The sequence below is a fragment of the Lactuca saligna genome, chromosome 5 (genome assembly GCF_052625555.1).
Source record: "Lactuca saligna cultivar CGN05327 chromosome 5, ASM5262555v1, whole genome shotgun sequence".
NCBI classification, from domain to species: domain Eukaryota; kingdom Viridiplantae; phylum Streptophyta; class Magnoliopsida; order Asterales; family Asteraceae; genus Lactuca; species Lactuca saligna.
In genome coordinates this window covers 270,757,442-270,829,530 of record NC_136421.1, presented here as the reverse complement: position 1 = coordinate 270,829,530, position 72,089 = coordinate 270,757,442, and the positions used below count along the sequence as shown (strand labels likewise).

The following is a 72,089-nucleotide window of genomic DNA, read 5'->3' as shown; positions in this document are numbered from 1 at the left end:
AAGGCTATAACTCTATGGGTCCGTGCACCCAACTCTGTGAACCCTCAGGTTCTAACTCTGTGAACCTTACGGTTCTAACTCTGTAAACATGCACAACATAAATCACATAGAAATAATGCAGTACAACACATAACATACATAGCATACAAATACTCTGTCACATAACTCTGGTTACCTACTCAAGGTAAAGTATAGTGAGAAGACTCACCTCGCGTATCTCGGAATCACTAGCGCTCGATCTCCTGAGCTATCATCCTCCTACAACACAAGCATATCTCTACTTAATACCACCTTGATCCTGGCTGACTAACACTACAAAGTCAAACTAGTCAACTCTGGACAACGGTCAAATTCAACCCCTGACTGACTCTACTCGCCGAGTCCCCAAGCTTAGAACTTCCCTCAATCTGCGACCTGACTCCCCGAGTCACCCCGAGACTCGCCGAGTCCAACAACTCTGAGTCCACTCGCACCCAAATCACCGAGTCATCCCTTGACTCACCGATTCTCGACTCAACAAGAAAATATTGGGACTCTTCGAAAAGACTCGCGAGTCCAAGAACAGACTCGCGGAATCTAAGGCTATCTTCAACCTACTCGCCGAGTTGTTCATCCAACTCGTCGAGTTCCAGCTCATCTTCACGCAACTCGTCGAGTCCACCCTTGTGACTCGCCGAGTACTACCGGTCTGGATCCATACAGAAGCGTTCCAGGCCATGAAATTGATCCAAAACATAGATCTAGCCTCCTACAACCCATCCATCACGTAAAGTGGAAAACTTTACGTGAATCCAAAGAGATCTAGGCCTTATACACTTTAGATCTAGGGTTTGGGACATGATGGCTTCACTAAGCACTCAAACACAGGGACTTTAATGCACTCTAGACCTGCCCCATTCCAGATCTGAGGTAGCAACCTCAGATCTAACCTCCAAACTCCAAAACATACCAAGATAAGCTCCCATAAACCCCAAAATGATGAATCCATATGAGTAACAGCCCAAGAACAAGATACTACCTCAAAAGAACACCCCAACTGCAATGAAACTCGAATCCAAGCAAAGCCCCTTGCTCCAAGCCTCCAAACTCCCAAGATTTCTTCAACAAATACCCTTCAAGCTCCCAAATGCACTTTGATCCACACACACACAAATGCTAAGGGTTTCTGGACTTGAGGATGAGTAAAGAGGCTAGGGGAATGGATGTTAAGTTCTTTATATAGGGCTCAACCCCGAGAATTAGGGTTTTCTCCACTCAGCACCTACTCGCCGAGTCCATCTTTGGACTCGCCGAGTAGGCCACTTGACACGTGACCAAAGTCGCGACCCTACTTGCCGAGTCCATCCATAGACTCGCCGAGTTGCCCTTCATGATTTACACTTTTAGCCCTTCAACTCTACTCTTGATATTTCGGGGTGTTACATTTCTCCCCCACTTAAATTAGGCTTCGTTCCCGAAGCCTACGACAACTCATCTCCAAAAATACTCCCACAACACGCCACCTGGCCTTAACCGGACCGGGTCCCTCAAGGCATACCCATCGAAACTCGAACTCACTTTCTCTTTCCTTACGGTGTCCTGACCACCGTCTCAACCCGGGCACCAGCTTTACCCTCTGATATCCACACACAACAACTGAGTACTTCCCATGATGCATCAGTGCTCCAAATCTCAAGAATCACTCGACCCATATGAGCTAGAAAACCATGAACCACCGGATCCCTGATCCGAATCCCACTCTATCCATTCCATGTTGACCGAAAGACCCATTCTTCAATCTCAGAGTAACTCCCACGAGTCCTCTTCTTGCAATCACACGCACATGTTGTGCCAGTCCTCGCACTGTCGAGTTAGGAAAACCTATCACACTGACGACATTTCCAACATCCCCAGGGGGAACCACCACTACACACACGACTCCCTGATCAGAATCAAGCTGGGAGTCCCAGACTCCATCCCTGCATCCATCCTGAGACTCTTGGCTCTACACCCGCGGAATCCCTTCCGCGTCCTCAACAGTCACCCCAACATGATGTCATTCCATACCACCACCGCAATCACGCTGCTCAAGGACTACCGATCTAACGACACCTCCTCCCATACAACAGCACAAAGGGTGGCACACTAGTGCTCAACTGATGGTTGTTGTTGCACGAAAGCTCTGCCAAGGGCAAATACGTGTCACAACTCTCTCCAAAATTTATTATATATATGCCCGAAGTATGTCCTCGAGCGTCTGAATCGTTCTCTTGCTCTACAGTGTCCTTAGACATCACCAAGGTAAACTCTACCTCATTTCTCATATCCCTCTTCGATACTGAACACCAGATCAGCTTTTGGCCCCATAGCTGAACCTCCAAAGGTCACACATATCATGACCTAAGATATCACACCAACCTCCTACCTTTGACAAATATCCCGGCCCAGTGACACGCAAGTCACTAAATTCTCTTCTCCTCATACGAAAAATACAATCCGATCGAAGATCGAATCAATTCTGACCTCTGGAGTCTGCTGCGCATATCTCCTGCGCACCTTGCTGAATCTCTCGATAGAGGCGGAGGCCCCAGCCTCGCCTCGGTTTAACCACTAGACTCCGAAACTCAATACTAGGGCTACTCAAGCCTAAAACTCCTCTGCATCGTACACTGTTCAGAGAACACTCCATCATCACACTCTCTTGCTGTCTAGCGAGTTCTATGGCTTCTTGCAATATCACGACAGCCTCCGACTAGTGAGTACTACGATTCCTCGTAGCACAACGCCAACCGACTAGTGAGTACTACGGCTCCCCGCAGTACCACGACTCCCACTCTCTGACTTGTGAGTACTACAGCTCCCTGTAGCATCACAACACCCTCTGACTGGCGAATACTACAGCTCCCCGTAGTATCACGACTCTCTCTTTCTCTCTCTCTCTCTCTGGCTTGCGAGTACTACGGCTCCCCGTAGCATCATAACACCCTCATTCTCATTACAACGCCACACTATGCTCACTAACTCATGCACCGAAGACTATCATAGGTAGTTACACACTTGCCCCAATATGCATTACAGACTCTAACGAAAACCGCTATACGCAAAACCCATCTCTGCGGAGATCCACTTCCTTAAATAATTCCCTCTTGATGACAATACGCGAAGGGCTCCCACTGGAACCCTAGATACATGATACATCACTAGTCGCTACAAACTCAAGACTCTAAATAACTCCGAAATCAAGACGCTATATGCGGAAACCACGGAACACCATCACCGAACATCACAATGTCCTGTCTCTACCACTGATTCTCCTACTCCCAGCACCATACATATACAACAATACATTCCTCTGAGCCTCATAATAATTCTTCATTGTACCCAATGCACAACCTCAGTGTATCCAAACACTCACTTGGAATACAAAGAAAGCGTTGATGCTTCAGAACACACTGATGATCCTCCGGAATCCTTTCCTCTACTGCTGAGAATACACATACCGGCCCAGAAGTTGGCTGCTCGATGATCTTCTAACCACCCCAAAAAGGCATAAACAATCCATACTTCGACCCAGAAGTTCTCGACTGCACATACTGTCATCACGAGCCTTCCACTTGAAACGACCCTGACCATCACCAGATTCCTGTCCATTCACCACCTGCCGTGGAGACGCCCATCTCTCTCTCAGACATATACCACCTGAATTTTCTCGCCCTTCAATTTTCCCTGATCACCAATGACCTTGATCCCATGAATTCAAGCCGCAGGTTCCTGTATTCAACCCCTAACCGCTCTTGCACAAATCTCTGGTTCCCTTAATAAAATACCCGGTTCTCCCCTACTAGGGTTCGAACCGTCCCCAATTGGCCTACAACCATCTTGCCAATTATTTTTACCAGCAGAATCGCACCTACCCCTGGCAAGTGTTGCGCAATGCTCTAAAATCCCCTTTAAGGAAATCAATCGATCTCATGGACTCTAAACCTTAGATGAAATCCTCAAGAACTTCTTGTCACGATGGCCTCTAGTCATTCCAGGTCTCGTACCAATCCAATACCAAACAACTCAACTGTCCAATAACATCACTGACCCATAGACTGAACCACGAATCATCATACTCCCCCACCTCGACTCATCAACCAATGTTCCAACACATGGATCGTCCCAAGTGTTGGATTAGTGTCTAAGTCTATAACTATTTTGGTATGTACTTGACCCGATGGTGCATGGTCCTTTTGGGTTGCCTTCACCAAAGCAACTTGATAGGATGAATTATGGAGAGTAAGGATTAAATATGATTTATTAATGTATTATGAGAATAATATATTAAAGGAGAAATCATATTGTTTAATTAATATTAGTCAATAATTAATTGGTAATTAGTTTGTGACTAAAAGAGATTAATTAAACTTAAGGGACTGGAATTGTAATTATAGGATAATTGCAATTTGGGCCATGGATTGCCTTATATTAAAGGATGGACGAATTCTAATGGAAAACCCATAAGGAAATCGTCCATGGGCTTAATAAAAGGAGTTTATGGGTTGCTTAGGGCTTAAGCATCCAAATTTGGGTTTCCTTGTTAGATAACCCTAATAGCCCAACTATATAAAGAACCCTTAAGGCTCAAAAACGTGGCTAATGTTCTTGTAAGGGTTTACACATGTTTTGGCAGCCTCCAACCTCTCTCCTCTTCATCCTCTTGCTTATGGTGTTTGTGAACCATTAGAGGAGTGACACTTGTGACTCTAAGCCTTCCAAAGTCAATACAAGGAGATTTGGGATTGTTATTGCTACATAACAATCAAGGTATGATCTTAAACCTAATTACATGTTAATATGATTACTTGCATGCTAGAATTAGGGTTTATAGTCTTGGATTCAAAGCATGTACAATAGAGAAACCTAGATCCAAGCATTAGGGTTTGTATGAGCACATAGGATGTCTTATGACCAAAACCCATCAGTGGTATCAGAGCCTAGCTTGGTTTCAATTGTATTGATGCATTGTATAACTGAAAAATTCGATTTTTTGGATTGTGGAGGCTGGACTCGCCGAGTCCATGGCTGAACTCACCGAGTCCATGCAGACTCGACGAGTCCATGCCTGACTCGACGAGTCAACTCGTCAGATAATGTTTATCTCGGGATTTCTTGCTGTTTTTGCATATGGATAGTTACCTTATCATGTTAGATCAATATAAATCCGATTTTATGATATATATTGTTGGAATAGTGTCTAAGGCTGCAACTATATTAGGCAAGTATTTGATCCGGTTGTGCATGGTCCTTTTGGGTTACCTTCACCATAGCAACTTGATGGATGATTTTTTAAGAGAGAGTAAATAATATATGGTTATTTGATTAGTATAAGTCATAGATTAATTGGAATTAATTTGGTGACTTAAAGAGATTAATTAAATAAAGGGGTATAAACTGTCAATTGTTTGATAGTTAAACTTTAGACTATAAATCCATTGGGATATGCTTTGGACGAATTCTATGAGATATAGGATAGCTAAAATCGTCCAAAGGCTTATCTATGGAATGGATTTGGATAGCCTTAAGAGAAGATTATCCAATTAGGGTTTAGGTTGTAACCCTTAAGGAGTCTACAAGTATAAATAGACCCTAGGGGTGAGGGAATTCGACACACCATCTAAAGTAGAGATACTCTGGCCGAATTCCTCCCCTCTCCTCTCTCCTAAATCATCTTGCTTGCTATTGGTGTTTGTAAGCCATTAGAGGAGTGACATTTGTGACTCTAGAAGCTCCAAGACAACAAGATCAACAAGGAACTCAAAGGTATGATTCTAGATCTGTTTCAATGTTGTTATTTAACCTAATTAGCCATTAGAAGTCTTGGATTCAAAGCATGTTTAATTAGAAAGCCTAGATCCAAGCATTAGGGTTTTGTATGCGCACATAGGAAAGTTCTTATGGATAAAACTCATCAGTGGTATCAGAGCCTAGCTTGGTTTTCTTTAAATTGTTGCTTGATTAACTGAAACAAACTTGACAAATTCGATGTTGGGTTTATGAGTTATGTACTCGGCGAGTTCCAAAGTGGACTCAGCGAGTAGGCCTGTACTCGGCGAGTCCGGGCGTCTGGATTAGGCAAAACCGGGATTTTTTTCATGTTTATCTTATGGAAACTTACCTTAATCATATTAGATCAACCCTAATCCGTTTTTTTTATATATATGACTATAATCTTGATCTAATTAAAGATATTTATCATCTAATAAAATGTTTAATTTCCTTATGTGATAAATGATTAATTATTTTGATAATTATCTTAAAAGAAATCTTGGATAAATCAAATAAAGATAATTAGGATATTAATTGTTAATTGGAATTATTTGTTATTTGATCCTTCATGTTTTAAATGTTTAAAACCTACCCTAAAGTTTTGAAATTTATATTTGTGATTAAAAGTTTTAATTTAGACAACTTAAATTTCAAACCCTAGATTTTAAAAGGTTTTAAAATACAACCTTATACTAATATGATATTACTAGAATAATATATATATATATGTATAACTAAATGCTAGTCTTACCGTTAGTAGGCCTCATTCACGAAACCGATCTATAAGGTGGGTATAAGGTTGCGGCCTATAAAATGACGCTTAATGGGTGTACACTCACACCCACCGCTTGCTTGATTGGTGGAGGGTCGTTAGCCGAACGGGTAGGATAGGGTAACCTCATCTTCTCATTAAAAGTATAATAAGAAATACAAAGTAACTACACGTTTTAAAAATTTCCCAATCTTATGAAATTACACTTTGCACCTTGCTAAGAAGTTAGTGAAGCGTGTGTGGTTTACCGACACACTAATTGGTTCTAAGCGAAGGTGGCAAAGGGTGATTCATTGTTTATCATAGTTCGATGGAGCGTGTGTGGTTTACCGGCACATCGAATAGGTGATCGTTACAATGAAGGCACCATGTGAATTTGCATGGTAATTCACACCCGCTTTGTGATCCTCGGCATCCCAGTCACAAACGAGAGGGGCATATCGAGATTTAAACATGCCATTGAATAGTTCAATGAATCTCATCCGAACCTAGGAATTCTCAAAAAACACTTAGGACTAATAGTTTAAGTTTTGTAATGGAGAATTAGTGAATCGTCATTCACTTACCTTCAATTTATTTGCATGTTAGATTACGGCATCCCATTTCTAGTATGTAAATGTTATTGTTGGATCCTAGCCCTAATTTTCTTATTGGGTGATAATTAGGGATTATTATTCTAATCTATCTTTGTCCTTTTCTAATTGAAGATGTCGAACGCAAACAACGCTGCTGCTAGTTCTTTCACGTTGATGAGCCTTTGCCAAAAGGTCACCTTCGATGGAACGAACTTTAGCGAATGGATAAGATACATTCGCACCATTGCTCGCTATGAGGATAAAGAGTATTTCCTCGATGAGAAGCTCGAGAAAATCAACCCCGAAGTTGCTACTCCCGAAGAAATCACCGCCTTTGAAACTCATGAGCGAGATGCAACGAAGGTACATTGCATCATGATCGCCACCATGAACTCCGAATTCCAAAAATCCTACGAGGACATGTATCCATACGAGATGCATCAAGACTTGTTGGAGAGATACCACCAAAACGCGAGACAAGAGCGTTACGAGATTTTCACTAACATGATCTCCGCTAAGATGGGTCATGGAGAATCTCTTACCGTGCACCTGCAAAAGATGCAAAGGTATGTCGACCGCCTTCGCAAGTTAAATGTTGACTTCGGTGAAGACTTGGCGATCGATATGGTGCTTCACTCTTTGCCTCCGATGTACAACCAATTTAGGATGACCTACCACATGAACAAAGAAGAGGTCACCCTAAGCAAACTCCAAGGTCTCTTGAGGGTCGCTGAGAGCAACTTCAAGGACAAGTCTGTTGCACCAACTCCCAATCCGTCCGCTGCTCCTGTCTTGGCTATTGGTCAAGGGAAGGGAAAGAAGAGGAAAGCTTCATCGAATAAATATCGCAAGGTGAAATCCCGAGATGGTGCCTCTTCTAGTGGGACCAAAGTTGATCCCGCTAAGCCCTGCTCCAACCCAAAGGAGGCAGAATGCCACCACTGCCACAAGATAGGACATTGGAAGAGAAGCTGCCCGGATTACCTGCAAGCGATCAAAGAAGGAAAGATCAAGCCATCTTTCGCAGGTATATACACAATCAAATCTAACAATTCTAATCATGCTATTTCTTGGGTTCTTGATACCGGTTGTGGTTATCACATTTGTTCTAATGTGCAGGGACTAAGAAGAAGTAGGGATGTAGAGCAAGGAAGGATCAATCTAATCATGGGGAACAGAAGATCATCGCCTGTGACCAAGATTGGAGTGTATTCTTTAGTGCTTAGGAATAGTTTGGTTTTAGATTTGAACAATTGTTGCTATTCGCCAGAAATGGCTAGAAACATCATTTCATTTCATGGTTTATATAGACAAGGATTTAGATTTTCTTTTAATAATGAAAATGGTTCTATTTTGGTTTATCTAAATGGTGTCTTTTACTTTGAAGCTATACCATGTAATGGAATATATGAAACTGTTATGATTGTTGATAACTTAGGAAATGATGTTTTGAATATTGATTCTTCCACTAGTATGGATAAAGCATCCTTGTGGCATTGTCGTCTTGGACGTGTCAACAAGAAACACATAGCACAACTCCAAAAGGATGGAGTGTTGGAGTCATTCGACCTTAGAGAAGATGACACATGCGAGTCTTGTTTGCTTGGAAAGATGACTAAGTCACCCTTCACGAGTACTTGTGAAAGGGGTGAGGGGCTATTGGACCTAATACATACCGATGTATGTGGACCCTTTAGATCAACCACGAAGGATGGGAACCGCTTCTATGTGACTTTTACCGATGACTATAGTAGATATGGGTATATCTACTTAATCAAGCAAAAGTCAGATACCTTTGAAAAGTTCAAAGAGTTCAAGAATGAAGTGGAGAAGCAATTGGGCAGGAAAATCAAGATGCTTCGATCCGATCGAGGAGGAGAGTACCTAAGTCTTGAATTCCACGATTATCTCAAGGAGTGTGGAATAGTTTCACAATTGACGCCTCCTAGGACACCGCAGTTGAATGGTGTGGCAGAAAGGCGTAATCGGACCTTATTAGATATGGTTCGCTCTATGATGAGTCGTGCTTCACTACCTATCTTCTTTTGGGGGTATGCCTTAGAGACTGCCGCCCATATCCTTAACCGAGTCCCTACTAAGAAGGTTGCCAAAACACCTCACGAGATGTGGACGGGGAAAGCTCCCTCGTTGGCACATATCAAGGTTTGGGGTTGCGAGGCTTTCGTAAGACGAGATACTCACGACAAGCTTGAACCTCGAAGTGAGCGATGTATTTTCATCGGCTACCCGCAAACATCCTTTGGATATCTCTTCTATAGACCGAAAGACAATGTTGTCTTTGTTGCGAGGAGAGGAGTTTTCCGAGAGCGAGAACTCATAAGCCAAGGAGACAGTGGGAGGCAAATCGAACTTGAAGAGATTCAAGAATCAATACATGAAGGAACCTCTACCGCTGGCATTCAACCCGAGGAGGAAACTCCGGTTGAACCGATTGACGAATCCTTACCTCTTAGACGTTCCGATAGAGTTAGAGTTCATCCCCAGTTTTATGGCTTTCATATTACTACCGAAGGGGACACGTATATTATTGATGGTACACTAGTAAATCTTGATGAACCTAATAGCTATAAGGAAGCCATGGCAGGCCCGGAGTCTGCGAAATGGAAAGAGGCAATGGATAGCGAGATCCAATCCATGTACGATGACCAAGTTTGGAATTTGGTTGATTATGTGCCCGAACGTAAGACCGTTGGGTGCAAATGGATCTTCAAAAAGAAGACCGACGTGGATGGGAACGTACACACATATAAGGTGCGATTGGTCGCGAAGGGCTTTACTCAAACTCCCGGAGTTGACTATGATGAGACCTTCTCGCCAGTTGCGAAGATTAAATCTATTAGAGTGATGCTAGCAATTGCCGCATTTCATGATTATGAGATTTGGCAAATGGATGTCAAGACCGCTTTCCTTAACGGAAAGTTGGCTGAGGATGTTTACATGGCTCAGCCAGAGGGGTTTGTGGATCCGAAGCATCCGAATAGAGTGTGTAAGCTTGAGAAGTCCATTTATGGACTTAAGCAAGCATCTCGCAGATGGAATCTTTGCTTCGATGAGAAAGTCAAAGAGTTTGGATTTGTACGAAACGAAGACGAATCTTGTGTATATGTCAAAGCCAGTGGGAGTATAGTAAGCTTCCTCGTTCTATATGTCGATGACATATTACTCACAGGAAACGACGTCCCGACTCTGCAGGAAGTCAAGTCCTGGCTCGGGAAGTGTTTCGCTATGAAGGACCTCGGAGAGGCTTCCTACATTTTGGGAATAAGGATAGTAAGAGAAAGAAGTAAGAGACTAATTGGACTTAGTCAGAATACTTACTTAGAGAAGGTACTAAAATGTTTTAGTATGGAAAACTCAAAGAAAGGAGAACTACCGATACAAGGAAATGCCAAGTTGAGTAAGACTCAAAGTCCGAGTACCGAAGCTGAGATAGCAGAAATGAGTCGAGTACCATACGCTTCCGCAGTTGGCTCAATCATGTACGCTATGACTTGTACTCGCCCTGATGTAGCCTTTGCTTTGAGCATGGTTAGCAGATATCAAGGGAACCCTGGCAAAGCACATTGGATTGCGGTGAAGAACATCCTTAAGTACCTTCGGAGGACGAAAGAATGGTTCTTAGTCCTTGGAGGGAGTGATGACTTGAAGGTGCGAGGGTATAGTGATGCCAGCTTTCAGACTGACAGGGACAACTATCGTTCGCAGTCGGGCTGGGTCTTTACCCTAAATGGAGGAGCAGTGACATGGAAGAGTTCCAAGCAGGAAACCGTAGCTGATTCAACGTGCGAATCAGAGTACATCGCAGTGAGTGAAGCGTCGAAGGAGGCAATATGGCTAAAGAACTTCATTGGTGATCTTGGAGTTGTGCCGGCCATAAAGGAGCCCATGGAGATTTTCTGTGATAACGAAGGTGCGGTTGCCTTGACCAAGGAACCGAGGGATCATGGTAGATCTCGACATATCGACAGAAAATATCACTTCATTAGACATCGTGTAGAAGAAGGACAACTCGTAGTGAAGAGGATATCATCAGAAGATAACCCAGCAGATCCACTTACGAAGGGACTGAGTAGGGTTAAGCACTTGCAGCATGCTAGGAGTATTGGGTTGAAGGATGATATTAGTATAGATTAGATAGTATTAGAAACGTATAATAGATAAATGTAATTAACATTTGATGATTAAATAAAGGAGTTTTATTTATGAGTAAAGTTACTATCACATGTTAATTGTTTAACTATTGTTTCACTTTGCATGTTTTGACTTCCAGAATAATTAAGGTTATTAAGAATAATAGAAATTGTTCAAATGGTCCACAATCCTTCATATGTTGGGAGTAGATATGAATGAAGATTGTCATGAATTAGTGTGTAGAATGTCTAAATGGTGTTAGACATAGCAAGGGTTGCTGCAACGTTCATGAGTGCTTATGAACTGGTTTTGAGCATTGGAATAAACCCGCGCTTGCTGGAATCACCTTATGGAATACGATATAAAAGGTGATCGCAAGACGATAATATCATATAGTCTTAAAACCTAGATATATGGTTTATTATTTGTTAATTGATTGTACATTGATAATGCGAAAACGCATCAGTAACTCGTTGTTATAAAACGCATTGTTGTGTATAGTTGGTTAATGAATAAGTAAATGCATATAAGTCGAAGTTTATATGTAACTTTTATCTAAGAAGGTAAAAGCAATATCTCGGCCGCTCGATGATTTGATTTGACTTATGTGTCGGGCCCGGTCAGAACTGAATTGATGTGTTTGATTAAGTTCTATGTCAAATAAATCAGAGATCGAGAAATCTAAATGCTTGACTAACCATTCCATAGGATTGTCAGCATGATATCTAACAGAGGACTATAAGATCCCTTATCTAAAGGACAAGATTGATTAGATCAGAGTTGACAGCGTCTTTGAGAGCTACGATTGCGAACCGAATTGTACTTGTATAGTTACTAGACTTATCCAAGTGGGAGACTATTGGAATAGTGTCTAAGGCTGCAACTATATTAGGCAAGTATTTGATCCGGTTGTGCATGGTCCTTTTGGGTTGCCTTCACCATAGCAACTTGATGGATGATTTGTTAAGAGAGAGTAAATAATATATGGTTATTTGATTAATATAAGTCATAGATTAATTGGAATTAATTTGGTGACTTAAAGAGATTAATTAAATAAAGGGGTATAAACTGTCAATTGTTTGATAGTTAAACTTTAGACTATAAATCCATTGGGATATGCTTTGGACGAATTCTATGAGATATAGGATAGCTAAAATCGTCCAAAGGCTTATCTATGGAATGGATTTGGATAGCCTTAAGAGAAGATTATCCAATTAGGGTTTAGGTCGTAACCCTTAAGGAGTCTACAAGTATAAATAGACCCTAGGGGTGAGGGAATTCGACACACCATCTAAAGTAGAGATACTCTGGCCGAATTCCTCCCCTCTCCTCTCTCCTAAATCATCTTGCTTGCTATTGGTGTTTGTAAGCCATTAGAGGAGTGACATTTGTGACTCTAGAAGCTCCAATACAACAAGATCAACAAGGAACTCAAAGGTATGATTCTAGATTTGTTTCAATGTTGTTATTTAACCTAATTAGCCATTAGAAGTCTTGGATTCAAAGCATGTTTAATTAGAAAGCCTAGATCCAAGCATTAGGGTTTTGTATGCGAACATAGGAAAGTTCTTATGGATAAAACCCATCATATATGACTATATTCTTGATCTAATTAAAGATAATTATCAATTAACAAGATAATTGTTTCCTTATAAGATAATTGATTAATTATTTTGAGTAAATTGATAAATTGTTTTGCAAGAAATCATTAAACAAATCAAATATGGATAATTATGTAACTAAATGTTAGTTTAGATTATTTGTTGTTTGATCCTTGTTGTTATGAAAAGTTTCATATTTTCCCCTTTAGGTTTTATAGTTTAAATTTGAACCCAAAAGTTTTGAAGTTTTGAAATTTAAATAGTTAAAACCCTAATGTTTTGAAATGTTTCAAAACTTGCCATCAAGTTTTGGAATTTAAAAGTTGATTAAAAGTTTAATTAAGAATGTTAAATTCTAAAACCCTAATAATGTTTTGAAAAGTTCAAATCACACCCTTATGGTTTTATTAATTAATTAAGGATTATAATTAAAAGAGATTTAATAAATCCATAAAGGTTTAGGTTAACCATTTAATTGAATTAAAAGTGTAATTGTTAAAGTTAACCATATAGTATTTTAAAAGTATAAAATACACCCTATACTATATATAACATTAAAAGTCTAACATTATATATATGTATGAGTAAAAGTCAGTCTTACCGTTAGTAGGCCTCATTCACGAAGCTGGTCTATAAGGGGTGTTTAAGGAAATTGCCTATAAAATGGCGATTGAATGGGTATCCACTCTTACCCACCGCACTCTTGACTAGTGGAGGGTCGTTAGCCGAACGGGTAGGATAGGACAAAACCTTCCATTATAAGTATAATGAAATACCAAGTAACTAAATGTTTTTTAAAATTCCCAATCTTAGTTACTTAGGCAAAGTGAATTGATGCAATTCCATGAAATTACACTTTGTGCCCTTGCGAAGACGTTAGTGGAGCGTGTGTGGTTTACCGGCACACTAAATGGTTCTAAGCAAAGGTAGCAAAGGGTGACTCAATGTTTTTCATAGTTCGGTGGAGCGTGTGTGGTTTACCGGCACATCGAATAGGTGATTGTAACATGTGAGGGCACCATGTAGTTTGCATGGTTATTCACACCCGCTTTGTGATCCTCGGCATCCCAGTGACAAACAAGAGGGGCATATCGAGCTTTAAACATGCCATTGAAATGTTCAATGAATCTAAAAGGATCTAGGAGTTTTCATAGATTTAAAAATTAAATTTCTTTTTCGTTTTTCATGGTGGAAATTAGTGAATCGTCATTCACTTACCTTCAAATGTTCTGCAATTTGGGTTACGGCATCCCTCTCCCGAGTTGTAGGATATTGTGTTGGGTCTTAGCCTTGGAATTTCATTTGGGTGATTTAACAAGGACTCAATCAATCAACTAACTTGAATTTTTTTTTCTCCCGATGTCAAAGTTCGACAACTATGGTCTTCTCAAATCCCGTGGAACAAGCATTCCACATGAAGATGATATTCCACGATTCGATCGAGGAACAAGACATCATGCTTCACTTCCTCCTCCTCCTCCAATTATTCTCCCTAACCCACAAGATTGTAAAATTGAAAGGTTCAATATCACTCAAGCCCTTTTGGCAAGTAAACATAAAGAGGGCAAGTCGGTGTGTGCACACGTCCTAGGGATGAAGTCACACATTGATAGGTTAAGAATGTTGGGATCCGTTGTCTGTGAAGAGATAGCTGTTGATTGGGTTCTTCAGTCACTTCCTAACTCATATAGTGAGTTCGTAAGAGAGTACTATATGATGAACTACGACATGACCCTTATAGATCTCACCTATATGCTTATTGTTGCTGAACTGCAATGATTTGGCGCAATAAAAAAGCAAAGTTGATTGGTGAATCTGCCTTCAAGACCTCTATGGATATAGACAATGGCAATGAAAGACATGCAATGATCGAAAAGTTAGATCATAAGAGAAAGGCGATGTCTGAGGTAGTTCCATGTGTTGTTCCAAAAGAGTCAGTTTGCTTTTATTGCCAATAGAGAAGGGGCATTGGAGACGAAGTTGCCCTATTTACCTAAGAGATCTAAGAGATGGGAGAGTCAAAAGTATGACTACGCTTTAGGTAAGAATCCACTATCTAACTCCATTAAGTTCCTATTCATTGATTCTTAATACATGATGTGATAAGATTACATTTGAATGTTTTGTAGGATCGGTGAAAAGAAAGGAAGCTTGATAAGAGAGCAAGATGAATCTAATCACAAGAGATGGATCTTGATCGCATGGACTTGAAGATTGGATTTTGAGCTTAGATAGTTATGATAAGAGTTGTTAGAAATTTTTCGTTTTTTACATAGTTTTCAATGGATTTTGCATTGTAAGGACAACTGTTTTTCCGCTGCTTTTAATAAATAAAATAAATTTTGGTTTGACTCATTTATTTGTTTACTTCCTTGCAATGAAATCGTTATGAAAATTGATGTTTGCATATTTCTACAATGAATGGATATGATTCTTAGTTATGTTATTTATGGAAATGTCAAGAATTTACCAAATAGGGAGAGTTTCTCATCGCCCAAGTTTCAATTGGACAGAAACTTGGAATCATGCAACGTGGATGCACGATGAATGAGAAATTTCGTATTTGGAAATTAGACTAATTCATTGACAAAGTGTCAAGTGAAGGACTAGGAGATCGAGTACACAAAGTTGTGTGTTGATCAAGTTCACCATAAGAGTAACAAAGATATTCGTCATGATTTACTAAAGGCTTAGTAAATATGATTACACTTACAAGATTAAGTGTAATTTTGAATTGATTAAAGGGTTTAGATCAATAGCAAAACGAATAAGAAGAATCAAGTAGGTAGAAAGATAAGAGTTTCTCCATTCTAAGAAGAAGGGAGAGTACCTTTTATGCTTTATGATAGGTCTTAATGATTAAGAACCATATCTCAATTGATCCTCTAAGTGAGTCTTAATACAATTGTATGTTTAAGAAGAGGAATCAAGGATTGAAGAAATGGTTAAATCAAGAAGTCTATCATACTTCGTTCCAATAACAAGTCTTAAAGTTAAGATTGTGATAATGAGTGAAAAGTATTAAAGGTTTATAACATTCATCAAATGTGGAATGTTGTGATGTCTTGAATAAGACAAAGACCAACTTGAACCAATTTATGAAGTGTTTTGATAAAAGCTACACTAACTCTCGAATACTTGTTTGTCAAGAAATGTTTTGATAAGAGAATCGTATATGTCAAGGAGTCAGTGGGAGTCTTAATAGTCTTGAAAAGTTTCAAGAACAAATCAAATAAACCTTATCGATCATCACTAGCACACGAGTTGAGGTTTACAACCTATCGTGAAGACATTATTTTGTTTCTGTGCCAATCCAATCGAATTAATTATGCATGTGAGTCCTATGAGTTCTCATTGAATGCATAAAAGGCAAGGACCTTGATCAATGGAAAGTACATTGATAGAAAAAGGTGAGCTGTTTAACTACTTGGAAAACGTGGTGGGCAGCTGTGCTACCATAAGGCAAGAAATCAAGATTAAGGAAGTTCGATCCATATGAGTTTGAATTTGTCGTAAACTTTGGTTTTAACAAATTCACATGGATAGGAACACATACACCGTTTAAATCTAAGTGTCATAAGATTTCCTCCTTCATGAAAATGATTGTGAGAAAATGCTTTCGCTAAGAAAGATTTTAAAAGATAGTGATTGTAAAATTGCATTCTCGAATTCGATCATGGTTACGGCATCCCTTTCCATAATTTGAATTGTGAGGTTTGGCAATTAGTCTTAATTGTTAAGACACACATATGAACTATCTAAGGCAAAGGTGTATAAGTTCAAGAAGCCTTGATAAAGATTATCAAAGCACTAAGTATTAGAAACATGAACTTAAGAAATTCAATAAGTATTGTTTTTCTGAAAGTTAAGATGTTTATGAATACATGTCGAAGCTAGTGGGAGCATAAGTGTTATGTTTTATAATAATCATCATGATAGTGGGAGCATAAATGTTATGATTGTATGATTATTAAGGCAAAGTTTTGCAAGTTGGCAATATTAATTATAGAAAAACAAGAGTTATACCTTGCAAAGTCGTAAGGGTTGTATAGTTGTTTTGCTATAATTAAGGGAGAGAATATTATGCTTCATTTCAAATCTAAAGGATTAGGTTGTGGAATGTTAATAAACTTAGTCAAGGGTACATAGTGTGTTCTTAAAATTTCGATTATGATTACGGCATTCCTCTTCACAATTCGAATTTTGAGAACATAGAAAATAAAACATTGTGCGTCGTGTCCCATACGCTTCGGGTATAGGATCGATTGCAAATGCTTTAATGTTTGACCATTCTAAAATTTTCCAAATGTCTGGCGCATTTAGAGGGAAAAGGGACTAGAATCGGTTTTGACTAAAATAATTAAACAACTATCAAAGGACAATCCAAAGTTCGACGAGGACCGGTCGCTTGTGAGTAGTTGGAAGTATAGTATTGGAAATGTTTCCATATTGGATGGACAATATCGACATCATTACGAATAGATAAGATTCTATTAAGAAATTAGTTGTCATATGGAAAATATGGAAGCGTGTCCATATTGGGAAGTAAATATTTAAAATCTATGATTAGATTATAAACCTTTATGCAAAAGGATGTTCAAAGGAATGTACTTTGAGTGAGAGACATCATATCTAAGGAATTGTCTTGTAACAATCTACGTTAGAGGACTTTGTAATATCATTGGCAATAGTCTTTGAGACTTTGGTGCAGTGACATTACAAAAGGATCGTTGCATAAAGTGTTAGAATCTAGTATATTCTATAAATAACAAGAATTTGATATTCTTACACTTAAGAAAATGGATTTGGAGTTGTAAAATGAGAATGATTGGAAATGTGTTCAATTTGTCTATTTCACAAAGTAAAAACCATAGGTAAACATTGTGTGCATGCTAGGAGCATGGGACAAGTGTAATAATTCAAGTATAAAGTTGATTACCCGAAACGACAAATAATGAGTAATCGATATGGTGATAAATAAAATGTGTTTTGTTTATACTCAAAGGTTTGAGGCCATATGGGATTAGTATTATTCTTGTGTTTCACTTTGCATGTTTTGACTTCCAGAATAATTGAGTTTATTAAGAATAATCGAATTATTCAAACGGGCCACAGTCGTTCAAATGTTGGAAGTAGATATGAATGAAGACTGTCGTGAATTGGTGTGTGGATTGTCTAGAAGAGTATTAGACATAAGCAAATGTTTGCTGCAACGTTCATGAGTGCTTATGAATATGATTTGAGCATTGGATTAAACCCATGCTCACTTGGATCACTATCTCGAGTGATTAGTGAGACGATAACATCTTATATTCTTGAAACCGAGATGTGTGAGTTGTATCTTGCTAATCGGTTGCACATTGATAATATGTAAACGCACTAGTAACTTGGTGTTATAAAACATATTGTTGTGTGTGATTTGGTTAGTGAGTGCAAGCAAGCATTGTATCAAAGTTTATCCGTTCCTTTTATTTAAAGAATAAAATCGATATCTTTGGGCCCCTCGATGGTTTAGTGATGACATACGTAAATGCTCGGCCGGGCTAGGGCTAATTTGATTTGTTCAATTAGTCTGTCATCATAAATCGGAAATCGAGATATATTACAAAGAGAATGATTTGAAATCATATCTCATACGATATCTAAAATGGAGGAATATATGATCCCTTATCTAAGGACACGCGTATCTGATATGATCAGAGTTGACAGCGGCTTTGGAAAGCTACGATTGCAGATCAGGATCTGAAGTCATACGCATAATAGTTGTTAGACTTATCCAAGTGGGAGACTGTTGGATTAGTGTCTAAGTCCATAACTATTTTGGTATGTACTTGACCCGATGGTGCATGGTCCTTTTGGGTTGCCTTCACCAAAGCAACTTGATAGGATGAATTATGGAGAGTAAGGATTAAATATGATTTATTAATGTATTATGAGAATAATATATTAGAGGAGAAATCATATTGTTTAATTAATATTAGTCAATAATTAATTGGTAATTAGTTTGTTACTAAAAGAGATTAATTAAACTTAAGGGACTGGAATTGTAATTATAGGATAATTGCAATTTGGGCCATGGATTGCCTTATATTAAAGGATGGACGAATTCTAATGGGAAACCCATAAGGAAATCGTCCATGGGCTTAATAAAAGGAGTCTATGGGTTTCTTAGGGCTTAAGCATCCAAATTAGGGTTTCCTTGTTAGATAACCCTAATAGCCCAACTATATAAAGAACCCTTAAGGCTCAAAAACGTGGTTAATGTTCTTGTAAGGGTTTACACACGTTTTGGCAGCCTCCAACCTCTCTCCTCTTCATCCTCTTGCTTATGGTGTTTGTGAACCATTAGAGGAGTGACACTTGTGACTCTAAGCCTTCCAAAGTCAATACAAGGAGATTTGGGATTGTTATTGCTACATAACAATCAAGGTATGATCTTAAACCTAATTACATGTTAATATGATTACTTGCATGCTAGAATTAGGGTTTATAGTCTTGGATTCAAAGCATGTACAATAGAGAAACCTAGATCCAAGCATTAGGGTTTGTATGAGCACATAGGATGTCTTATGACCAAAACCCATCACCAAGAACAGGGACCTACTACCATATTCAATACCCAACATAGATTGAAAACCACTGCACTGATAAACTCTACTGGACTCCCCACTAATACCACTACCATACGCCCTACTATACTCAAATAGGTGTAACGTGGTCCTCGACTATCTCAGTCCTAACTGACTATCTGCTCATGATAATCACTGCCTCGCGGCACACATGCTACCTGATACTCTGGAGGAAAATCATCATCAATGACAACTTGCAGGGTTTACCCCCAAACCCAAAACTTAAACATCATGCCTCTCATGTTTCGCACACGAACATAAATAACACCACTCAGGTCATAGAAGGTGACATCTCCTCTATCGATTGATTGCTCAACTCAGACCGAAATTCTCCCCTCCCTCTGAATCCTTACCAAAATACTATGAAAGTCTCTCAACCTCCCTCTCAAAGGACGCCTCTTCGAACTCAATCATAGCCCACAGGCCTAAAACCCATAGCATCCAATCTCTACCTCATCAATCGAGACCGGATAACCGGAGAACCATAAGCATCATTCACTACGAACCATGGTACCCATCCCATGACATCTCTTCTCAATATTCTCTGGTGTATGGTACCCGAACCATAGCATCAATCCTTCATCTGCTCCGATGTATGGTACTCGAACCATAACATCACTCCTCAATCTGTTCCGAGGTATGGTACTCAAACCATAACATCAATCCTCCACCTGCTTCGATGTATGGTACTCGAACCATAACATCACTCCCCAATACGCTCATTAGAAACTCCAGAATACCCCCTGTATCAAGTATGGATCCTCTTCTTTCAGTAGTACGGGCCCATACTACCTGCCACATCTACCCATACTTTCCACACGGACTATCCCAGAGCTCCTAAGTAGCTGCTCGACCTTCTCGATCCCCAATTCCATCGCGTGCTTGCTCTCCAGTGAAATTCTCTACTCTGCCAGCGCACTCATCTGGCTACGGATACTCCATAGGCTCTTCCTAGATTCTCACACTTCTCTGCCATCAGCTGCTGAAGAGCTCCTAATGACGCCAGCCATCTACCTCCTAAATATCGTCATATTCGCTTGGTAGCTGACTCCCATCATTGAGAGTTCCACAAAGCACGAAGCAAGCAGCATTCGAGCATCGAAGGATATATATAACTCACTCTCGGTGATAACTCCGCTTGCTCAGCTCATCCCCGAAAGTACCACCGAACTCTGCAACTCTTCCCCTCGCGGGTTTTAACTACTCCTTTGCTAAGTACCACGGTACTTATCTAGGTATCTCCCTTAGATTACTCTTCTACTCGAATCCCCTCAAGGATTCCAACTAAATATTCTCACTCATCACATACTCAAAAGCACATCGCATAAAACAGCAATCCCTAGGCTAAGGCATCACAAATCAGGCCACCATAGTCCTAAGATATGGAATACCTAGCCTGTCCCTAGCATGCAATAATATCTCATAAAGTGCATCATAAATATCTCATAACACAAAAGTAAGGGTATTTTGGGGATTCACCGTTCGGGCGCTGGCTGACCGTACACAACTTCCACTCTGCTTGTCTCCAAAACTTCTTTTTCTTTTTAGAAAATTTGTAGTTTTGGTTGTAAAATTTCTCAAATCCTCGGTTTGAGTTCAAATACGCCCGGAGGTGCATCCGAATCCATCAAACCAAGGCTCTGATATCAAATTGTAACACCGTAAATTTCAAAACAAAATTTTCAAATTTTTATAAAACATAATTCATTCAATATTCATAAAACAACCATTTTCAATCGTTCAATCCAAGTAATACAAAATCCCAAGATCTCAAAATCATAAATCCCGTGCGTGTGTACTGATCAAGTCGGCGCCTTCTCGCGGTCGTCACTAGTACCTGAAACAATTAACATCAAACACTGTAAGCACAAAGCTTAGTGAGTTCCCCAAAATACTACATATAACACATATTAGCCACTCAAGGCTATAACTCTATGGGTCCGTGCACCCAACTGTGAACCCTCAGGTCCTAACTCTGTGAACCTTACGGTTCTAACTCTATGAACCTTACGGTTCTAACTCTGTAAACATGCACAACATAAATCACATAGAAATAATGCAGTACAACACATAACATACATAGCATACAAATACTCTGTCACATAACTCTGGTTACCTACTCAAGGTAAAGTATAGTGAGAAGACTCACCTCGCGTATCTCGGAATCACTAGCGCTCGATCTCCCGAGCTATCGTCCTCCTACAACACAAGCATATCTCTACTTAATACCACCTTGATCCTGGCTGACTAACACTACAAAGTCAAACTAGTCAACTCTGGACAACGGTCAAAATCAACCCTTGACTGACTCTACTCGCCGAGTCACCCGTTGACTCGCCGAGTCCCCAAGCTCAGAACTTCCCTCAATCCGCGACCTGACTAGCCGAGTCACCCCGAGACTCGCTGAGTCCAACAACTCTGAGTCCACTCGCACCCAACTCACCGAGTCATCCCTTGACTCACCGATTCTCGACTCAACCAGAAAATATTGGGACTCTTCGACAAGACTCGCCGAGTCCAAGAACAGACTCGCCGAGTCTAAGGCTATCTTCAACCTACTCTCCGAGTTGTTCATCCAACTCGTCGAGTTCCAGCTCATCTTCAAGCAACTCGTCGAGTCCACCCTTGTGACTCGCCGAGTACCACCGGTCTGGATCCATACAGAAGCGTTTCAGGCCATGCAATTGATCCAAAACATAGATCTAGCCTCCTACAACCCATCCATCACGTAAAGTGGCAAACTTTACGTGAATCCAAAGAGATCTAGGCCTTATACACTTTAGATCTAGGGTTTGGGACATGATGGCTTCACTAAGCACTCAAACACAGGGACTTTAATGCACTCTAGACCTTCCCCATTCCAGATGTGAGGTAGCAACCTCAGATCTAACCTCCAAACTCCAAAACATACCAAGATAAGCTCCCATAAACCCCAAAATGATGAATCCATATGAGTAACAGCCCAAGAACAAGATACTACCTCAAAAGAACGCTCCAACTGCAATGAAACTCGAATCCAAGCAAAGCCCCTTGCTCCAAGCCTCCAAACTCCCAAGATTTCTTCAACAAATACCCTTCAAGCTCCCAAATGCACTTTAATACACACACACACACACGAATGCTAAGGGTTTCTGGACTTGAGGATGAGTAAAGAGGCTAGGGGAATGGATGTTAAGTTCTTTATATAGGGCTCAACCCCGAGAATTAGGGTTTTCTCCACTCAGCACCTACTCGCCAAGTCCATCTTTGGACTCGCCGAGTAGGCCACTTGACACGCGACCAAAGTCGCGACCCTACTCGCCGAGTCCATCCATGGACTCGCCGAGTTGCCTTTCAAGATTTACACTTTTAGCCCTTCAACTCTACTCTTGATATTTCGGGGTGTTACATTCAATGAGTTTTTTTTTTTTTTTTTTTTTTTTTTTTTTAAATAACTTATTAACATGCATTTTTTTACTTGATTATTATTTCCATTGAAGTAGATAACTTTTTTTACTTTTTTTTTTATTTTGACCACTCTATATATTAAGTGGTCAATTTATTTTCACAACTTGTACATTTAACCTTTTATATTTCAATCATATTTCAATTTACCTCTTTAATTATAATTTAGTTTTAAGTATTTTTTTTATTTCTTTACTAATTAATTATTCCTATTAACTATTTAATAAATTTTATTTATAAATATAACTTTTATGACGATAATATAATAATTTCAATGTTTTTATTTTATTTTTTAACTATAACATAATTTTTTTTTCATATTTTATGTGTATAAATAATGAATCGATATATTTGTATTAATATATTCATATTAAAATATTATTTTTGTTTCGAAATAGACTAATTAAATAAGGAAGTTTTATAACACATTTTAGAAAAATGAGGGTAAAGTAGTTACATTTATGAAAAAAAAAACTATGTAAATAATTTTAATTATTTGAGTATTTATTTATTTAGAAATCGGGATCAAAAGAATGATGATATGTAGCTTGTTTTAAGTTATAGAATAGTATAAGTAGATGCTCTAAATTGTACTAATATTTGATATATAGAATGAATAAAGAACAAATTGACAGTGAAATGCAATTTTGGTGGCAGGAACTTACCTAAACACTTACATCGTGCACGTTTTTTAACTTCATAAAAATTGTGGACTTTGGGTCAAATATCCAACATTTCCTAAATAAGCCAAGCAATGTATTTACATCTTGTCTTGGGATACTATTATCTAATAATAATAAAAATAAGCCAAGCAATGTATTTACATCTTGTCTTGGGATACTATTATCTAATAATAATAAAAACAACATGAAAATATGTAATAATCTTTGTAGGCCCAAAAGTTATTCTATGCAAGATTTGTAGGACTAAATGGTTGAATAGGTCAAGTCTTGTTAACCTGTATCCAAGTTCCCATATGATACAAATGATGGTACATTGTAACTAGTCAAATAGTGATTGATTCGTGAATGAACTATAGAAGTGGTGCTCCAATCTCATCAATTGTAATAGTAAACCAAAATTTAACTATATTTGCTTTAAATGATCATAATATCATATATTATGATTTTTTAAGTTTTTTGCCAAGGATATTTGATAATTTGTTTAAGAGATTATGAGTAATGTAAATTTAATATTACTTTGTTTATTTACAACTTTTTACATTGTGATCCTAGTATCATTTCTCTTGTGGTGCTTATATTTAGTTTAGTAGATTTTAATTTGTATGATTAATTTGTATTTCGTAATTATCATATAATATATTAATTATATATGTAACCACTATATTATTTACAAAATAACATCCATTAGTATATGAAAATAAATATGGTCCATTTTTTTTTTAAAATATTATGGTTTTATGATAATATAATTTTTAAAATTGTATTTTTCTAAGGATTTTGAACTTGAACTAGAAAAAAAACAAACGTTATAATATAAGATTCTATTTTTTGGAAATTATTATTTATAGTATCATACTTTATAAAATGACATCTTTTTGAGGATTTCAAATATAGAGTGAAATTTTAAAAAATATATTTTTTTATATAAAATTGTGTTTTCTGAAAACTATAATTTATAGCATTTTACAATGTAAAATAATCTTTGTTTTTCAAGATTTCGAACATCGACTGGAAAATAAATAAAAATTTTCCTTATATAATATTCTCCTTTCCGGGACTGTTATTTATGTACTAAAAAATTAATAATATTTTTAAAATTTATCAACCATATAATACACGATTATAACCTAGTATTTAACTAAAACAAAGTTTTAATTGTAATTTACATATACAAGAAATATAATTCCGATCAAGTTTTTTTGATGGCTTATATCTTTTAATGATCATATCAACTTGATTTTTAACATCAATTGAAGTATCGGTTTTTATATTTTTTTTTTATTAATAATGATAATTTTCTCTTTACAAAAATACATGGGTTGTGCTAAATGAGGGAAGAGACGAACAGCAGAAAAATATAATTTTTATTAATATTTAACCAAAATCATGCTTATGGATTTTTATTTTTCTTAAAACATCGTTAAAATACTGATTTTGATCTTAAAATCTTATAATTTTATGATTCTATAAGTCAAAAACGATTCAGATCTCACCTCATTCGTTTATTATATAGTTAAGTCTCAAAAATTTGTATATTCAAGTTAAAAACGCATGTTGCAAAAAATGTTGTAAAACATCACTCTTTCATAAATACATCTTGAATTAGAGACGAATTAGACACAACACACCCTTAATAATATCTTTGTGATCTTTTATCTTTAATTGTACATGATTAAGCTATTTTTTGTTTTTTTTCTAATTAAGATGTTTTCCTCTTAATCTTTATGATTTATAGCAAAGAAAATCATGGTTCATGCTTAAACAGTTAAAGTTGATTCCGTTATCGACATCATGAGAGCAAATTTAAATATAAGTTTATTTTGATAGGATCTTTCGATCCCGATGCAATTTTACGATAATGATCTTGCAAAAGCAAAACGATCTTAAGTAAGATGCCGAGCAAAACGATCTTGAAAACCTTGTGAAAAATGATATTGTTTTAATTTGTAATTATCCGGATCCAACATAGATAATTTTCAAAGAAACCAAAATCCCTTTTATTAATCTACACTTGAAAGTCAGGCATAGAGAAGCATATCAACTACTTGTCTCATTGAGGGTCTTGCCTCTCTGTCTTCCTCAACACACTGTAATGCAATTTTAACAAGATTCTCCATCACAGTCTCATCGTATTGGTCCCTTATCCAAGGATCCACAATCTCATCAAACCCATCAATCCTATCTCTCACCCTATCAATTAGGGCACGCTTAATCTCGTCATTTTCATTCATGCTTGCTGGACTTCTTCCTGTTATCATCTCCATTATCACCACCCCATAGCTAAACACATCAACTTTTGAGGTAATCGGAAGGTTTAAAACCCATTCAGGAGCCATATAACCTCGAGTCCCTCGTATCATGGAGAAGTTCCATTGGCCGATACCACTTCTTCTGTCCAACAATGTGGAAAAACCAAAATCTGCAACTTTAGGGTTGTAATTCGCATCCAACAATATGTTATGGGGTTTCACATCGCAATGTAGGACCCACTCCAAGCATTCTTCATGTAAGTAAGCTAACCCTTTTGCAATGCCTTTCGCTATATCAAACCTAGTCGCCCAATCAAGTTTATGATCAGAGCTTAAATTTTCAGCCAATGATCCTTTCTCCATATACTCATATACAACAAGCCTATGCTTTCCTTCAGCGCAATAACCCCATGTCTGTATCAAGTTCATGTGATTCAGCCTCCCAATCGTGCTTATTTCAGCTTGAAACTCAGCTTCTCCTTGGCGATTAGTGTTCGTGATCCTCTTAATTGCTGCGATCCTGTTGTCTGCTAACCTGCCTTTATACACGATGGAAGCACCACCTCTCCCAATCTCTTCACTGAAATTGCGTGATGCCTTCTTCAACTCGCTGTATGTGAATCTTCGAAACTCTATAGCAGCTAGAAAATAAGTTTGCTCAGTTGTGGTTGTGGATGAGTGTTTACTGCTACGATACCAGAATATCACAACACAAACGATCTCAATGAACCCTAACATGCATCCGAATAATAGCATGAATTCAAGCGACTTCGAAGTCATATCATATTTTGTCTTGTAAGTCCTCATTATGGGAACGAGCACAGGGTGTGAACAACTGAAACTTGATTGGATGATGGGTTTCTGATTAAAAGATGATACTAATCTCTTTGGTAGTTTGATATACATCAAAGCCTTGATTCCTCCCATTTGATATCCGTTATGCAAAGAAGCTTTTATGTAGCAATAGGGGATGCCTTTCGTCCATCCGAATTGGAACCCCCTGCAATTGTAATCCTTTAAGCAATCCTTCTTGCAAGCATCAAGAGTGCAGTTGATGATCAATCGAAGATCATAGCCATAGAATTCTACATGACGAAGCTCAACGAAATCATCACACCCATTTTGCGTGCATGGCTGGAATTCAGATTCACACCCATAACTCCATTCTTGAGAATCCACCATGTTGTATCCATGTAAACAAGCGCATCTCCTTCCTAAATCTGGAGAATAAGAACAGAGACTGTTTGGACCACAAGAACCATGAATCTGGCAAGGGTTAGAAAATGCTTGCCATTGAACTTCCCATTTCAATCTTCTTTCATCGAAACTGTAAACTCTTAAGTTGCCATCTGTGTCGATCTTCATAAATCTTTGCGCTCTCATTCCAAAATCAGCAGATCTGAAACGAAAACCATCAGATGAGTTGAATTCACCATCGGAATCGAGGCTTGCTCTTTGCATATCCACATACGGGAATCTCCCAGCTTCCAAAGTTCCTAAACTCGGATGAGGCCAGAAAACAGTAGTTGTTTGTGGGCCATCATAAAGAAGTCGAAGAATGCTATCGTTATCAAAAAAGAGCTTATAGAACCCTGAAGAGTAATTAGTGAAACTTCTTGAAGAAACAAGTTGGGTTTTCTTAGTGAAGAATTGATTTGGAAGAAGGGTATCTGTGGGATGATCAAAGCTTTGCCAAAGAGGGTTTTCTTCTCCTCCATTGAGCACTAGGTTACCCGTGCTATGGAGTTGCAGTTGCAGTAAAGAAGATGTTGACTTCGTCTGTGTTGACCAAATGAAGTTTCGATTATCACCAGCATCTGTCAAAGCAAGATTCCCATCTTCCGATATGAACAGCGTCGAGTGTTTTCCGTTTACGGGTGCATCTCGGTTAGCCATCCAGACCACTGTACGACTCCGGGATGTGGGTTGCTCTGAGAACCAGACAGCAAAGCCATAAGCATTCTCTCCGACTTGATGGAAACCGGCGGTGAAAATTCCGTTGGGTGAAACTAAAATGTCATCGTCGTTATCAACAGATAGAGATGATCCTTTAGTTAAGAAAGAAGAAGATGATGACGATGATGATATTGGTATGTGGGATAGTATTGATATTGTAAGAACAAGAAGATGATAAAAAGGTACAGCCATGATTTCAGCTGTTAGAATAGGTACAAGCACGTGTTCTAGCTTGATAAATTTTCACAAAGATGTTGGGTTTTTATAGTGTAAAGCCGAAGGGTTCGGGGGAAGATTTTTACGCGTAAAAGGTGACATGGCGGAAGTGTTTATGCGTGAACACCGCTCCATAGTACATAATCGTGGTGTGACTCAAGGATAGTTACGCATTCTTACGACCAATGGCATTGATTTGTAGCAAACGGTCACATATTGACCGATTTTGACCGTTGAAACGTAAAAGAAAAAAATAAAATAATAAATAAATTATATTTTTTAAACTTAAACAAAACAATACAAATACCAGCATTTTTATATCATTTCACACCACAAACCATTCAAACAGCTTCACATTCTCTCCTTTTTTTCGATCAAAATCAAATACCCAACCACTCCAATCATTCCAACAATCTCAACACTACAAATAACAACCTTTATTTATCAACATTACATTTCAACCAAACTACTTCTAATAACAAATACTACAACAATTCAATGAACCTCACTTCCAAGGTTTTCAACAATTTCAACCTCAACAATTCCAATTACAACCATCTCAACAATTCCAAACACAACTATCTCATGTCTCTTTATCTCAATCCCCACCTATAAACTTGGATGATGACGATGACGACCGGGTCGAAGAAACACAACCATCTAGGAGAAAGCAACCAAAAAGGAACAGCTACAAAAAAAAAAAAAAAAAAAAAAAAAAAAAAAAAAAAAGAGGAACGATTTGGAACGAAGTTGAGGGGGAAGTTTTTGCTAAAGCTTTGATTTCTATATCGTGTGATACGAGGACGGACAACATGCAAATAGGAAACAGTTTTTGGCTTCGTGTTTTAGATCACTTTCACTCGCTTTTGGGAAGGCAAGCAGGTCGAACATACGACGTGGTCAATGGAAAATGGCGTGAACTTCGCAACTATGAGCAGCTTGCACCAAGTTTAATGACATATTTGAAAATCTGAAATATGCATAAAAGTGGTAGCAACGATTTTAATATTTTATCAACCGTTTGCCAACAATACAAGGTTACAAACAGCGGTAAAGTGTTCGACCACCAAAAAATGTGAGAAATTTGTCGTAAGGGTCCAAAATTGGTCCTTTACCCGAAAATTTTGCATTCGGAATCGACCACCGGCTCCAATAAAAGGCTAAGAACTTCTGAGTCGGATGTGAGTTTTGGTGTCGACCTCAATGACAACTTCTATGGCACCAAAGGGGAGGGTCCGCCGGAAATCCAATTTCATCGACCACCGGGAAGGGATAAAAGGAAAAAGGTGGCTTCTTCAAACGGAAAAGCAAGTAACAACGTACTTGCAGAAAAATTGACAAAACTCTAAGTTTTTTACAAAAAAAATGATACAACAGAGGAAATTTGGCGCCTGAAACACACACTTATCGATCTTCAAATTTTAAGTACGAAGCCGCAACCGGATATCGACCCGGAAAATCAACCCGCGTTTCTAAAAATCCAACAACAAGTTCGGGACAAGTATGAAAATTAGGTTTTAACGTTTTAATTTTTATGTTTATTTCTTTGGTTTTTTAGTTATTTAGGTTTAAATTTTTGTGTTTTTATGTTTTTTTTAGTAATTTTAGTTACGTAATGTGAAATATTTAATTATGTTTTTTTTTATTTTAATATATATATATATATATATATATATATATATATATATATATATATATATATATATATATATATATATATATATAGATCCGGTAATAATTTTTTTTGGTAGGAAGGTAAGAAGTTTTTTTTCTACATACTTTTCTAAAGAACAAAAGAAATGAATCACTAGATGAATCAAAAATAACATGATTCACCAAAAAAAAATCTCAAAAAAACACACCGATGATTCATTTATACAATGATTTCGTTGTTATTCACTAAAATTGTCATAAAATTGAATTTTTTCTTAATTTACTTAAAAATGAATCCTGAAGATGTTTTTTGGGAATTTTTTCTTGTGAATCATCTTACCTTTGAATCATCTAATGATTCATTTTGTATGTTCACTAAAAAAATATGTAGAAAAAAAAATTTCCTTCTTATTTGATCTTGACTCTCTCTCTCTCTCTCTCTCTCTCTCTCTATATATATATATATATATATATATATATATATATATATATATATATATATATATATATATATATAAACAAAATGGAGTGATAACCATTTCCAAAGCTATTGAACATCAGAGGCGGCTTAACAAGTTTGGGGGCTCTAAGCGAACCAAAAATTTGGGGCTCTTAGTGTTACAATTCACAATTCACAAAGTAATAACGTATAACTGAAATTATAAAATACCTTTGAAGTGTAACAGTGAACTTTAGTTTGAGAAATATCATAAAATTTTGAACAATGGGTTGATGCGGTTTACCTTCAGTGATAGATAATCAGATGAGTAGATGATAGGTAATCGATCTTTGAATCTTTCCTTCAGAGTTCAGATGATCAGATTGTGATTGTTTTGATTTTTGAGCAATGGAGTTTACCTACAAAAGTACAAAGTGTGAGAAGGAGTTATCGGAATATCAGTTATGTTGTTATGGAGAAGCCGACTAGCTGAGAATGGAGAAGGAGCCTAGCATCGTAATCGCTAATCAGAGATTCAAAGTCTGAGAATTGAGAAGAAGAAGAAGAAGAATGGTCGCTTGTAGAAGAAAATAAACAGAATTTTTGAGGCGTGCGTGAAGGCTAGCGATCCCGATTCACTAATTAAATATGGACATTAGAGGTAATAGGTATTGGGTATTTGATTAATTGGGGTCCATTGAAGTGGGGGCCCTAAGCTCTATCTTTGTTGAGATACAAATAGAGCCGGCCATGCTGAACATTTAGTGAATGTGATGTGGTGAATATGTGACATCACTTTTCTAATGAACATGTAGTAACTACACCCCATAACCTAAATAAAATAAAATATTTTCTTGGCGCAAACAATGACTTTAGCCATGATTTCGATTTTAACTGTTAGAATATCACTGTTACATACTTTTATATCATGTGGTCAAATAAAAAAAAGTGGTCAAACTAATTTCCATATTTGAAACTTGCAAGGCGAAGAAAATAAGTGACTCTACATTATTGGTAATTGATTTTAGTTTTTTATTTTTCTTATTATATTTCAAACTAGACGACATTTGCTTTCGGTATATGTTTAAATGTTGTCCCATAGGTGGCTGCGACAAAAAAATAATCCCTAAAGCCTTCGTCTCCATAGCCTCGTCACAATGAATACTTTTGTCGCCATATGTAATCTTTTAGGTTGAAGGGTGTTCTAGTTACCGTCGACATTCATAGGTGGTATATATTGCCGGTGTTAAACACCTCCCCTTGGTCCTTTTTTTTGTTGGTGGCAATATGTCATCCTCAGAATATTGTCAGTCATCTCTCTATTTCTGCCGATGAAAACAATGTGCGTGCATTATGAAGCCGTATCAAAGTGTTGTACATATATGCATTAGAAAAATATATAAGATTTGTAGTGTATGGTTGTGGTTTGGAAAGGCAAAAATATTCCCACACTTTATCATATGCAAAGATTAGTAAGAAAGACAATACTAACGTGACATTTATGTGACACACTTTTACCATTGGCAAAAAAATATCACACATTTTAGCCTTAGAGACAACATATCGTCATTGTTGGTTCATGGCTATATATCTTTAAAAAATTAAAAGATTATTAAATGAAGTATAGATGTCGTTCCCATTGCCGTACCTATAGCAACGAAATGTCATCCCTGTAGATGTATAAAATTTACATTCTGTTCTTTTTTTTTTTCCAGTTTTCTCAAACAAAAAAAGCAAAAGCAATAAATTTAAGTACACAAACGTTAAAATATCATACAATCTCAAAACATACATATTACATAATTTAAAATTGTTTAAAAGTTTCATACAAATTACACATTCGTTTACACCCACAAATTGCCACCAAAAATGTTCTTACCTCCTCCTAACACGGTTAAGCTCATGTCGGATAACACTCGAATGGATATTAAGTAGGTATCCACATCATGATCATGATAAATTCTTTCCTCTAAACCATATGTGCACTAGTCTCTCAGAAATTCTAGAGGGTGTGTAGCATTCAAGAAAACAGATTGTGCAGCCATGGTTTGCTTGTTTGCATCATCACTTTCACACCTCAAAACATATGATCCACATCAAGTTAGAAGAAGCTCATGACTTGGATAAACTTTTTCATTCGACTACCGGGTCAAAAACTCTCTCATTGGAGCATACAACAATAAATAAATAAATAAATAAAAATAATTGTATGTCACAAAACACCCAAGTTAATTAAATTTAAGAATAAGATAACATGTTGTGCCTAATCAACATCACCCATATATACTTGTATGGAAAATTACATCTTGGCGTTGAAAGTATTGATTGACATGAGGCAACAATTGTTCATAAACCACATTTGTTGCGTCGTATATACCTATATGGACAAAAACACCATGGGCCTAATTAAAATCACTCATAGTCACTTGATATTGAAAAACGAATGTTCAAATTCATCTAGCTAAATACATACAACACTTGTCTAGAAAGAATGGTTTCACATCAAACTAAATAGGTTCCAAGAGTATATTGGCTTGCTATAATGTAATAGATTCACAGCCCTAAATGACGAAGTATCTTGTGTTACATTCATTATCAATAAATAAATATATATATATATATATATATATATATATATATATATATATATATATATATATATATATATATATTTGCCTTTTTTAGCTAAATATATACCGCAAACCACACTAATATAAATACAATAATATAATTTTTACAATTAAGAAAGAATAATACATGTACATAACATAGATCAATGTAACATTTGCAATTTGGGTGTTTGTTCCTTTAATACCCTATTTGTAAACTCTTTTCACTTTGGTCCGTACCCAAGTACATTGGGTGTACTCTACGAGTACGCCGGGTGTACTAGCTCGTTGGTTGGACACAGAGGCACCCACGTATGTTGACCGTACATGGGAGTACGCAGGCGTATATTAAGCAAGGGGAAACCCTAATCTTTAGGGTTTGTGCCCTATTTACACAACTTATGTTGCCTCGGGTGCATCTTATGGTCAACCTCTACTCCTCAAAACCCTGAGATTTTAGCTTGGAAGTGCGTTTTGGTGGTGTTTTTGGTGATTTGAAGGAAAAAAAAGAACACTTAGAGGTTGCTTTAGTGTGGCTTTAGCTAGTAGATCCAGAATCATTATCATCTTTGTAAACTATTTGAGGTATAAAGCTCTCAACTTGATGGTTCCTTATGCTAGATCCAATTTAGGGCTTTGTTTGTGCATTTTTGGGTCCTTTAAGCCATATTTGAGAGTATGGTCTACTCCAGAAGTCATAGAGGGTAGATCTTAGCACTTTTGAGGTCCCTTATCCATAAATATGCAATCTTTATGAGCTATATTGGTCCATACATTTGTTAGGATCCTTATTATGGTTCTCTGTGAGTTTTGGGACCCACTAAGTCATGCATGGGAGTAAAGTTGCCAACTTTACGTATTAGGACCGATGGGTTTTATACAAACAATCCTATATGTGCATGCAACCCTAATTTGGATCTATGTTTTCACTATTAGACATACAACAAATGAACACAAATGAAAACCCTAGCATGCATCTAAAATTTCGAAATACACAAACAAAAGATTAGAATACATACCTTTGTTGCTATATAGTAATAACAACTAGTTCCTTAAATTTCCTTAGATCTTGAGAACAAGCACCACGATTGCAGTACCTCTAATGGCTCACAAACACACTAGGTGAAAGGATGAATATCAAAGAAAGGAGAGAGGGTGGCTTGCTCTAGAAATCGACACTCCTAGGGTTTCTTGAAGGTTGGCCGAGAATCTAATGTCTAGGGGGTCTATTTATACTTGAGGCTAGCTAGGGTTTCAAGGTGGAAACCTTAATTCCTTAGCTTAGGGCCTAAGCAAGTCCATAAACCTCCTACCCTTTAGCCTTGGAAGAAAACTCCTAGATCCTTCTAGGATTTTCGATGGCCCAAAGCCTCAACTATCAAATAATTACAAAACAACCCATATACTCTTAATCAGTTCCTTTAATCCCAAAATTAATTCCAAATTAATTTCTTATTAAATACTAATTAATAATATGATTTCTAATTAATATATTATTCCTATAATATATTAATAAATCATATGTATGACCTAATTTATTATTCTTAACAATAAATCAGCCTCTTTCCTTAACAGTTATCATGTCTAGTCACCAGTGTGGAGGCAACCCAAAATGATCATGCTATTATCGGGTCAAGTACATCCCAATTATAGTTATGGGCTTAGACACCTACTCCAACAAGGACATCATTAGGGACCAGATCTGAGACTTGGACGTGATGGCTTAATCATTTAAGCACTTAATGGAGAAGGTGGTCAATAGTGTCATGCGCGGGGCGTACCCAGCTCGTATGTTGCACATACTGGCCACCAAGGTAGAACGCGGGGAGTAAGCCTAAGTACATCGGGCGTACTCAGCAACCTTAATCTCGGTTGACTTTCTCGGTTTGGGCCACTTTTGGGCTAAAAGAGTTTTGGGTCGTTCATTACTAGGCCTTGGGCCTTCTTGGAATTAGGTCCAAGATGGGTTTGGTCTCAATTAGGATGTTGGGCCATATTGAGCTTTTGATGTTATTGGATTGGGCCTCAGATTTTAGTCAAAGTGAGGAACGGGTAAAATGGACATTTTCCCCGAGTATTGGACAATCTGACTAGGATTATAGTTATGGGATGTGGACTAATTATTAATTAGATATTATTTGATGGTGTTAGCACAGGGATTTTTCCCGATCAGCAGTTCAATATTTATCTAAGAGATTCAACAGCTTGAGGTGAGTTTCCTCATTGTGCCTGGCAGGTCAAAGGCACCAATGCTGGTCCATGGTTTATTATGATTAGGATGCTAGTTTTCTGTGTGACTCTTTCATGTATGATATGTGTTTATATGTATACCAGGCGGGGCCTGCTGACGATATTGTATGTTATTTATCATTATGATTCTTGCATGTGTTTATGTGTTTATATGTATACCCACACGAGGGGGGGGGGGACCGATGTCAGGTATATGATGTGGTGGGAGCCCATCTCATATTACTACAGATATGTTCCGAGCGGGGCTCGATGTTAGGCGGCGCCCGATGATGGGCGAGGCCCATTATATGTTTGATATGTATGGTATGTGGTGTTTTGGGGAACTCACTAAACTTCGTGTTTATGCTTTTCAGTGTATGTTTTAGGTACTTCTGGTTTGAAGGGGAAGAACACGAGATGACCGTATTGCGCACACCATATCGTTCCACATTTTATTTAACTCTGATGTATTTTAATGTTTTTGTTGTACTCTGATTCTATTTTGGTTTTTTGAAATATGTTTGGGTTGATGGTTTTATTATAATTAAAAATGAAACTTTTGGTCTTAATTTTATGAGCGTTTCAATAAACCTACTATGACCAATTGATGGAATAAATGATATCATTTTATGTTTAAAAATGATATATTTTTTAAAGGTTGAATGTCATAAAAACACTTCAAGTTTTGTAGAAATTATTTTGTGTATTTCTGGTTGGTTCATTCAATCTGAATAGGTTTAGGTAAGTTTTTGCTTTTATACCCTTTTAAAAGGTTTACCCGGTTACCGGTTACCTATACAAGTGACGGGCCACGACGGCGTCGATTGTGCATTTTGGATTGATGTGGTGATGAGTGCTCCCTTTCCTTAAAATGAGGCTTATAATAGAGGAAAAAAGGGGTAAGCATAAATAAAATTAAACACCTCCTCCACTATTCAAACCAACCACCTTACCATTAAGCCCAAACTACTTATATATATATATATATATATATATATATATATATATATATATATATATATATATATATATATATATATATATATATATATGTTATAAATTTGATGTAATTAAAACTAAAACTAACAAAATTAAACTAGAACATTATAAAAGTAAAGATGAATATTTGATAGGAATCTTGAATACTTAGAAGATTGTATTCAAGATGGTGTGTCCATATCTTTCACATTTGATGGATATTTATACTACATATCATCATATTCTTACATCATCAAAATAGTAACTAAATAGTTAAAGGAAACTATTTGAAGGGTGAAAAATGTTCATCGACATGATATGTCTAACTTAATGATTTTATGGATTTTATAGCACTCCCCTTGGATGAAATTTTTTCAAATCTGAGTTCAACCTTGAAGCACTGTCTCATTAAAAACCTTGCCAAAGAAAACCTAGTGAGAAAAAAACTTTAGCAAAGGGAAAAAGAGTGCAATGTATAGTTGACTCCCCCTTATTAAACATTTGTCACATTATATTCTATGCACATGTCACATTCTAATGCCATGGACATATTTCCTGAAAATTGCAGTAGGAAGTGCCTTCGTGAAAAGGTTTGTTGCATTGTTACTTGATTGAACATATTTGATTTCAACTTGATGGTTCTTTATAAGCTCTTGAGTGTACTCAAAAAACTTTGGAAGTATATGTTTTGTCCTGTCACTCTTGATATATCTTTCTTTCATTTGAGTGACCCATGCTGAGTTATCTTCATATATTAACGTTGGACATATATCTTTTTCAATTCCACATGAAGTCAAAACTAGTTTTTTCGTCGATCTCAACCAAGTAGATTCTCTATTAGCTTCATTTAGTGCAATTGCTTCAGCATGATTTAAGGATGTGGCAACAAGTGTTTTTTTAGAACGCCATGAGATTACTATACCTCCATTCATGAATACGTATCCAGTTTGAGATCTAGCTTTATGAGGATCAGACAAATAACATGCATCTGCATAACCAATTAAGCCTTGTTTTGAATTGTTAGGATAAAATAATCCTAAGTCACTAGTTCCTCGAAGGTATCGAAAAATATGTTTGATTCCATTCCAATGTATTTTTGTTGGGGCTAAACTAAATCTCGCTAGCAAGTTCACATCGAAAGAAATGTCAGGTCTAGTACAATTGGTAAGATACATAAGAGCTCCAATTGCATAAAGGTATGGTACTTCTGGACCAAGGACTTCTTCATTTTCTTCGCATGGACGAAATGGATCCTTGTTAATATTTGTGACATCCCCAAAATCTCGGCCAGAAAAGACCGATTTTCATTTATGCTTTTAAAATAATTTCAAAGTAAATCCTTTTGATTTGAAAGAGTTGCGGAATTTGTTCCCAAAAACAAAACGTGATAAAATAATATTTACCAAAGCATTTCACAAAAGAAATGTATTTTCATTATATAATCAAAACTCGAGATGTCATGTTCCGATACAGACCATAAAGCATAAACGATAACATTACAAGTCATTCAACAAATATATACATATACAGACTTGTAAACAAAACAACGTGATGATTCATCCATCTTATGCCCTTACGCCACTTCCTGTAATACAAATAAAACTGAGTGGGTCAGGCTTGGGAGCCTGGTGAGCATATAGGGTTTTCAACCCACAATAAATAATTATATTCAATTCCACCAACCAACAATAACCTATTTACCCATTCCCGTTATTCTCACTTTACATCCCTAAGACAAATAACATAAGGGACCTAGTCTAAGCATATTTCATCGGGGCGACAACACATGCTTCGGGGGTTCCTCAGCAATATAAGTCAAATAAGGCAACCATGAGGGGGATGGAGTACAACGAATGAACACCCAAGCTCATTAACACCTACAGGTGGAGAACCTGCTAGCGTTCCACAGGACTGTCTAGAAAATTCTGTGGTCGTCATCTAAACTCCGCTAGATAACTGAATCAAAAACAACATCGAGGCCTCTCATCTGTTTATCACACGTCAACTATCTACCCATGTTCTACCCGACATATTAGTAGATAAAAATATATATTTTTATACATAGTTTAAAACCTGTATAGCATTCTTATTCAATACATATTCCAAAACAACAGATGAGACACATACACATAACACATATTTCATAGAAAATAAATCGTATCTATGAGATAGAAGAAAGTGAATATACATTCACACATATAAGACAAAATATACACATAACACGTATTTCGTATAAAATACTTCATAATTATGTGTTAGCAGAAAGTAACCACACACTCACTTGATCAGAAGATGATCGGACAACACTACGACTTGTAGAAGTAGTATTCTTCGGTAGATCTGGAAGATCTTCACACACCGGGCTTCTCGCAGGCAGCGCTTCGGCTCGGAAACTCTTTTCTTCTCGGGATCTTTGGGTTTCGGGACTTGCTTCGGGTCTCGGGATGATACTGGGGCTTCGGGGGGTTAAAATAGGGCTTAGAGAGGGTTTCGGGAGTGAGAGAGCAAGGGAATAGCAACCAAAATCGGCTGCCCTTCGATTTCTATTTATAGGGCTGAAATACTGAATTCACGTCGTGAAATCTCAAAATTCACGTCGTGAGTTCAGTCAGACAGTCGTCATTGTGTTCGTCATCATTCCACTTGCTCTGGAAGGCTTCAGAAGGCGTCAGTACTGAGTTCACGTCGTGAACACTATTTTCACGTCGTGAACTCTGACACATAGTTGGGGTTCGCGCCCCGAACTTCAGAAATTCATAACTTTCGCATACGAACTCCGTTTTCGACGTTCTTTATATGCACGCATAGCTAAAAACATGATCTAAAACTTTCATTTAGACTCCATCGGATAATTTTGAATTTATTTTTATTATATTATTTTTATATTAGTTTTAGTAGGCTGGGACAGGAAAACTCCGTTAGAAAATCATAACTCCTTCGTTTGACGTCCGTTTTCATCTGTCTTTCCGTCGTTGCACTACTATTGATGAGATCTTCAATTCTCATTTAGAAAATTTTGGCTAAATATCGCTCGATCTCATATTCGAACTTCGGGCTGCATATTGCTAAGTCGAAACTTAGAAAAATCATAACTTCTTCATACGAAGTCAGATTTGGACGTTCTTTTTATGCACGCTCACGGTTTAATGAACTCTATGACTTTCGTTTAGATTGCTAAGGCTAAATATTGCTCTAACGTAAATTTCACTTTTTACGTCATTCAGCGTTGACGGTTCTGTCGCGAAACTTCGACAGGTCATAACTTCTTCGTTATAACTCGGATTTTGGCATTCTTTATATCTTCGAAATCCTTGTTTCGACCACTACATCTTTATTCAAGATATTGGGATTATCCCACACTTCAAATTTGACGCTTATTTTATTCTTAATTCATTAAATTATAATAATTAAGAAAATAAACACATAATTCACATAATACTCAAATATTTCATCATTAATACTTCAAAAAGAGTTACAATGGTTAACCTAGACTATTACATCAATGATAATGACTAGCCTGGAAACGCGGGCATTACAATATTTAATGATCTAACAACCATTGGAGTGCTTAAAAGATTGGTATTATCCATATTGAAACGTCTTAAAACTCTTTCTGTGTAATTTGATTGATGCATAAGTATTCCATTAGGCATATGCTTAATCTGTAAAACAAGATAATGTTTGGTTTTTCCAAGGTCTTTCATTTCAAATTCTTTCTTTAAAAGTTCAATTACTTCAAGTATTTCTTTATTTGTTACAATAATGTTTATATCATCAACATAGACAACAATGATGACATATCCGGATGTTGATTTCTTAATAAATACGCATGGACAAATAGTGTTATTTTATTTACTTGTCAAATAATCGCTTAAACAGTTGTACCACATGCGCCCAAATTGTTTTAACTCATACAAAGATCATTATAATTTTATAGAATACGTTTCTTTGGGTTTTGCACTTAATGCTTCAGGTATTTTAAATCCTTCAGGGATTTTCATATAGATATCACTATCAAGTAATCCATACAAGTAAGCTGTAACAACATCCATAAGACGCATCTTTAAATTTTTAGATACTGCCAAGTTGATTAAATATCTAAAAGTGGTTGCATCCATTGCCAGTGAATAAGTTTCTTCATAATCAATTCCAGGTCTTTGAGAGAAACCTTGAGCAACAAGTCTGGCCTTGTATCTTACAATTTCGTCTTTCTCGTTTCTTTTTCGTACGAAGATCCATCTATATCCTAATGGTTTCACAACTTCAGGTGTGAGGATAATGGTCCCAAAAACTTTCTCTTGTTAAGAGAATTTAATTCAACTTACATAGCTTCCTTCCATTAAGCCCAATCATTTCTTCTTTGACAATCAATGACAAATTGTGGTTCGGGATCATCATTCATAATATCACATGCAACTGAATAAGAAAATATTGCACCTATATTGTCAGTTTCATTTTGATCACATATTCTATTTGTTTGACCATAATTTTGTACATCATCCACCTTTCCTGGGGGAATTTGAGTAATCCGTGTTTCTCCAAGAACACTTTCCTCATGATCTAGTGCATTTCCTGCTCCTTTTCTTTTTCGTGGATTCTTATCCTTAGAACCAAATGGACTTCTACACTTCCAACATGATTTAGACTCTTGAGTGACTTTATCATCAGATTGTTCATGTGGAATTTCAATTCGAGCTGGAACATTAACAGTTGGTATATATGACTTAGTCAACCTTTTTGTGTCAGTAAATGTACCAGGTACTTGATTTTCCATTTCTTGGAAATGCATTATCTTTTGAACTTCCATGTCACATTGCTTTGTACGAGGGTCAAGATATAATAAAGAAGGCTCATGCCATGATGCATCCTTTTCCTGAATCTTCTTTTCTCCCCCCTAATGATGGGAAATTTGCCTCATAAAATTGGCAATCTGCTAGGTGTGTTGTAAAAAGATCACATGTTAATGGTTCAAGATATTTTACAATAGAGACTGACTCATAACTAACATATATTCCCAACCTTCTTTGAGGACCCATTTTTGTCCATTGAGGTGGTGCAATAGGGAGATATACTGCACATCCAAAAATTCTCAAATGGGATATATTTTTCTCTTGACCAAAATAAAGTTGTAGCGGAGAATATACATGGTATGAACTTGGTCTCATGTGTATCAATGATCCAACATGTAAGATTGCATGGCCCCAAACAGAAACAAGAATGTTGGTCCTCATTATCAATGGTCTAGCTATTAGCTGGAGACGTTTAATCAGTGATACAACTAAACCATTTTGTGTGTGTACATGAGCAACTGGATGCTCAAAAATAATTCCTATAGACATACAATAATCATTAAATGCGTGCAAAGTAAATTCACCAGCATTATCAAGTCTCACACTTTTGATAGTATAATCAGGGAAATGTGCCCTTACTTTAATAATTTGGGCAAGAAACTTTGCAAATGCCATATTACGAGTTGATAATAGGAAAACATAAGACCATTTGTTGGATGCATCTATTAAGGCCATAAAGTATCTAAATGGTCCAGATGGTGGGTGAATCGGTCCACATATATCACCTTGAATTCTTTCTAAAAATCTAGGTGACTCCCTTTCAAATTTCATTGGAGAATGTTTTAAAATTAACTTTCCAAAGGAACAAGATGCACATGGTTTTATGCTATTGGATTGAGGGAACTTTTGGTCCTTCAATGCATACCCATGCATATTCCCAATTATCCTTCGTATCATTGTTAATCCTGGGTGGCACAACCTATCATGCCATAAACTGAATTTCCCAGGATCACAAAGTTTCCTTTTGATTACCATATTTGATTCAACCATATTTATATATGTATAATGCAGACCCGAATCAAGTGTTGGTAGTTTTTCAAGAACATGGTTTTTGTCTATAATATACATATATTTCTTATTTTCAATGGTCGCAGTTTTGTGTCATATCCTTTGAAATATATGTCATTGAAACTTAGTAAGTTTCTGTTAGGCTTTGGAGAAAATAAGGCATTTTCTATACAAAAGCTTGTACCATTTGGTAATATAAAATGGGCTTTCCCAGTTCCCTCTATCAAGTCTGCAGGACCTGATATTGTATGTATGAATGTTTTTGTTGGTACTAATTTTGAAAAATATTTCTTTGATTTCAGAATAGTATGTGTACTACTACTATCTTCTATACACAGATCTCCAACATTTTCTTGGTGTTGTGCTGCAGTCGGATTCATATTAAACTTCACATATGAAAGAAATAATAAGCGAATAAACATAATCATAATAATTATTATAAAGAAAGTTCATTTATTGTAGGAAATACATTACATGAAAACAGTTAAAAGAAAAACAATTTTATTAGAACAATAATAGATTTTTTTTAGTTTATATCTTCCATGTCATTGCAAAAAATCATCAAAAGTTAGCGGAGTGAATTCAACATTATCAACAAGGTTTCCTTCTTTTCCTTTTCCTTTAATTGACTCTTGATAAAGTTGACAAAGATGTGCAGGTATGCGACAGGTTCTTGACCAATGGTCTGTGCTGCTACATCTATAACATGAACCATTAGATTTTTGTGATGTCCCAGTATCATGCCTTTCCACTTTGGCCGTATCTTGTGTATGGACATTGTTTCTTTGTGAAGATTGGTAATTATTCCTTTTCTGGCCACAACCACGATTATTACCTTTTCCACGACCAGAATTATGGTTCTGATTATGGCTTTGGTTTAGATTAAAATATCTACAGCCTCGTCTTGGACCACGGCCACGACCACGCCCTCGTCCACGTGTATTGTTTCGATGACCATTAGTATTTGTAGCATTTTCTTCAGGAAATGTTGTTGATCCTGTTGTATGAAATTCATGGTTTTTCATCACGAGTTCATTGTTTTGCTCTGCAACAAGCAGACATGCATTCAGTTCAGAATATCTTGTGAACTTTTGCATCCGATATTGTTGCATCAAGGTAATATTTTTTGCATGAAATGTGGAGTAAGTTTTCTCCAAGATATCTTCGTCAGTAACTTCTTATCCACAATACTTGAGTTGTGAACATATTCTGAACAAAGCTGAGTTGTGTTGATTTACTTTCTTGAAGTCTTGAAACCTCAATGTTCTCTATTCATCTCTAGCATCTGGAAGTATAACTTCCTTTTGATGATCAAATATTTCTTTCAATAGATTCCAGAGAATACTTTGATCAGTAACATCAAGATATTCAAATCTCAACATTTCATTAATATGCTTACGAAATAAAACTTGTGTTTTTACTTTGTCTTGTGCCAAGCAATTATTAAATTCATATATAGAATTTGAGATTCCCATGGACTCAAGATGCATTTTTACATCTATCATCCATGGCACATAGTTTTTCCCACTAACTTCAAGTATTGCAAACTCGAGTTTTGTATTGTTGGACATATTGTAACTATAAATTTTAAACAAAATAAAAAGGTTAAATTAAAATCCATTTATTTCAATAAATATTACACAAAAAAGAAGCGGTAAAGCTAACATTGCATATAAGCCTAAAAGTAGATGAAATTTCATATTATCTTCGATGTTAAGGATTGAGATGAAAAGTAACATGACTATCATATTCATGATTATCACAAATGGATGAATCATCTTAAAGCTTGATTTCTTGAAATTGATTTGTTTAATAGAAGAGAGAAATATTTGGTGTGGGTAAAATAAGCAGAGTAAAGATGTTTATTTATGGTAAAAAAAATATAGCCATTGTTTTTGCTGTTTATAACTGTTGCATATATATATATATATATATATATATATATATATATATATATATATATATATATATATATATATATATATATTGTGTATATATGTATATGTGTTCTATAAATCATTTAATAAGACTTATAACTAATACATAACTTTACTATGTGTAATTTTACTAATTAGAAACATAAATAAATATTAGTAAATGTTTAAATAAAATTTTGAAGAGTGTCTAAAATATGAATAAACATTGACATGTATAAATAAATGTAAGTATATATAAATAAAGACTAGTTGCATAATTTAAATGTTAGTATGCATAAATAAAAGTTAGTAGCATAATATAAATGTTAGTATGCATATATAAAAATTAGTTGCATAATGTAAATGTTAGTATATATAAAAATTAGAATACATAAAGAAATGTTAGTATAAGAAATTAGTAGTCCGTAATGTCCATAATATATAAGTTTTATTAATTCATTAGTATTATTATTATTTTAATATGATGGAGGTTTTTATAATTAATAATGTTTTTACTAAGTAATGCATACCTTGATTAAGATAGATGTGATTTATACTTGATAATAACCTTGATTTAAGCTTTTGTATTAATAGCGTATTATAAATTTGATGTAACAAAAACTAAAACTAAAAAAAAATAAACTAGAACATTATAAAAGTAAAGAATAATATTTGAGAGGATTCTAGAACATTTAGAAGATTGTATTCAAGATGGTGTGTCCATATCTTTCACATTTGATGGATATTTATGCTACATATCATCCTATTCTTATATGATCAAAATAGTAACTAAATAGTTAAAAGAAACTATTTGAAGGGTGAAAAATGTTCATCCACATGCTATGTCTAACTCAATGCTTTTATGGGTTTTATAACTATATATATATATATATATATATATATATATATATATATATATATATATATATATATATATAGAGAGAGAGAGAGAGAGAAAGAGAGAGAGAGAGAGAGAGAAAGAGAACGATCGGTTAGTGGTTAAATGTTAAATTCATCAAGTTAGTCAATTTGTATATACACGGGTTTGAACCCGAAACCTCATGTCTAAGATATATATGTCTCTACCTTTGAATATAATGTATATCTTGATTACTACTACTACTATTTTGATTATTATTATTACTATAATAATAATAATAATAATAATAATAATAATAATAATAATTATTATTATTATTATTATTATTATTATTATCTAATTTTATTTAAATATGTTATTAGATATATAACAATATTTTTAAAGCTAAAAAGTTTATTTCAAATATATAAATGTATTTTAAGGTATTTATTTGTTCAAAAAAATCTTTAGAAGTTTAGTATGTATTTATATATTTGAAAGCATAAGTATATAATCATATTGATACATTTTAAAAAAAAATCATGTTTATTTGTATTTAATAAAGTGTAAATATGTATTTATTTCATATTAAAAATATTGCATACCTATAAATATAAAGAATACCTATTAATATGGTTTATGTAGTATAAATAAATATTTATATGTATACAATACTTATTTATACATAAATACTTCTATGATAAAATATGTGTAAAACTTATGTGGTTTAAATAATATAAACCATATTAATAAGTATTTTCATATCTATATTATATGATATATTTTATTCAGCGTAAATAGATATTTATACCTATTAAATATAAATAAATAAAATTTTTTACGTAAAAATAAGCTTTTGAATGTATAAATACGCTTTTAAAGGTATACATATGTTTTCAAACATATATAAATATATAGTTAAATGTATAATTATGTTTTTAAATGTATAAACACCTTTAAAATATAGCTATATATTTAAAACATACTTTTAGCTTATGCATACATTCATAAAATATGTAATAATAATAATAATAATAATAATAATAATAATAATAATAATAATAATAATAACTAGGGAAGTAACCCCACATTTCGGGGGTCTGATTTCAATTAAACAATTTGCAATAGGAATCTACGGTACATTTTTATTGATTTATTAATCAGATGTAATTTTAATTACACATTTATAGCTTCCAACCTTCTGTGGATTGATGTAAACATGAAAGCATTTAGCCTATATATATTACATACATCAAGTAATACACTAAGAAAAGAAGGCCTATACATCTACAGGAAATGAATACACATCAAAACATACCTGAAAATCCAAAAAAGATTAAAAAAATCTTATAATATAAAAGGGACAAATAGAAATATGTAAGAAAACTCAATTTAACTCGGGCAGGGGTTCATACTAAAAAGCTTACAATATCTACCCTAATCTATCAAGAATATGTTATTTGAATGTCATAAAATAATAGGCATTATATTAATCTGATTTGAACACCCAAGAAACTTATGCATGCAATCATTTTCATAATAGTTTTAAACATAATTGAGCTGGAAAAAACATATCATTTATGATATACATATTTATGTTTATTAATTTCTAAAACCATTTTTGATATACATATTTATGTTTATTAATTTCTAAAACCAAGTTTTTGAGTGAAAGCAAAACCTATTAATTTATTTGCGTATACATTAATCTATAAAGTTAAAAAGTCAAATACAGAGACAACACTTGCCTTCATATTAAATTTTTAATTCCCATGGTATATGGGAGATGTCGAGCCACTAGGACCCTCTTCAACTTTTTTTTTCTTTCGTTTCCAACCGAAAAAAAATATTTGGGATTTAGTCTTCCCCCAAAATGGTATGTAATTGAAACCCTTTTCTTGTTTTTGTTTTCCAGAGGCCAGAATTCGTAGGAGCTACACGTAACTGATCCAAGCCCAGTCCCAGTTAATCCCTGTATGTGGTCGGTTTTAATCCAAATCAGAAAAAAAACATAACCAGACTTGTTATATGATGAATTAAACCCATCGATATATATACTTACCATAACCTGGCACTTACCTTGAAACCTGTTGCAACGATTACCACTACTTCTATCGTTAGAATTAGCCCCTTCCCTTTCAGATACAATACAGGTCTGTTATGTATGTATGTATGTATATGTAACAAAAATCCAAACTATTTGAAAATTAGATGTGTATATATGTATGTATGTATATGTAACAAAAATCCCAACTATTTGAAAATTAAATTAGATAAACTCTAACAAATATCCGATTCGCATTTCCAATTAAATTCTATAACAAAACTACAATAATCATTTAACAATTAAAACTAACAAATAACAACTAATACTAAAAAATAGAATTAACAAGTAATAATAACGTTTATTTAGTTACTTTATGAATTGATTATAAAATTTCAAATAAAGATGACAACAAATAAATACATGATCTTTAAGATTCCTTACATCCAAAAATATAGGAACATATTTATCATTTTCTGTGTTTACGAAATTGTCATTTGTGCAAGATTGTCTAGAGACCATACATATAAAATGATTTTTCTGTCTAAAATTAAAGTTGGGACCAATGTATAGCAAGATTTTTTAACCCGCAGATAGTTATTACAAATTTCTTTTACAAAACCATACTACTTTCAATATCTGATTTCCAAAACATGGTATTTTTTTTAAAAATTGAAAACACAGACATAAGGTGAAGGGTAGTGGCTTCAAAGATTAAAATAATACTATAATAACCACTTAATATAAAAATAGGTAAAGAGTAGTAGGTGACAAAGTTACGATTAATAATTGTTTCTTAGCATAACAAATCAAGAAAATGATACTTACAATCAAAAATTAATTACTAACCAGAAGAAAGGCATGGATTTTACTGCTAAAGATGAAAAGCGGGCCTCCAATACCCTTCAAGACTATTGGTCCAACAACCAAGTGTTTGACAGTTGTAGTCTATCATAATTATAATCAGACTACCATATAAAATATCACAATTAGTCTTTATTTATATAATCTGCTCAAACTTATTTAAAAGAATAGATTATGAAATACCTGGGTGATAGGCTAATCGGGTCCAGTTCAATCATGAATGCGCTCATAAGGGTTGAATTTGAAACCTTGATCTGTTAAAATGTGAAAGAAATTGGTTTCATAGTATTCTAACAAAAAACATTTAATTTTGAAGCCTAACATATGTATAGTAATGTTGTAAAATGAATATATATTTTCATATAACTTTGAATAAAGAGCCTCCATCTTAACCCGGAAAAGTTTTAGATCCAATGATAACAGTCAAAAATGACATAAACTCTTTAATACATCAGACAAAAAGCTCTATAGAAGGATTTGGAGGGTATATTGCTTAGAACAATGATAACAGATTGAGAAAATTGTAGAAATAAAACCCAATAAATAATCCATGTGTATGCGAAATCAAACTACAAATTAATCTCCAAATATCTATAAACATTCCCTAAATCAAGAACAAATAAACAATTTTAAATAAATCCTTGAGCTGCAACATCCATTTTGCAGAGGCACCATCAACACACAACGGGCCTTATTATGTTATTCTCATACAAAAGTCATCAAACCTCTTTAAATTCAGCTTGAGTTTTAATTATTTTTTACTGAATCCGACACATTTACATTGCTACCGTTTAGGGTTTTCCGGCAATGTGTGTGGTGAATTTACCTTTTTACATGATTTTCACAGCAGAATGACCAAGATGGCGTCTTCATCCTGTTGAATTAATTCTTTAGTGGTACCACGAGTTTGAATTCCAACTCTTCTTGCTACCCCCTTCAACAACTTTTCATCCAACACCCAGAACCTCTCCGTAAGGTTGGAAATGGATTTTTTTCAAAAAGTCATGAAACTGCGTTAGAAATAGAAACGAAGTTTCAGAAGAATTAGAAAATCTATAAAATCTCGAATAGAAGAAATACAACTTTGTTAAGAACAATAATAAAGATGCAAAATCAGAAAATGGTATCAATGAAAATCAGATGAGTTTTGATATTGAGATAGAAATAAGATATACCTTCTATATTTGTCTGTGTGGAATCGCCTCCTTCCAAATACTCATCTTTATCTCTACTATAAACCAACCATCAAATAAAGTTAGGGTTTTTATTATAGGGTGACAACGACAAAATCAGATGAATGGAACTTCGGAAACATGAACAGGGCAAAGGAGCTACAACGAAAAAAATTCAAATAGAATAATAATCAAGTTAAAGACATACATACAGAAACCTTAAGTCGAGTCAACTCCGATGAACACAGCTGCGAAGATTTTTTTCACTCGAGAGCCGACGATTCCAACAGTAATATTGGCGATTTTGTTGGTGGGTTTGTTCTGAAGCCTTCCATCTCCTATTGTAAGTGCGGGTGAGAGTTGTCGGTTCAAAACCCGACCATCAGATAGAGGTTAGAGGTTGGTCGAGTGATAAGAATTGCTCTATGGAGAACACAAAGATTTCAGTCTTGATGGAGAAGACAGAAAACGATTTTGATTTTCGGAGAGATACGAAAGAAGTCCCAATCGACTACAAAGCTGCAAAACACCAAGATGATCGGTGACAACTGGTTTACAAAAGTTATGAATTAGGAGATTGGTCGGTGTGTGTGATTGCTGATGTCGCCAATGTTGCTTATTCGCTCGTGTCTAATATGAACGCTTAAGCGGATGAAATCTATCTAGGTTTCGATTAAGTAAGTCGAAGTTAATGAAGGAGTCGGTGGTCTGAGGGGTATGGTGGAGTAATGTTATTGGGGAATAGAAACGGTGGATCACACCGTGTTGGGAGTAGGAAGTCGGTGGAAGAAGAGAAGAGCACGTGGAAAGGTTGGAAAGATAAATTAGTAGTTGCAACAAAAAAACCCAAAAGAAAAAAAAAAAAGGTTTGGTCCAATCAACATAAAGTACTGTTAAAATTTATCAAAAGTTTAATATATATATATATATATATATATATATATATATATATAAGTTCATGGATGTATACAACAAATTCATTCTAGCTTAGTGATAAAGGTTTTCCTTTGTGTATCAGAGGCAAGGATTTGAATCTCTCCACTCCTTTTGAGTTTTTTTAAGTAAAGAACTCCACATTTTTCATGTCAACGGCTATGTGGCGTGCTATGTCAGTAGGAAAACGCTCAGCTAACACATGTATGGCGTGCCCATATGTAATGATGACCGGATAAACCTTCAAAATAGTAAAATTAAAAAAAAAAAAAAAAAATCAAACATCTAGTTTTAATGAACCAAAAAAATGCAAAAAAAAAATGCAAAATTGAATATTTTTGCCAAATCTAAAGGAGAAATCGGCGGTGAGGGATGGTGCAAAGATGAAAGCGATGCTTTGTGGTCCGAGATGCAACTACACGATCGTCTGTAAAAGTAGATCGAGATCAAATAGGAAATAAGGAGATGGTTTCCGACTAGCAGAACGAGTGATGGTGAAACGGAGAAGTGACAAGAAGATACGTTGAGTGCGAAGATGCAAATTTTCGATGGTGTGTCAGTGTTTTTCCGGCAGTGGAGTCTAGTGGTGGTTTGACGTTGGTCCGGCGGTGGAGCAGATGATTGAAATATGAGACTTTGGAAATGGGTGGGCGTGGGGGGAAGAGTGTGGTGTTATTCTTTTTTCGTATAATTAATAATATTAAATAAATAATACTAATTTTTTTAATAAATCCGAAACTTTCCAGAAATTAAATTAGTGGTTAATGTTTCTTCTTAAATGTTCTCAATTTAAGAAATGTTCTCATTTAAACATATATATATATATATATATATATATATATATATATATATATATATATATATATATATATATATATATATATATAAAGGCTAGGTTATAATGTGGATGATATCTATTGTGTGGCTGTACGGATAATTTTGGACCAATAGATGAATAGAATGAATGGTTATGAGTTGACGGTCTATGATATTATTGTGAAATATCATGTACTATATAATCCCATAAATTTTAGTATAAAGGGTATTTTAGTTAATTAAACTATATTTAAAAAAGGATATTTCAGATTTTTAGGGGTAATTAATTCTTTTAAGTTTAAAATTTTGATTTTAATAGATAATAATTCTTTTATTTCGGGCTATTCTGACAGAATATGTTTATGAGTATCTTAAAATATTCTTAAACCATAAAAGAATAAATATTTTGATGAAATGAACTTCTTGAAAAATAACAAATTCTTAAACCATCAATTGAATAATAAAAACAAAAATTACACTAATTCATAAAGAATATGGGTAACAATTACTAAGAATTACATTTATTGTTAAAGAATAACACTAAGAATGGTTAAAAATTGAAAAAAAAAAATATCAATATTTAAAAAAAGACACTAATACATTCTAAAAGAATATTGTTGCTAAAAATCACTTTCAATTTTGCAGTCCGTTCTTTAAGCATAACCAAATCCAATTGTATTTTAGAATCCAATAATACATTAGCAAATGAAAAGTAAAAAACTAAAGTTTTTTGTACAAATCTGAAGACCTGTGAATTGCACCAAAATCCATAACTAATAATTGTAGAAAATGCAAAAATTAGTGATTAAATATCATGATTCCATTCCGACAGAATTGAAATTTGTGATTCCATTCCGATATAATTGAAATCCGTGATTCCATTCCGACAGAATTGGATTCAATTCTGGTAGAATAACCCCTTTCAATTATTATATATCAATGCAAAATGAAAATTTAGAATGTTAAACAAACCAAAAAAAGTAATGTAAAAAACCATTAATTCTGGTAGAATAACTCCGTATAGATCTATATACAAACTCTTGCTCTCCCTCCAAGAGATTCTGGTTATAACTACATGCTACGATTATACACTCAAAGATGTGAACTGACATGTCTCACTAGATCCTTAATTGTTTTCACGCAGGTATTGAATTACACTGTGTATAATGCTTTCGTGTATGTATTAATATTTGCAAAACCCAGAGAAAGTATGTATATGAATGTATGAGGCCCAACAGGCATAAAAAAGGGAAGCTATGGCCCATTAAACATGTACGTTATTTCCGGGCTCGGTAAGCACGCAAAAGGAACTTAAGGCCCACTAAGCATGTGATGTATAGTCCAGGCCCAATATGCATGTAAATGAACCACTAAGGCCCAAAAAACATGTAATGTATAATCCAGGCTCAATAAGCATCTAATGGACCACTAAGGCCCAACAAATATGTAATGTATAATCCAGACCCAATAAGCATGTAAATGGATCACGAATGTCCAATAAAACATGTAATGTGAGTATTATGCCCAATAAACATGGAATCGATGTATTTTGTTTGTTTGTTATAACGTTGTTCATTTTAGCTTGATGGTTTACCAAAATGATGAAAAATGCCCATTTTTTGTAATGATGACATTTTTGGCCCATTAAGCCGTAAATTTACAATTTAGGCTTCTTTTTAGTAAGATTGACACTTTAGGTCCCTTAAGACCAAAAATATACATTTATAGGCTATTTCAAATAAAATGACATTTTTAGCCCACTTGGGTTAAAAATAACATTTTTGGCCTAATATTATGAAAATTGACATCTTCGGCCCAGTTATCTATAAATTGACATTTTTGGCCCAAGTATATATATATATATATATATATATATATATATATATATATATATATATATATATATATATATATATATATATGTATATATAGATATATATATATATATATGTATATATATATATAAATTGTCATTTTTGGCCAATTATTGTAAAAATTTACATTTTCAGTCCATTTTTGATAAAAATGACATTTTCGACCTAAGTTTTGTGAAAAGAACATTTTAGGCCCAAATTCAAATAAAGTATCATTTTCAGCCCATAAAACCGTAAATTTACATTTTTGGCTCAAATTCATATTAAATGACATTTTAGTCCATAAAAACCATTAATTTACAACTTAAGCCCAATAAAACCGTGAAGGCCCATATTATGGCCCATTATGCGAAAATTTCACTTTTGGCCCTTTTTAAAACCATGAATATCATAAAGATCCATTTTATAATAAAATGACTCTTTTGGCACTTGAAAAACTGTAAATGTCATAAAAGTCTTATCTTTTGTTTATTTGTCAAAAATGGTCCTTTTACAAGATTTTGTGTAGTTTTTCAACAACCTTCACATGTTTAACACTTTTAACTTCATAATATGTTGTATAAGGTGTTTTAGTTTACAATTATCACCAAGTTTTGTTAGAGTTTTCGAGATTTATGAAGTTTTAGCACATAATCACAACATATATCATAGAAAACTCACATAATAATGCACAAATACATAGATCTATGCAAAAACAATTTGTATCCTCCCCCAAAACAAAGTAAAACCCAAAACAAGGGGTATGAACTCACTTTGAGTTGTTGTTATCGGTTCGATGAAGAGATGTGTAGCGCCTAGTTCCTGGTATGTAAATCTTTATTGAGTATTTTTCCTTTTTAAGCCTTGGACTCGGCGAGTCATAGGTCCGACTCGCCGAGTAGGGACGAGACACGGGACACGTTTAAGTTGGCGACTCGGCGAGTCCATATCCTGGACTCGATGAGTCACCGCTGTTGGATGAAACCCTAAGTTTCAGGGATTTGCACACTATTTAAGCAACATATCCGCCCCAAGCCAGTCCCCATTCACCCCCAGAGCTCCTAACCCTCGTTTAAGCTTGTTCTTTGAAGAGTTGAAGCAATTGTTGGTGTTTTTGAAGGTTTTGAAGAAGAAGGGAAGTAGATCCAGAAGAAGGGGAAGCCATCCAAGCACCATTGTGTTCTCTCAGCAGTTCCATTGAGGTATATCTCGTTTTTCCCTTGTTTCCATGCTTATTGCTTCATTTAAGACATTCTTGAGCCATTCCCCAAGCTTGTATGTGCATAATGTTCCGAAATAAGCCGATTGGTCTCTTGATCCAAGCATAGTTGAGCTCCAGGAGCTCATATCCACTACCTTTATGAGCCCATATTGCACATAAACCTTAGATCTACTCTTTTGGTGCATTTCAAACCCAAAAAGCCCCATAGATGGATATTTACACATAAAGTAGGAAACTTTACGTGTTATTCATGCTCTAGGAGCCTAGATCTACAAATGACATGGATTGGATTCGAGCAAAATCGCATTTTTAGCTCTTGCATGGAACGGAGTCGGCGAGTCGCTCATCTGACTCGGCGAGTCCAGTCGCGAGTCTCCGGGTTTGCCCCCTTTTTGTTATGTCAAGTCGTGAGGTGAGTCCAGGAGGGACTCGGTGAGTTGGAAGCCAAAACTCACCCATAATGGAACTCGGCGAGTCGATGCCCTGACTCGACGAGTTCAAGGCAATCTCCTTAGATCAAGATCAGACTCGGCGAGTTGTTCGTACAACTCGGCGAGTCGCAGCATAAGTGTTCATAGGATGAAGATGAACTCGCCGAGTTGTTCATACAACTCGGCGAGTAGGATGAAGGACTTGAACATCAGTTTGGATGGAGAACTCATCGAGTCAACGCCTAACTCGACGAGTAGAAACAGAATCCTGGATAGTCGTTTGGACATAGACTCGACGAGTTGGATAGCCAACTCGACGAGTCGGGTCAACTGGAAGTTGACTCTGACTTTGACTTAGGGCATGGTCGGGGGTAAAAGGGTCATTTCACCCAAAAAGGCAGTAAATATTGATTGATTGAGTATGTTGTGGGAATTACAGCCGGAGGATTTCCGGAGTAGCAGCAGCAGCAGACAGTCGGTTCCCACACACACCAGCAGCTATTTCGAGGTGAGTTTCCTTTCAGTAGTAACGGGTCTAAGGCACCAAGGCCGGCCCGTATAGATGAGACGTTAGTATTAGAGTGTGGGCCGAGCCCGTATCTCTTAATAGAGTGATTGTGATATATGCTAGTAGGATAGAGCTATCTATACTTGTTGTCTGTGTGATATGAGTATTATGGGGGAACTCACTCAGCTTTGTGCTTACGGTTTGCAGTTTGATGTCAGGTACCTCTTCAGCTAAGGGAAAGGAGCCGGCGCGGTAGCAGCACATCACACATACGCCTTTTGTTTTCCGCATTGTAGATTTTCTGGGATGTACTCTGAATTCTGATTATGATGTCACCGGTTTTTCAGACATGGATTTTTATCATGAATGTTTATAATGATGTTTTATGTTTTCACCCGAAGTTAAAAATGAAATTTTTAACCGGTATTTTTGGGGTGTTACAAGTTGGTATCAGAGCCCTGGTTTGAGGGATTCAGACACACCTTCGGGGGTGCTTGAACTCAAATCGAGGGATTAAAAGGTTTTGGAAAGAGAAAATGTTTCTAAAAAAAAGGGGTTAAGTAAAGGGTTTTAAGAAAGAATAATGTGTGTGGTGTGCGCAACCGGCCGAGCTCAAGTAAGTATTCCCCAAAATACCCATACAAGTTTATGTTATGTTTATCAGCTTTTGTAGAACAGCATGCTAGAATAGGAATAAGGATCTAGGAGTGATGCCTTATGTGCCTGCTCTATGTGCTTAAGTATATGAAAGAATTGTATGCTAGTTTAGTGCTCTCTACGAGGATAGAGTTGCTTGAGATTGTTTTCCTAATGTCCAAATGTTGTTTGCTTTGTGCTATGTGGGCTTTGAAGTGATGGGAGTTAACTGTTAGGTGAATACACTAAAGTCACATGTGATCAGGGTCGTATAAACTCAGAGTGTTGAATTTGACCTTATTGTGTAGCTCTTGTTTGAGTCTTAACCGTTGTAGGGATGAGTCCCTTACTCGAAGGATTATCCGAGCCTCATCACATGTGATTGTATTCAGGTAATAGTTAATTGGCATCACCAAGAGGCCTCCAAGAGCTGAGGACTAGGTTGGGTGAAGTCAAGGGTTTCCTAGGGTAATCCTAGGATAAAGAGTAGCAGTGATTAGCGGTAGTGGAAGGGACCTGGTGGAGTTAAGGCAGTCCTTGAAGAAGGTACAGATAGATGTGGAAGGTAGTATGGGCCCGAACTACTGAAAGCAGAGGATCCGTACCCGAACCAAGGAAGGCCAAGATAAGACCAGGGAACTTGTAGTGAGTAGGATCCCTCCAGGGGTATTAGTTGTTGGATTAGTGTCTAAGTCCATAACTATTTTGGTATGTACTTGACCCGATGGTGCATGGTCCTTTTGGGTTGCCTTCACCAAAGCAACTTGATAGGATGATTTATGGAGAGTAAGGATTAAATATGATTTATTAATGTATTATGAGAATAATATATTAAAGGAGAAATCATATTGTTTAATTAATATTAGTCAATAATTAATTGGTAATTAGTTTTGTGACTAAAAGAGATTAATTAAACTTAAGGGACTGGAATTGTAATTATAGGATAATTGCAATTTGGGCCATGGATTGCCTTATATTAAGGGATGGACGAATTCTAATGGGAAACCCATAAGGAAATCGTCCATGGGCTTAATTAAAGGAGTCTATGGGTTGCTTAGGGCTTAAGCATCCAAATTAGGGTTTCCTTGTTAGATAACCCTAATAGCCCAACTATATAAAGACCCCTTAAGGCTCAAAAACGTGGCTAAGCTTCTTGTAAGGGTTTACACACGTTTTTGGCAGCCTCCATCCTCTCTCCTCTTCATCCTCTTGCTTATGGTGTTTGTGAGCCATTAGAGGAGTGACACTTGTGACTCTAAGCCTTCCAAAGTTAATACAAGGAGATTTGGGATTGTTATTGCTACATAACAATCAAGGTAACACTATAAACTTATTCTCATGTTAATATGATTATATGTATGCTAGAAATTAGGGTTTATAGTCTTCGATTCAAAGCATGTACAATAGAGAAACCTAGATCCAAGCATTAGGGTTTGTATGAGCACATAGGATGTCTTATGACCAAAACCCATCAGTGGTATCAGAGCCTAGCTTGGTTTCAATTGTATTGATGCATTGTATAACTGGAAAATCGTTTTTTTTTTTTTTGGCTTTATGGCTGAGGAACTCGGCGAGTAGACCTCAACTCGACGAGTACAGTGTGGTACTCGGCGAGTTCGAGCGTCAGATAATGCTTATCTCGAGATTTCTTGCTGTTTTTGCATATGGATAGTTACCTTATCATGTTAGATCAATATAAATCCGATTTTATGATATATATGACTATATTCTTGATCTAATTAAAGATAATTATCAATTTATAAGATAATTGTTTCCTTATAAGATAATTGATTAATTATTTTGAGTAAATTGATAAACTGTTTTGCAAGAAATCATTAAATAAATCAAATATGGATAATTATGTGATTAAATATTAATTTAAAATTATTTGTTATTTGATCCTTGTTGTTATGAAAAGTTTCATATTTTACCCTTTAGGTTTTATAATTTAAATTTGAACCCAAAAGTTTTGAAGTTTTGAAATTTAAATAGTTAAAACCGTAATGTTTTGAAAAAAGGTTTCAAAACTTGCCCTCAAGTTTTGGAATTTAAAAGTTGATTAAAAGGTTTAATTAGAAATATTAAATTCTAAAACTCTAGTAATGTTTTGAAAAGTTCAAATCACACCCTTATGGTTTTATTAATTAATTAAGGAGTATAATTAAAAGAGGTTTAATAAATCCATAAAAGTTTAGGTTAACCTTTTAATTGAATTAAAAGTGTAATTGTTAAAGTTAACCATATAGTATTTTAAAAGTATAAAATACACCCTATACTATATATAACATTAAAAGTCTAACATTATATATATGTATGAGTAAAAGTCAGTCTTACCGTTAGTAGGCCTCATTCACGAAGCTGGTCTATAAGGGGTGTTTAAGGAAATTGCCTATAAAATGGCGATTGAATGGGTATCCACTCTTACCCACCGCACTCTTGACTAGTGGAGGGTTGTTAGCCGAACGGGTAGGATAGGACGAAACCTTCCATTATAAGTATAATGAAATACCAAGTAACTAAATGTTTTTCAAATTCCCAATCTTAGTTACTTAGGCAAAAAGTGAATTGATGCAATTCCATGAAATTACACTTTGTGCCCTTGCGAAGACGTTAGTGGAGCGTGTGTGGTTTACCGGCACACTAAATGGTTCTAAGCAAAGGTAGAAAAGGGTGACTCAATGTTTGTCATAGTTCGGTGGAGCGTGTGTGGTTTACCGGCACATCGAATAGGTGATTGTAACATGTGAGGGCACCATGTAGTTTGCATGGTTATTCACACCCGCTTTGTGATCCTCGGCATCCCAGTCACAAACAAGAGGGGCATATCGAGATTTAAACATGCCATTGAAATGTTCAATGAATCTCAAAGGATCTAGGAGTTTTCATAGATTTAAAACTTAAATTTCTATTTCGTTTTTCATGGTGGAAATTAGTGAATCGTCATTCACTTACCTTCAAATGTTCTGCAATTTGGGTTACGGCATCCCTCTCCCGAGTTGTAGGATATTGTGTTGGGTCCTAGCCTTGGAATTTCATTTGGGTGATTTACCAAGGACTCAATCAATCAACTAACTTGAATTTGTTTTTCTCCCGATGTCAAAGTTCGACAACTATGGTCTTCTCAAGTCCCGTGGAACAAGCATTCCACATGAAGATGATATTCCACGATTCGATCGAGGAACAAGAAATCATGCTTCACTTCCTCCTCCTCCTCCAATTATTCTCCTTAACCCACAAGATTGTAAAATTGAAAGGTTCAATATCACTCAAGCCCTTTTGGCAAGTGAACATAAAGAGGGCAAGTCGGTGTGTGCACACATCTTAGGGATGAAGTCACACATTGATAGGTTAAGAATGATGGGATCCGTTGTCGGTGAAGAGATGGCTGTTAATTGGGTTCTTCAGTCACTTCCTAACTCGTATAGTGAGTTCGTAAGAGAGTACTATATGATGAACCACGACGTGACACTTATAGATCTCACCTATATGTTTATTGCTGCTGAATCAGCAATGGTTTGGCGCAATAGAAAAGCAAAGTTGATTGGTGAATCTGCCTTCAAGACCTTTATGGATATAGACAATGGCAATGGAAGACATGCAATGATCGAAAAGTTTGATCATAAGTGAAAGGCGATGTCTAAAGTAGTTCCATGTGTTGTTCCAAAAGAATCAATTTGCTTTTATTGCCAAGAGAAGGGGCATTGGAGACGAAGTTGCCCTATTTACCTAAGAGATCTAAGAGATGGGAGAGTCAAAAGTATGACTACGCTTTAGGTAAGAATCTACTATCTAACTCCATTAAGTTCCTATTCATTGATTCTTAATACATGATGTGATAAGATTGCATTTGAATGTTTTGAAGGATCGGTGAAAAGAAAGGAAGCTTGATAAGAGAGCAAGATGAATCTAATCACAAGAGATGGATCTCGATCTCATGGACTTGAAGATTGGATTTTGAGCTTAGATAGTTATGATAGAGTTGTTAGAAATTTTCTTTATACATAGTTTTCAATAGATTTTGCATTGTAAGGACAAATGTTTTTCCGCTGCTTTTATAAATAAAATAAATTTTGTTTGACTTATTTATTTATTTGTTTACTTCCTTGCAATGAAATCGTTATGTGAAAATTGATGTTTGCATATTTCTACAACGAATGGATATGATTCTTAGTTATGTTATTTATGGAAATGTCAAGAATTTACCAAATAGGGAGAGTTTCTCATCACCCAAAGTTTCAATTGGACAGAAACTTGGAATCATGCAACGTGGATGCACGATGAATGAGAAATTTCGTATTTGGAAATTGGACTAATTCATTGACAAAGTGTCAAGTGAAGGACTAGGAGATCGAGTACACAAAGTTGTGTGTTGATCCAGTTCACCATAAGAGTAACAAAGATATTCGTCATGATTTACTAAAGGTTTAGTAAATATGATTATGCTTATAAGATTAAGTGTAATTCTGAATTGATTGAAAATGTTTAAATTAATAGCAGAACGAATAAGAAGAGTCAAGTAGGCAGAAAGATAAAAGTTTCTCCATTCTAAGAAGAAGGGAGAGTACATTTTATGCTTTATGATAGGTCTTAATGATTAAGAACCATATCTCAATTGATCCTCTAAGTGAGTCTTAGTACAATTGTATGTTTAAGAAGAGGAATCAAGGATTGAAGAAATGGTTAAATCAAGAAGTCTATCATACTTCGTTCCAATAACAAGTCTTAAAGTTAACATTGTGACAACGAGTGAAAAGTATTAAAGGTTTATAACATTCATCAAATGTGGAAAGTTGTGATGTCTTGAATAAGACAAAGACCAACTTAAACCAAAATTATGAAGTGTTTTGTTTTGATAAAAGCTACACTAACTCTTGAATGTTTGTTTGTCAAGAAATGTTTATTGACAAAAGAATCTTATATGTCAAGGAGTCAGTGGGAGTCTTAATGGTCTTGAAAGGTTTCAAGAACAAATCAAATAAACCTTATCGATCATCACTAGCACACGAGTTGAGGTTTACAACCTATCGTGAAGACATTATTTTGTTTCTGTGCCAATCCAATAGAGTTAATTATGCATGTGAGTCCTATGAGTTCTCATTTGAATGCATAAAAGGCAAGGACCTTGATCAATGGAAAGTACATTGATAGGAAAAGGTGAGCTGCTTAACTAATTGGAAGACGTGGTGGGCAGCTGTGCTACCATAAGGCAAGAAATCAAGATTAAGAAAGTTCGATCCATATGAGTTTGAATTTGTCGTAAACTTTGTTTTTAACAAATTCACATGGATAGGAACACATACACCGTTTAAATCTAAGTGTCATAAGATTTCCTCCTTCATGAAAATGATTGTGAGAAAATGCTTTCGCTAAGAAAGATTTTAAAAGATAGTGATTGTAAAATTGCATTCTCGAATTCGATCATGGTTACGGCATCCCTTTCCATAATTTGAATTGTGAGGTTTGGCAATTAGTCTTAATTGTTAAGACACACATATGAACTATCTAAGGCAAAAGTGTATAAAAGTTTATGAATACATGTCGAAGCTAGTGGGAGCATAAGTGTTATGTTTTATAATAATCATCATGATAGTGGGAGCATAAATGTTATGATTGTATGATTATTAAGGCAAGTATTGCATAGTTGGCAATATTAATTATATAAAACAAGAGTCATACTTTGCAAAGTTGTAAGAGTTGAAAGGTTGTTTTGCTATAATTAAGGGAGAGAATATTATGCTTCAATTCAAATCTAAAGGATTAGGTTGTGGAATGTTAATAAATTTAGTCAAAGGTGCATAGTGTGCTCTTAAAATTTCGATTATGATTACGACATTCCTCTTCACAATTCGAATTTTGAGAACATAGCAAATAAAACATTATGCATCGTATCCCATACGCTTCGAGTATTGGATCGATTGCAAATGATTTAATGTTTTACCATTCTAAGATTTTCCAAATGTCTAGTGCATTTAGAGGGAAAAGGGACTAGAATCGGTTTTGACTAAAATAATTAAACAACTATCAAAGGACAATCCAAAGTTCGACGAGGATTGGTTGCTTGTGAGTAGTTGGAAGTATAGTATTGGAAATTATGGAAATGTTTCCATATTGGATGGACAATATCGACATCATTACGAATAGATAAGATTCTATTAAGAATGAGTTGTCATATGGAAAATATGGAAGTGTGTCCATATTGGGAAGTAAATATTGAAAATCTATGTCTAGATTAGAAAATTTTATGCAAAAGGATGTTCAAAGGAATGTACTTTGAGAGAGAGACATCATATCTAAGGAATTGTCTTGTAACAATCTCCGATAGAGGACTTTGTAATATCATTGGCAATAGTCTTTGAGACTTTGGTGCAGTGACATTACGAAAGGATCGTTGCTTAAAGTGTTAGAATCTAGTATATTCTATAAGTAACAAGAATGTGATATTCTTACACTTAAGAAAATGGATTTGGAGTTGTAAAATGAGAATGATTGGAAATGTGTTCAATTTGTCTATTTCACAAAGGTAAGAACCATAGGTAAACATTGTGTGCATGCTAGGAGCATGGGACAAGTGTTGGAATTCAAATAAGAAGTTGATTACCCGAAATGACAAATAATGAGTAATCGATATGGTGATAAATAAAACGTGTTTTGTTTATACTCAAAGGTTGAGGCCATATGGGATTAGTATTATTCTTGTGTTTCACCTTGCATGTTTTGACTTCCAGAATAATTGAGTTTATTAAGAATAATCGAATTATTCAAACGGGCCACAGTCGTTCATATCTTGGAAGTAGATATGAATGAAGACTGTCATGAATTAGTGTGTGGATTGTCTAGAAAAGTATTAGACATAAGCAAATGTTTGCTGCAACGTTCATGAGTGCTTATGAATATGATTTGAGCATTGGATTAAACCCACGCTCACTTGGATCACTATCTCGAGTGATTAGTGAGACGATAACATCTTATATTCTTGAAACCGAGATGTGTGAGTTGTATCTTGCTAATCGGTTGCACATTGATAATATGTAAACGCACTAGTAACTTGGTGTTATAAAACATATTGTTGTGTGTGATTTGGTTAGTGAGTGCAAGCAAACATTGTATCAAAGTTTATCCGTTCCTTTTATTCAAAGAATAAAAGCGATATCTTTGGGCCCCTCGATGGTTTAGTGATGACATACGTAAATGCTCGGCCGGGCTAGGGCTAATTTGATTTGTTCAATTAGTCTGTCGTTATAAATCGGAAATCGAGATATAGTACAAAGAGAATGATTTGAAATCATATCTCATACGATATCTAGAATGGAGGAATATATGATCCCTTATCTAAGGACACGCATATCTGATATGATCAGAGTTGACAGCGGCTTTGGAAAGCTACGATTGCAGATCAGGATCTGAAGTCATACGCAGAATAGTTGTTAGACTTATCCAAGTGGGAGACTGTTGGATTAGTGTCTAAGTCCATAACTATTTTGGTATGTACTTGACCCGATGGTGCATGGTCCTTTTGGGTTGCCTTCACCAAAGCAACTTGATAGGATGAATTATGGAGAGTAAGGATTAAATATGATTTATTAATATATTATGGGAATAATATATTAAAGGAGAAATCATATTGTTTAATTAATATTAGTCAATAATTAATTGGTAATTAGTTTTGTGACTAAAAGAGATTAATTAAACTTAAGGGACTGGAATTGTAATTATAAGATAATTGCAATTTGGGCCATGGATTGCCTTATATTAAGGGATGAACGAATTCTAATAGGAAACCCATAAGGAAATCGTCCATGGGCTTAATTAAAGGAGTCTATGGGTTGCTTAGGGCTTAAGCATCCAAATTAGGATTTCCTTGTTAGATAACCCTAATAGCCCAACTATATAAAGACCCCTTAAGGCTCAAAAACATGGCTAAGCTTCTTGTAAGGGTTTACACACGTTTTTGGCAGCCTCCATCCTCTCTCCTCTTCATCCTCTTGCTTATGGTGTTTGTGAGCCATTAGAGGAGTGACACTTGTGACTCTAAGCCTTCCAAAGTTAATACAAGGAGATTTGGGATTGTTATTGCTACATAACAATCAAGGTAACACTATAAACTTATTATCATGTTAATATGATTATATGTATGCTAGAAATTAGGGTTTATAGTCTTGGATTCAAAGCATGTACAATAGAGAAACCTAGATCCAAGCATTAGGGTTTGTATGAGCACATAGGATGTCTTATGACCAAAACCCATCATTAGTATCGCTAACAATTGTTATTTCTTGTATTTCAGAATGGTGGTACTACGCTCGATGTCAGCAGTTGGCAGTTCAGGAGAGGGGTCGGGTTCGAGATCAGGTTCTGAGCCAGTAGATGAGAGGCTGCGCGAGTTCATCGCGTCTGAGATCACCAAGGGGTATCCTTGAGTCGACCCCCATTATCTTCGGGTCAATCAAGGAGGGATCATCGAGTTGATGGAGGATCGCCTCAGGGCGTTTAGGAGCGACATGGCATCCGGCCAGTCGGGATCTCGCACATTGTCCTTTAAGGACTTCAGGGGCAGTGGTGCGCCGGATTTCCACGGGGTGAAAGACCCCATTGCCGCCAGATGATGGATTGCAGACATCGAGTCTGCACAGCTGACTAGCTTCTGCCCCGAGGGGTCGAAGGTGAGGTATGCAGCAGGGTGTTTGCGGGATCGAGCTCGAGACTGGTGGGAATCAGTGGGTGACTCGTTGGGAGCCTCAGCTATCGAGGCTATAACCTGGTCGGACTTTGTGACCAGGTTCAGGGCAGAGTTTGTGTCGGCTGTCGAGCTTTAGCAGCTGGCTAGGGAGTTATTGGATATGAGGCAGACGACTGAGACCGTGGCGGAGATCACCGCCAAGTTCCGGGAGAGGGCCTTGTTGGTGCCCCAGTATGCAAGTGACGAGTATATGAGGAGGACCCGTTATCATGATATGCTTCGGGCTGACATCCGGGAGCATGTTAGCTTTTCAGCTTGCCCTACCCTGGAGTCCATGATCGCCAGGGCGAGGGAGAGGGAGATTGATTTAGAGCACATTTGGAAGAGGAAAGCAGAGGCGGGTCAGGTGATTGGGACTTCAGGAAAGAAGTCCCGGGGATCAGATGGGAGGCCGAAAGGCCAAGGGGGACCGGGCCGCTACGGGAAATGCGGCAGGACACATGAGGGAGCATGTCGGCGGGGATCAGAAGGCTGCTACAAGTGCGGCAAGGCAGGGCACTTTAGCAGGGATTGTACTACTCCCGTTGCGGCGGTACGGACATCTGAATTACTGTGTTTCCACTGCAACCAGAGGGGCCACAAGAAGGCCAATTGCCCCCAATTGACAGGTTCATCATCGGTAAAGGCGCCAGCCCCAGCGACCCTGCGGATCACCGATGGCCGACAGGGCAAGGCAGAGGCTCCAGTGGTGAGGAGTCGAGCATTCCAGCTGACCACCGAGGAGGCATGCGCAGCACCCGATGTGGTGACGGGTATGATTCTTTTCCTTCTTGTTTATTTATATGATGTTATGATATTGAGATGTGCCCGGTATATGTATATGTGTTAGGATCGTTCCATGTGAATGGTATCCCAGTCCAAGTGTTGTTCGACTCGGGTGCATCCCAATCGTTTGTGTCCCTTGCGCTTAGCAAGAAGTTTTTTGAGTCTTCGGGCATGCTGGATTGCCCTTTGGAAGTCGAGATTGTTGATGATCGATCGGTGCGAGCATCAATGGTATTTCGGGACTGCGTATTGCGGTTGTTCCAGGAGCGCTACTTGGTGGATTTGGTTCCCATTCCGTTGCGTGGGAACAAGGTGATCATAGGCATGGACTGGTTGAGCCCTAATGGGGCGGTGATAGATTGTGCGCAGCAGCTAGTGCGAGTCAGGACCCCAGGTGGGGGAGAGTTAGTGATTCATGGCGAGAAGCCACATCGCGAACCCGCTGTATGTTAAGTAGCGAGGGCTAGACGTTATCTTCAGCAGGGATGTGCAGGATACGTTGCGTACGTGATGGATACCTGGGAGGCGGGTAATTCGACCGTGAGCGAGGTTCCGGTGGTGCGAGATTTCGCAGATGTTTTCCCAAAGGAGCTTCCTGGGATACTTCCCGAGCGTCAGGTGGAGTTCAGGATTGACCTCGTTCCTGGTGCGGCCCCGATAGCCAAGGCACCATATCGGTTGGATCCTCCTGAGATGCAGGAGTTATCTACGCAGTTGCAGGAGCTGCTAGACAAGGGATTCATTAGGCCAAGCAGTTCACCCTGGGGAGCCCCGATTCTGTTTGTGAAAAAAAAGGACGGGTCGCACCGGATGTGTATAGATTATCGGGAGTTGAATAAGGTAATGGTGAACAACCGTTACCCACTCCCAAGGATTGATGATCTTTTTGACCAGCTTCAGGGAGCATCTTGGTTCTCCAAGATTGATTTGTGTTCGGGTTATCATTAGATGAGGGTCAGGGAGGAGGATACGCAGAAGACTGCATTTCGGACATGCTATGGCCACTACGAGTTCGTGGTGATGCCGTTTGGGCTCACCAATGCTCCTGCCGCGTTCATGGACCTCATGAACCGCGTATGCAGACCGATGTTGGATCGGTCTGTGATAGTCTTTATCGATGACATCTTGGTTTATTCCAAGACGCAGGAGGAGCATGAGGAGCATCTGAGGGAGGTTTTGGAGACCCTGAGGAGGGAGAGCTTGTATGCCAAGTTCTCCAAGTGTGAGTTTTGTTTGCGCGAGGTGCAATTTCTCAGACACCTTGTCAACCAGAACGGGATTCTGGTCAATCCAGCCAAGGTCGAGGCCGTGATGAGATTGGAGGTTCCGAAGTCTCCATCTGAGATTCGGAGTTTCCTAGGATTGGCGGGCTATTATCGGAGGTTCATTCAGGATTTCTCCAAGATAGTTGTACCCCTGACACGGTTGACGAAGAAAGTCGTGGTCTTTCGGTGGGGACCCGAGCAGCAGGCAGCATTCGAGACACTGAGACAGAGATTGTGCGAGGCGCCAATCTTAGCCCTGCCAGAGGGCGTGGAGGACTTTGTGGTTTATTGTGACGCGTCTATTTCAGGGTTGGGTGTGGTATTGATGCAGAGAGGGCATGTCATTGCCTACGCTTTGAGGCAGCTCAAGCCTCACGAGGCGAATAACCCGACGCACGATTTGGAGTTGGGGGCAGTGGTTTTCACCCTCAAGGTTTGGCGGCATTACCTCTATGGGGTTCGATGTACCATTTACACGAACCACAAGAGTTTGAGGTACCTTATGGATCAACCGAATCTAAACATGAGACAGCGTCGATGGTTGGACATGGTGAAGGATTATGATTGTGAGATCCTTTACCACCCAAGAAAGGCCAACGCGGTGGCCGATGCGCTTAGCCGCAAGGCGGCGCCGATTAGGGGTATGTGCATGAGGATGACGGTGGTGACTTCCCTGTTGGAGCACATCCGGGAGGCTCAACAGGAGGCTATCAAGGAGGAACATCGGAAGAGCGAACGTGTGGCGGGTCAGGTTTCCTCCTTCGATTATGATAGTTGAGGACAATTGACACTGCACCGCAGGGTGTGGGTGTCGTATCACGGAGGCGTACGCCAGATCTTGATGGAGGAGGCGCACAAGTCCCAATTCTCTATTCATCCCGGGGCAACGAAGATGTATAGGGATCTTCGTCTAGATTATTTGTAGCGCCTAGTTCCTGGTATGTAAATCTTCATTGAGTATTTTTCCTTTTTAAGCCTTGGACTCGGCGAGTCATAGGTCCGACTCGCCTAGTAGGGACGAGACACGGGACACGTTTAAGTTGGCGACTCGGCGAGTCCATATCCTGGACTCGGCGAGTTACCGCTGTTGGATGAAACCCTAAGTTTCAGGGGTTTGCACCCTATTTAAGCAACATATTTGCCCCAAGCCAGCCCCCATTCACCCCCAGAGCTCCTAACCCTCGTTTAATCTTGTTCTTTGAAGAGTTGAAGCAATTGTTGGTGTTTTTGAAGGTTTTGAAGAAGAAGGGAAGTAGATCCAGAAGAAGGGGAAGCCATCCAAGCACCATTGTGTTCTCTCAGCAGTTCCATTGAGGTATATCTCGTTTTCCCCTTGTTTCCATGCTTATTGCTTCATTAAAGGCATTCTTGAGCCATTCCCCAAGCTTGTATGTGCATAATGTTCCGAAATAAGCCGATTGGTCTCTTGATCCAAGCATAGTTGAGCTCCAGGAGCTCAGATCCACTACCTTTATGAGCCCATATTGCACATAAACCTTAGATCTACTCTTTTGGTGCATTTCAAACCCAAAAAGCCCCATAGATGGATATTTACACATAAAGTTGGAAACTTTACGTGTTATTCATGCTCTAGGAGCCTAGATCTACAAATGACATGGATTGGATTCGAGTAAAATTGCATTTTTAGCTCTTGCATTGAATGGACTCGACGAGTCGCTCATCTGACTCGGCGAGTCCAGTCGCGAGTCTCCGGGTTTTCCCCCTTTTTGTTATGTCGAGTCGTGAGGTGAGTCCAGGAGGGACTCGGTGAGTTGGAAGCCAAAACTCACCCATAATGGAACTCAGCGAGTTCAAGGCAATCTCCTTAGATCAAGATCAGACTCAGCGAGTTGTTCATACAACTCGGCGAGTCGCAGCATAAGTGTTCATCGGATGAAGATGAACTCGCCGAGTTGTTCATACAACTCGGCGAGTAGGATGAAGGACTTGAACATCAGTTTGGATGGAGAACTCATCGAGTCAACGCCTAACTCGACGAGTAGAAACAGAATCCTGGATAGTCGTTTGGACATAGACTCGACGAGTTGGATAGCCAACTCGATGAGTCGGGTCAACTGGAAGTTGACTCTGACTTTGACTTAGGGCATGGTCGGGGGTAAAAGGGTCATTTCACCCAAAAAGGCAGTAAATATTGATTGATTTAGTATGTTGTGGGAATTACAGCCGGAGGATTTCCGGAGTAGCAGCAGCAACAGACAGTCGGTTCCCACACACACCAGCAGCTATTTCGAGGTGAGTTTCCTTACAGTAGTAACGAGTCTAAGGCACCAAGGCCGGCCCGTATAGACGAGACGTTAGTATTAGAGTGTGGGCTGAGCCCGTATCTCTTAATAGAGTGATTGCGATATATGCTAGTAGGATAGAGCTGTCTATACTTGTTGTCTGTGTGATACTTGTATGATATGAGTTGGCGGTTGAGTGTGGGCTAGGCCCGTATCTCTCCGAGAGTGGAGTGTGGGCTAGGCCCGTATCTCCCAGATAGCGAAGTGTGGGCAAGGCCTGTATCTTCACGAGTGTGGGCATGGCCCGTATCTCCCATAAAGCGAAGTGTGGGTAGGGACCGTATCTTCACGAGTGTGGGCAAGAGCCCGTATCTCATAGTTGAATGTTGTTGTTATATGCTTGCATGGTATGGGGTATTATGGGGGAACTCACTCAGCTTTGTGCTTACGGTTTGCAGTTTGATTTCAGGTACCTCTTCAGCTAAGGGAAAAGAGCTGGTGCGGTAGCAGCACATCACACATACGCCTTTTGTTTTCTGCATTGTAGATTTTCTGGGATGTACTCTGAATTCTGATTATGATGTCACCGGTTTTTCAGACATAGATTTTTATCATGAATGTTTGTAATGATGTTTTATGTTTTCACCTAAGTTAAAAATGAAATTTTTAACCGGTAATTTTGGGGTGTTACAAGATGGAAGGAGATGATGTGGTTTTCGGCCTTGAGTGCTTCTTTAGAAGAAGTTCCGAAACTTAGATGGTCCTAGGAAGCTAGAACACGAATGAAGCCATGTAAGGGAGTGTTCTTAGCTTAAAAATGGAAATTAATAACTTATGTATGATGACAACTTACCAAGTGGGTGCTACTTGTTGTAGAACTCTTGGGATCACACCCAAGATCACGAAAATTAGCAATGATGAAGGAATGAGATCTTTTTGTGTTTGAGAGAGAAGGAATATAGGAGAGAAAATTTGAAATGGAGAGTGATGGAAAAGAGGGCCTTCGGCTGAGAATTAGAGAGGGAAGAGAGAGAAGTGATGAGGTGATGTTACATGGAATTCCACCATGCAAAAATGATGTGTCACATGCTAGATTTAACCCCCTTTTCTCTTTTTTTTTTTGTTAATTGATTGGGCCGAGAATTGGACTAAGGAAAAAGAAATGAGAGAATTTGGGCCCTATCTTGACTTAGTTCGAAATTATGAGGCCCAAGTAATATTTTTCGGCCCATTGGGCCCTTATGAGGTTTTACGACCCAATGACACCCAATTAAAAGTGTTTACGGCCCATTAGGGCAATAAGAGAATCCAAAATGGCCAAATTGAAAGTTTATTGGTCCATTAGGCCCAATAAGAGAATCTTAGTTCATATTAAACTGGAACTAGGATTTTTAGGGTTTTCAACCCATAGTTGACTATATGAGATCTATTGTATCAGATTTTGAACTTCACTCAGGAGTTTTGATTTAAATGGATGCTTTTTGATTGATCATAGAATATGACATTCATTTAGAGTATATGCCTTACAATAGTTGAATGTTTATATGAGAATAGAATTTCCTAGCTAAAATGCTAGTTGTGACAGATTTGATCCTGGATCCATGATCTTAGAGATTATAAATATGGAAATATATTCAATTGTATAGATTAAGACTAAAGTAGCCTTTAATAGTTCGTTAATTTTTTTTTTACTTTTGTTAAATTTGATTGGTCCCTACATACACACAATAGATGTTCATCCACATATGAACCTAACTCTCTTTCTCTCTCTCTCTCTCTCTCTATATATATATATATATATATATATATATATATATATATATATATATATATATATATATATATATATATATATATATATATATATATATCTTAATTAACTAAAAATAAACAATTAACCATTTATACTATATTTAATAATAGAAATTAAATATCCTCTTATTTTTTATTAATACCATATCAGATGATGATATGTATCACATTTAATGAAATTGATAATATTTTAATATATATATATATATATATATATATATATATATATATATATATATATATATATATATATATATCAACATTTGATATGATAGAAAGATAAGTAGGAAGTCAATACCTCCATTTACTAGAAAGGCAATATATACTAAAAAAAACACCCTTAGAGCATATCTAACTCACTCTCATTCTCAATTTTTTTTCCTATTTCTTCCCTCATTCTTTTCTAACCCAACCTCATTTATTCCTCCATTTTGGGGGATATGAACAGTATTACACAAAATATGGTGTTATATTATTCATTTCTCCCAAAATGGGGATGAACTTTGCGTTGTCGGTTTTAGTCTCTCTGTTTATATATTTATACATTTCTAGTTCATTTTTACATACTAATTATAATTTAAATACAATATTTAATATTTATAATATTTTATTATATATTAAATTATATTAATTCATTATAAATATAAAGTTTGTTTTTTGTTCATCAAATTTATATAAAAAATTAAATACATATTGAAATTTTAAAAAACGATAACATATTTTAGAAAAACTTATAGTTAAAAGTGTGTATATCTAATATTTATATAAATATATGTATGATATTTATTTAAAAGTGTGTGTGTAATATTTTTTATAAATGCATGTATAATATTTATTTGTAAGTTTATTATAAATATAGTATTTTGTATTTAATATTAATGTAATGAAAAAAATATACATTATATATTTGTTAAAACCAAATTAATAGAATGATGTGTTTGATAATTTATGTAAGTTGGAATAATGAAATATAATATGAATATATTTTTTGAGGTAAAAATTGAGTAAAAAATAAAATATGATTGGATATGAAACACTATTTATATGTTATTTTTGAAGGAAAAAATGAAAATATGTTATCATCTTAATGGATTGAATACATTGTTTTTAATCAAATGTTAGTAATTAAGTAATGATTATTTACTTTAACTTTAATTATTAAATGAAAACTCAAATATGCTCTAATAAATGAAGGTTTTTTTTTTTTTTTTTTTTTTTTTTTTACATTTGTCACACTTTCATTCATTTTATCACATGTCATTTTGTGGTTATTTTGAATTAATTTCTATTCAATATGTAATTATCTGATTTTCTTATTTTATTAAATTCCATATGTTATTTAAATTCAATAATAAATGCATATCAATTTTATTAGTGGATTTTCCTTATAATTTCAATTTTTAAAAATAAAATCTCATTAATTTGCTTTGATTATTTTATCTAAATGGTTTGTTTAAATTAAAAAAAAAAATCACTTTAATTTTAATAATTCAATAATTTTTTCATTTTTATTGTAATTTCAAAATTTTCAAATATTTATATATATTTAATTGTTCTAAAACGAAAATCGTTTCGCTATCTTCCAAAACAAGATTCGAAACCCATTGCAAAAATTTCTCACATTTCAAACTTCAAAGTGTGAAGAACAACGACATCAATCTACACTTGAATGTCAGACATGGAGAAGCATATCAACTACCTGTCTCATTGAGGGTCTTGCCTCTCTGTCTTCCTCAACACACTGTAATGCAATTTTAACAAGATTCTCCATCACAGTCTCATTAAATTGGTCCCTTATCCAAGGATCCACAATCTCATCAAACCCTTGAATCTTATCTCTCACCCTATCAATTAGGGCACGCTTAATCTCGTCATTTTCATTCATGCTTGCTGGACTTCTTCCTGTTATCATCTCCAATATCACCACCCCATAGCTAAACACATCAACTTTCGAGGTAATCGGAAGGTTTAAAACCCATTCAGGAGCCATATAACCTCGAGTCCCTCGCATCACGGAAAAGTTCCATTCGCTGATACCACTTCTTCTGTCCAACAATCTGGAAAGACCAAAATCTGCGACTTTAGGGTTGTAATTCGCATCCAACAATATGTTATGGGGTTTCACATCACAATGTAGAACCCATTCCAAGCATTCTTCATGTAAGTAAGCTAACCCTTTC

At 36.3% G+C, this 72,089-nt stretch overlaps 3 protein-coding genes and 1 long non-coding RNA gene across 11 annotated transcripts in view; all 4 read right to left on the bottom strand.

The window, feature by feature from the left end:
- Nucleotides 1-25,446: 25,446 nt before the first annotated feature.
- Nucleotides 25,447-28,075, bottom strand: LOC145047811 (putative receptor protein kinase ZmPK1). The gene has a single exon (XM_078996174.1). It carries the CDS (start codon nt 28,041-28,043, stop codon nt 25,665-25,667), a length of 2,379 nt encoding a protein of 792 aa, XP_078852300.1. The 5' UTR covers nt 28,044-28,075; the 3' UTR covers nt 25,447-25,664.
- A 14,303-nt stretch (nt 28,076-42,378) lies between these two features.
- Nucleotides 42,379-42,945, bottom strand: LOC145046671 (uncharacterized). The gene has a single exon (XM_078994952.1). It carries the CDS (start codon nt 42,943-42,945, stop codon nt 42,379-42,381), a length of 567 nt encoding a protein of 188 aa, XP_078851078.1.
- A 2,807-nt stretch (nt 42,946-45,752) lies between these two features.
- Nucleotides 45,753-49,547, bottom strand: LOC145047810 (uncharacterized). Of its 8 annotated transcripts, none has more exons than XR_013682450.1 (7): nt 48,897-49,547; nt 48,692-48,747; nt 48,343-48,526; nt 47,700-47,770; nt 47,502-47,620; nt 46,357-46,743; nt 45,753-45,926 (listed from the first exon to the last, which is right to left on the bottom strand). It is a non-coding gene; the product is annotated as an uncharacterized LOC145047810 (long non-coding RNA). The 8 variants fall into 8 exon arrangements; XR_013682452.1 differs by lacking the exon at nt 45,753-45,926 and having other exon boundaries at nt 46,170-46,580; nt 46,671-46,763; XR_013682454.1 differs by lacking the exon at nt 45,753-45,926 and having other exon boundaries at nt 46,170-46,580; nt 46,688-46,743.
- Nucleotides 49,548-71,489: 21,942 nt separating this feature from the next.
- The window catches only part of LOC145047808 (putative receptor protein kinase ZmPK1), a 2,528-nt gene continuing 1,928 nt past the window's right edge, over nt 71,490-72,089 (bottom strand). Inside the window, exon 1 of the mRNA XM_078996173.1 lies at nt 71,490-72,089. This exon is cut by the window's right edge and continues 1,928 nt beyond it. Coding sequence (XP_078852299.1) covers nt 71,582-72,089 — 508 coding nt within the window. The 3' untranslated portion in view covers nt 71,490-71,581.

Excerpts from the sequence above, each read along its gene's own strand:
- LOC145047811 (XM_078996174.1), bottom strand. The coding sequence starts at position 28,043 with ATGGCTGTACCTTTTTATCATCTTCTTGTTCTTACAATATCAATACTA.
- LOC145046671 (XM_078994952.1), bottom strand. The coding sequence starts at position 42,945 with ATGCAACAATATCGGATGCAAAAGTTCACAAGATATTCTGAACTGAAT.